Below are 60,948 nucleotides of genomic sequence, written 5' to 3' on the forward strand. Positions count from 1 at the left end.
ATGGCTGTCTGATTTTAGGTTACAAAGTTGAAAATGTAACTACTTTGTATTTGCATTGTGAGAGGAATTATTGAGGGGGGAGGAAAAAACCCACGTTTACTATACTGGTCTGGTGTTTTGTTTTTACCTCTTTAAAAAAGAATTCTTTAAGGGGCTGGGTGGTGGCATACTTAGTTGAGCACACATATTACCATGCTCAAAGACTCAGGTTCAAGGCCCCAGTTCCCACCTGTGTGGGGAAACCCCACTTCTTCTAGCGTTTGCCCTTCTTCAGTAGCCAGTCAACAGTGTCAGGTTGAGCCTGATGTCTGCTTGTTGCTGGCTTTGAAAGTGACTGGGATCCATGTGGATTCAGTCGGCTAGGAAGGATAGTCAGTTTCCCCAATAAATGGGTACTCACGGGATCCACCACGAGAAGGTCAGTCCAATGCATCCCGAAACCCCACTAATGGTGAAGGAATGATGTAGATGTCTTTCTTTCTCTCACCCTCTCTCTCTCCTGCTCCCATCTCATTTTCTCTCTGTCTCTATCCAATAAATAAATAAATGTTTTTAAAAATTCTTTATTTTTAAATTTTATTTATAAATAATAAAAAAAGAAAATATCAACACAACCATAGGATAAGGAGGGTAAAATTCCACACATTTCCCCACCACCAGAGTCCCGTATCTCATCCCCTCCACTGGACACTTTCCTATTCTTTATCTCTCTGGGAGCATGGACCCAGGGTCATTATGGGGTGCAGAAGGTAGAAAGGTCTGGCTTCTGTAATTGCTTCTCCACTGGACATGGGCGTTGGCAGGTCAACCCATAAACCTACTAACTTTTTCCAACATGATGACCCCAAGTCACATCTACTATATTCTTGACTTCAGGTTTCAGATTATTAAAAATTCTTTGTTTTCACGATAGAGAGAGGAAAGCCCTTCTCGGTTCTGGCATATGGTGAAATAGGCGTTAACTCTGGGACCACTGGGGCTTCATGTGTGCAAATCTGATGAGCTATCTCCTGTCTTTATAATTGCTGAGAGTTTGGGCAGCATCTAGATGGTACTAAGTCCTGTCTGTTGAAGATCCCAAAGGAACAGAAAGGGTTTTAGGTAGAATTACTTCTGCTCTGTCTTTTTGCTTCTGAGTGGGTGGGCAGGTAGCTAGCAAGATTTCGTTAGTCAGCTGGTACTGGGTCGCCTCAAAGGCTTTGTAGTCTACCAATCAGCAGGCAGGCAGGCAGGCAGGCAGACAGACAGACAGACAGACAGACAGGCAGACGTTCTGTCTCTATTCCTGGGAAAGGGAAAGGGGAAAGGGTGAGGTTATATAATAGTCTAACATTAAGAGAAGTCCATATCCTCTTCCAATAAATCAAGTCTCAACTGAGAAGGAGGAGGGAATTTCTCTCCAGTTTGCTAAGGCAGGGAGGCATTTTGAAGGATCTGCGATGTTTCCAAGAGCTTCATTCATGTCTAGTGCACATGGCTTAAAGGTCCCCCCCTTTGCCAGCACAACGCTATGAGACCTAGCAAACAGCAGTTGTGCCACCATCACTGTGATCCAGCCTTAGAAGACATCCAGTAATCCCTCTCCCTGCACCCCATCTGCAGTGGGTCCCAGCTCCAGTTTCAGACCCTGGCAGTGCTGATATGCTTGTCTAACAACTTCACAGAAATGGGGTCAGGCTCTGCTGTGGACTCTTGTGTCTGGCTTCTTTCACTTAGTGGAACACATTGTAAACCATCAGTAACTCATTCCTTTTCATCTTTTTCTTCCCTCCTTTCCCTCCCCTTCCCTTCCTTTTCCTTCCCTCCTTTCCCTCACCTTCCCTTCCCTTCCCTTCCCTTCCCTTCCCTTCCCTTCCCTTCCCTTCCCTTCCCTTCCCTTCCCTTCCCTTCCCTTCCTTTTCCTTCGCTTCTTTTTTTTGTCCCCCTTCCCTTCCTTTCTCTTCTCTTCCCTTGACTTTCAGGAAAGATAGAGAGGGAGAAAGAAAGAGACACCTGCAACACTGCCTCACCACTCATGAAGCTTCTCTCCAGCAGAGGGGCACCTGGAGGTTTCAACGTAGGTCTTTTCACACGGTGACATGTGCTTAATCAGATATTCCACTACCCAGCTCCCTTATTATTGATCTTTTAAAAACATGATTGTAATATTGACATGGTAATCTGACCCACTCCTTATGTTGAGTCATCCACATCTCTGTGTCACTTCTGAAGCATTACTTCAACCTACACACACTGCAAATTGGAAAGTTATCTAGTGGAGATTCTATCTGATTAAGAACTTAATCATACTGCATATTAAAGACTTGAAATTAGCCCATTATCCTTCAAAAGACAGAGAGAAATTGAGAGGTAAGGAGGAGATAGAGGAGTAAGAAGAAGAGACACCTGCAGTACTGCTTCATTGCTTGTGAAGCTTCCCTCATGCAGGTAGAGACTGGGGGGCTTAACCCCAGGTCTTTGCATACTGTAATGTGTGCACTCAACCAGATGTGGTGCAACCTGGCTCCTGTACTTCTATATAGTTAATGCAATTGCAACCCACTGAACTAATTTATCAGTACTAATGGGTTACATCTTATAGTTTAAGAGAGTGTCAAGAGTAAGAGAGAAGATCACCTGAGAACACAGCAAGACAAGGCTCAGAATACTTCAGAAACCCACCAAGTCATGTGTGAGGGCAAACATGTGTGGCTTGTAAAGAGAGAGGGGCCTAAGGAGATATTCCTGGGGCTGAAAGCTTGTATATACTAGGGAGCGACTGGTAACAGTCCAGCAGTTTGCCAGTTGTCCAGTCTGAGTTTTATCAACAAACTGCTGACAGGAGGAGAGGACACCCTAAGACTCACCAAATGCAATTGTGAGTCTCCATTGCTACTGTCTCTTGGAGATTCATCACTGGTGAGGTCCTGTGCTGACAACAGGGGCAGAGAGCTTATTGAATTAACTCAGGAGAAGACATACACTCCTGGTGGTCTGGAAGTGGGGCTGTATTGTGGGAGCCTTTCCACATTGTTCTCCCCATGAATTCGGAGACACGTTGAATAATTGTCTCAGAACCCATGGAGTACAAACAGGATTTTTCAAAAGAAACTCACAGGTTTTAGAAACTCTCAGGTTCATGGTGAATTCACCTTTTTTTTTTTTTTTTAAACCTCATCTTGGATGGAACTTAAAAATATCATGTTACATGAGATAGGTCAAAAACAAAGGGATGAATATGGGCTGATCTCACTCATAGACAGAAGTTGAAAAACAAGATCAGAAGGGAAAACACTAAGCAGAACTTGGACTGCAGTTGGTGTACTGCACCAAAGTAAGACTCTGGGATGTGTGTTTGGAGGGAGGGGAGGGGGTGTTCAGGTCCTGGTACATGATGGCAGAGGAGGACCTAGTGGGGGTTGAATTGTTATGTGGGAATGTTATGCATGTATAAGCCATTGTATTTTACTGTTGACTGTAAACCATTAATCCCCCAGTAAAGGAATAAAAAAAACAAAACAAAAGAAAGTGTCACTGACATGTTAACCCTTTAGGGTAAAGAAAGAGAGGATAATGCTCAACACACAGGAGCAACAGGGAGCTTGAGGAGGAGGAGAAGCAACGGGGAGCTTGAGGACTGTGTGGGGGCACAGTGGCGGCAGAATATTAAAGCAGGGGAGCAGAGGGCCTTCTTAGGTCCAGGGACACAGCTCTGAGTTCCTGTTAGTCTCGTTCCCAATCAAGGTTTGGACCATAGTCATTCCAGTAGCAGTTCCTGTGTGTGGAAGGAGCCAGACCACTGTGGCTTAGAGGAGGTGGGTGGTGGAAGAGCTGACAGTGAGAAGAATGTTCCTGCCTTCCTAGCTAACAGAATCAGCCAGACTTCCCAAAGCAGCTGTGCCCTCTCTTAGTCAAGCTTGACTGCCCTGGGATTTGATGTCTCTTCCCTTCCAGTAGCTAAAACACACACTGGCACTGAACAGTTTATGGCCTCCCTCCCTGAGCCCTTGGGTTGCATGCCCCTCCCTTTCCAACTCAAAGGTTTTCTTTGGCTTATTTTCCTTTCCCCTTCATCCACTTCTTTGCACATTCCTACTCTCACCTGCCTTTCATAAGAGACAGCTAAAACTGGGCATTGTAAACCAACAGCTCCAAATCCTTTCTTAGGCGACTCTCTCTCTCCTGTATCTTGAAGGTGACACATTCTGTGATTCGAGTGACTTATGCTATGCAGAAGAGATTTCACTTGAAAATATTTATTTATTTGACAAATATAGAGAGAGATTGAAATGGCAGATAAAAAAGAAAGAAATACAGATACTTGCAGCACAACTCCACCACTCAAGAAGTTTTCTTCCTGCATGGAGGGGCCATGTGTGTTCTAGCAAGTGTACCACCTGCCAGCACCCTTGGGGGATTTTTTTAAAAGGATTTACTGAGAGTTTCTAACTGAATAAGCATTTTACACATTTTAAACACATTTCATTAAAAAAATATCAACTACGGGTTGGACGGTGGAGTGCCTGGTTGAACATACACATTACTATGCACAAGGACCCAGGTTTCAAATCCATGCTCCCCACTGCAGAGAGGAAGCTCCAAGAGTGCTGAAGTAGGTATTCAGGTCTCTTTCTCTCTCTGTCTTCTCTTCCTCTCTCAATTTCTCTCTGTCTTATCTAGTAAGAAGGAAGAAAAGAAGGAAGTGAAGGAAGGGAAGAAGAGTAGCTGCTGGGAATGGTGGATTCATCATGCAGGCAATTACTCTGGTGGTAACAGGAACAACAACAACAACAACAACAACAACAACAAAAAGCCAAGGAAATAGCTCCCCTTACTGTCAGAAAGTGGAGCTCAGAGAGGTTAGTTAACTTCGGCAAGATTACAGAGCTGTTCAGTGGGGAAGCTAACGTTCCAGCTTAGGTCTTCTCACTCTGAAGCCTGTGAAGTTGGTGTTAGGCATGCAGCAAACTTGAATTAAGACTTTCTCTGGTGGAGACACAGCTCCTGTCCCCTGGTGCTCCTGGCATGGCACCGCCTGACCTGGAGAGTGAGGAATGACCTGAAAAGTCCACCTGGGAGACTCAAGGTGGGATAAAGCAAGGAACTGGAAGATAGTCCTGCAGGAAGTGGAGTGTGCCTGAAGGTTTTTGAGTAGGGGAGTCGCTTGGCAGCTGTCGGCTTTGTCTGGCAGTAAGTGTCAGAACAGCGGAAAGAATGTCATGAACGTGTAGCATGACTGGGCTTGAGGACTGAGTCTTTCCAGGGCAGCAAAGCATTTCACTCATCCTTCCAGCCAAGGGGGCTGCTCTCCACCACTCCACCAGGACCTTGAGCTGTTGTTGCTCCCATGTCTGCTCTGGGGAGAACCCCTGCAGCTTCTCACCTCTGGCTGCACAGGACTTGGCTGCAGGGCTGTTTCCTTGGGTGCCCTGAGCTCATTAGTGTGCGTGACAAGCTCCACTGTTCCCTCACACAGCGGAAGGGTTCACAGCTTCCCCAGTTGCAGTCAACCAACTCGGGAGCATGTGATTTCCCTTCTTTGGGTCCAACTTCTTTATGTACCACCGCCCCCCCCCCCCATCTGCCATTCATTCCCACAGTGTTTGGATTTTTTTTTTCAAGCTTGAGAAAATGCTTCCATGCTGGTAGATTCCCATGTCCTAGCCTCATAATCCCTTCACCCCAGACTGGTATCTCTAGTTTACAGAGTGCTAAGCTCAGATTGGGATGGACCATGGCTCTGATGTTGAGTCAGTCTCTCTCTCCCACTCTCCCTCCCCCCGGCCCCCACTCTTTGTGCTTGGAGTCAGTTCTTCCAGTCACAGTTTTCTGCTGCCTTTGAGTCTGTGAGAAAGAGGTGAAGTGGCCAAGATACCTCATACTTATATGAGGATGTGTTTGGGCTTTAACACTTAGAAGAGACCAAAGGAAGTGGGGTGGGGTGGGGACTCAGCAGTCAGCAAGTATAAACTTGCATGTGTAAGGCTGAGGGTTTGCTTCCCAGAGCCACCCAGAGTGATGCTCTAGGGCCTCTCACTTAGGGGTGTGTGTGTGTGTGTGTGTGTGTGTGTGTGTGTGTATCTTCTTTCTCATGACTTAAAAAAAAAGTTTAAAAAGTAAATTAGGGAAAGACAGAGACAGGCTGGAAGTATGGATTAACCTGTCAATGTCCATGTTCAGTGGGGAAGCCAGACCTTCCAACTTCTGCGGCCCATAATGACCATGGGTCCACACTCCCAGAGGGATAAAGAATAGGAAAGCTATCAGGGGGAGGGGATGGGATATGGAGTTCTGGTGGTGGGAATTATGTGGAGTTGTACCCCTCTTATCCTATAGTTTTGCCAATGTTTCCTTTTTATAAATAAAAATTTAAAGAAGTAATAAAATGTAGATAAATTAAGACACAATCTTAGAAGTTTGGGTGGGTTCTGCTTTATTTCTTGGGGTTTGTCCAATTACCAACAAGTTGCTGAAAGCGATGGGAAAAGTCAGTGCTGAAGATGGTCTGGCTGTGGGGTCTGGAAGAGCAGCTAATGTCGCAGTCTCTGAGCTCCAGAAACTTTGTCAGTGAAATGGGCACAGAGCCCATCAGTACCCACTAAGTGAGTGTGCTGGTTGAAGGTCCTTCTTACCTCTCACTGGCATTCATGTCTTGGGCTTGTTGGTACATATCTCCTCTCTAGCAAGATAGCAAACGGGTAAGAGAGTCCTGAACAGTTGCTGAGCTGGTCTTAACATTTAAAATTTATTTGGAATATAACATACACAGTTGGAAAACAGCACCATACTTCTTTTTGTCTTAAAAGGAAGCTGCACCACCACCACCACAACAAAATGGCACATGGGATTCTATTAAATTTAAAATGTGCTGTGCATCAAGTATATATAAATATTAACAGATAGTTATAGAAACAATAGTCAACCTACATCTGTGACCTAGGAAGAACTATTGCAGTTTCCGATGGAAGGAATTGACACACAAAACTCTGGTGGTGGGAATGATGTGGAATTATACCCCTGTTGTATCATGGTTTTGTAAATCAATATTAAATCACTGATTTAAAAAAGTCTTATGGATCAAAGGACACAATCAAGAAAGTGAAAAGGCAAGCTATGGAATGGGAGGAAATATTTATAAATCATATGTCTAGTAAGGGAAAGTCCATCATATAAAGAGTACCCCTATACATTTCAACCACAGTAATAGCAAAACTCATATAATTTATTTAACATTCAGTTAAGGGCTTGAATAGACATCTCTCCAAAGATGATAGAGAAATGGCTAACAAGCATATGAAATGATGACCATCATGACTAAGCATGGGAGAAATGCACACCAAAACCACAATGAACTGTCACCTCACACCCATTAGGACTGGTAGTAGGAAGACAAAAAAGTAACAACTGCTGTCAAGAATGTGGAGAATTTGGAATCCCTGTGTACTGGTAGAATTGCAAAATGTACAATGACTATGGAAAACAGTGCTGGTGTGCCTTAAAGAATTAAAAACAAAGCCAACATAAGATTCAGTATCCCACTTCTGAATACAAATGCAAAAGAGTTGAAAGCAGAGGCTCAAAGAAACATTTGCACACGTTTTTTTTTTTTGCACACTCATGTTTATAGCAGCATTATTTGCAATAGCTGAATGATGAGAACCACTTAAATACCCATAGAGAGATGAAGAAGAGAGAGAGAGAGAGAGAGATGAGAGCGAGACAACAGTGTATACATAATGGACAATTAATCAGCCTTAGAAGAAGAATCTTGTCACACACTACATATTGATGAACCTTGAGGATATTATGCTAAGTGAATAAATGTGATTAACACACACTAATACATGATTCTACTCCCATGAGGAACATAAGTCAAATTCATAGAAACAGAAAGTGATGATTTCTAGGGACTAGGGAAAGGGTGAAAGGGGATGTTTTGATTAGTAGGCATAGTTTTAGATAGGCAAAATGAAAAATTCTAGAGATCTGTTTCATAGAAATTTGAACTATACTTAAAACTACTGAAACATATTTGAGATGGTAACAATTATGTTGTTTATTTTTTTAACATAGTAAAAACAAAAAACAAACAACTAACTCACCCAAAGTCGTCACAGACCAGTTTCTATTGCAGCATTATTCACAATAGCCAACAGGTAGAAACAACCTAAATATTCATGGGTAGATGGATGCAGAAATGAATTTTGGTATTTTCATCTGATGGAATATCACCCAGTTTTAAACAGGAATGAAATTTGGCCATATGAAACAACATAGATGAACTTTGAAAACACTATGCCTACAGAAAGAAGTCAGGCACAAACGGACAAAGACTATATAATAATTTCACTTTTTAAAAGTGGTTCTCAGTGTAGTCAAACCTGTAGAGAGAGAGAGAGAGAAGAAGGTAGGGTGGTGTTAGCAGGAGTTGGGGGAAGAGAGAAATGGGAAGCAGTTGCTTAATAACTACAGAGCTTCAGTCTTGCAAGATGAAAAGGTCCTAAGAGATGGATGGCTGTGATGGCAGTACAGCGACGTGAATGTGCTCCATGCCACTGAACAGTACATGCACATATGGCTAATTAGGCATATTTACATTACGCAAGTTTCACCATGCTTTATAAATACTTACTTACTGGTTTTCATAGGATAGAGGAAGGGGAGATAGAGAGGAGGAGAGAGAGACCTGTAGCACTGTTTCACCATTCATGAGACGTGCCCTCTATAGGTAGGGATTGGGGCATGAAACCTGGCTCCTTGCACATGGTGACATGTATGTTTAATCAGGTGTATCACCACCTGACCCTGTTTTACTGAAGTTCCATTAATTTTTCTTTTTCTTATGAGGAGACTCCCTACCCAGTCCAGAAAGCCAAACTTCCACTGGGAATGTGATTTAGGAAAATAAACTATGGAAATAAACTATGATAACAATTGTTATCAAGGAAAAGGTGTTGGTATGCTTCTAAAAACCCCTTCTGTTTCATTAGTTTAATCCCCCCTGCTTAACACTATTCTATTTACATAACCACTTCATTCTATTTACATAACTGCTGTTAACAAGCACCACCCTCCCTCCAGGGCATTGGTGGTTCAGTGGTAGAATTTTTGCCTGCTCCGCCCCCTCTCCTTGTCATACCCTGATTTTCACCAGTCACTTTTCTCTCCACCCTCTCTGCGTCGCATCCTGTTCCCACCCTACTGGGCTAGTATTTATAAGTATTTATAAGGACAAGATTGTAGTTTTAGTTTAGTTTAGCTTGGTATAGATTGCGCTGCGTCCTGCATGAATAAAGAGATACTGCATACTTCTCAACCATGAGTCCCTGCTCGTCTGTTACCCACCCGTGAAGCCAGCCCGGCAAAAACAACAAAAAGGAAATAAACTATGTTAACAATTGTGAGTCTCAAGATTTTTTTTTTTCAATTTGGTTCAAGAAGATAAATATTCATGGAATTACTTTCAGAAAAATAAAAAATTGAGACTAGGGGCTGGGCAGAGTGCCACACCTGATAGAGACAAGAGTCAAGTCCCTGACTCCCAACTACATGTTAAGCCTCATAAGCAGTGGAGCAGTGCTGAAGGTGTCTACTCTCTCTCTCTTTCTTTCCCTCCTACCTCTACCTCTACCCCTACCTCTCTCATTCTATATCTATCAAAAAAAAAAAATTGAGGTAAGTAGTGCCTGGTTAGGCACAGTCAATAAAGTCTGTTTGTGCTTGGACCCAGCTGTGTAACCTGAATGCTTTATCTAATTCTCTAAGACATACATCCTCAGCTCTAAAATGGAATGGTAATAACTTCAATATAATATAATATAATATAATATAATATAATATAATATAATATATAGTAAGTTTATATTTGTACAGTGTTTTTAAAAAGTATCTCACTTCAAGTCATATGTGTTCAAGAAACCAAAGTCAAGTATTATTATGTGGAAAGCTGAGAAATGTTATGCATGTACAAACTGTTGTATTTACCGGTGACTATAAAATATGAATCCCCCAATAAAGGGAAAAGAAAGAAAGAAAGAAAGGTAGAAAGAAAGCAAAGTCATTGCTCTTCTAAAGCCAACCTGACCAGTGTTCTTTAGCATAACAGAAGCTTTCATTAAAAAAAAAAAAAAAGCAGTGAAAACGTCAGTAGTTTCTAGTGGTTCAAAGAAAGGTGGAGCGACTAGGTGGTGAAACTATTTTGTATGATAATGACATTTTGCATCTGTCAGGACCAACAGATTATACCACACTAAGAGTCAACTCAAATCTGAAGAGACTATAGAATTTCGCTAATCATTTTGCATTGTTGTTGGTTCATTGATTATAGTGCATGTGGCACACCATAATAGGAGGTTATAAGTAGGGGACACAGTGTGTGAGGTGACAGGGACTACAGAAAAAAGTTTCCATGATGTCTTCTCGGCATTCCTGAAAACCTAAAACCACAATGTCTACTAAATTTGTAAAAGGCATGGTAATGAACCAAATCCAAAGTACTGTCTCACCTCACTTCTCTCCGTACTGGGTAGACAGTTCCTTCAGATGTACCTCCCAACAGGTGCAGTCTTGATTTCTCTCATTTATGGTCTTATTGTTCAATGCTGTCATTTTTTTTTTCCATCACAACGTAGCGTCTAATGGGGAAAAAGTTTGTGCCAGATCTGTCAGCCTCTGCCAAGGCAGCACTGTCTTTTCCTTTCTGTGAGGTTACCTTTCAAGGAGATTTTTGTGAACAGCCTTTAAACAGATAGCCCATCATAATCATTCCATGCTTAACTGTGGCTGTTTGGGGGGTGGGAATCAATATCTGTTTCTTGCTAACAGATGTGCTGTGAAGAACACACTGTGCTGGGTGTCTGTTGGTCCCATGCAAAGCAGACACTTCCAGCCATGCAATTAAAAAAAAAAATGGGCCAAGTAGCACATTGAGATGTCTCCTCTGATGACGGAGATGACTAAGGGAATAGTCATGACTTATAATTTGTTTACATTCAGTCTGATGAAGAAGAGTGACAGAGATAGAGATGAGGGGATGGGCAGAACGCCACTCTGTCATATGCAGTGCAGGGGATCGAACCTGGGACTTCTAATATGCGAGTCCTGTGTTGTAACTGCTGAAGACCCTCTGAGTTCTTACATTTATATTTCATTCAGAGGACTTCATCTATAGTGGGTTCTTACCTGATTTTCAAGACTTTCTGTCTTAATAACTGCACTACAGAATCCCCAGTGACATGTAAGATCAAAGCCTCATGTTTCACAAGGACGTTTGGGTCTCTCTTGGGCCCACCCCAGAGACTTCTCCTATATACTGTGTGATTCCACTTCCACATGCTGAACTCTGAAAGTCACAGTGGCCCTTTCCACTCTTAAAGTCAATAAGATGAAAGATGGGCACTGTATGTGACACCAGAGACCCGTTGGCAGTCCACTTATATGTTTTCGGTCTGGAAATATTCTGGACCAAGCACACTTGCTATGCCCAGATCTGTATTCAGCTTTTTGTGTGTATCATCTTAGGCTTCTTATTTGTCTTCAGCACTGGACATCCCTGTCACCTCGACCTCTTGTCATGTCATTTGAACACTGCTGCTATGCCACCTTCCAAGACAAGTACATTGAGCTGAGGGCAAATAATATCAAGTGCAGAATCCTCTTGGTTGCTTCATAATAGGCATCATAGACTATGTGATACTAGATTACTGAGAAAGTTTGCCATCTTCCTCTGTGTGATAAGCACAGCCATCATTGCCCTCACCCCCAGGCCCTTTTAGAAAGTTACTTTCCACTTAAGACTCATGGAAGGCAGGGCACATATGCCAGTGTTACCTTAAGTGACCTGTCCTTGGGTCACTGCCGTTGGACTACAGGGGCTCCTGACCTCAGAGCACACAGGCTGAATGAGGGGACAGAGAAGCTGGACTCTACCGGGGCTCTTGGAGCCTGAAGTTCATGTGAAGTTGAGACTTGGGGATATGTCATGGAAAGCCAATTTCTTAGGTTGGGGTATGGGGAGTAGAAATTAAGTCTAACTTGGGGAGGAGCAGACATGCAGGAAGCAGCATAGACAGGACCACACTGGTCCCAGAGAGACGGACAGGGACAGGGGAGCGACCTGACACCTCTCCAGGTCCCTGGAGAACCACTGAGCTTCCTGTACCAGCGTCCAGATCTGCCTCATAATCATTCCATGCTTAACCGTGGCTGTTTGGGGGGTGGGAATAAATATCTGTTTCTTGATAACAGATGTGCTGTGAAGAACACACTGTGCTGGGTGTCTGTTGGTCCCATCCAAAGCAGACTCTTCCAGATACGCAACTGAAAAAAAAAAAAATGATCCAAGTAGCCCAATTGAGATATCTCCTCTGAGAGAATGATGGTTGTTTTTCCGGGTACATGTCCAGACACCCTCAGCATTGGTAGAGCTTCAGTGCTTTGCCCCTCCCCCCCCACTCTCACTGGAAAAGTCTACCCAGAGCAGTGAAGCCCTGTTGATAACCCCCCCCCCAAAGAAATAGAGCTGGGGGTGGGAAGAGGGCAAGCAATTTTAGTAGACATTTCTCCAAGTGACTAACGGGCACAGGAAAAGATATTCAGTCTCACTAGTCATAAAGGAAGTGTAGGGCTGGGAAGAGAGCATAATGGTTATGCAAAAGACTTCCATGCCTGAAACTCTAAGGTCCTAGGTTCAGTCCCTAGTACCACCATAAACCAGAGCTGAGCAATGCTCTAGTCTTTCTTTTTGTGTCTTCCTCTCTGTATCTCTATCTATCTATCTATCTATCTATCTATCTATCTATCTACCTCTACTTCTCATTAAAGTAAATAAGACATTACAAAAAAAATAAAGAAAATGCAAGTCAAAACCATGATGTGATATCATTTCCACAGCATTTCAGATTGCTACTATAAAAACACAGGCCCTTGTCAGGGAATCCTGGGATTCCCACATAGGCATGATGGGCCTGGACCTCTAACAGATCCTTCTCTCCACTGTCACTGGTCATCTCCATCAGGAACAATTTAGTGGACCCTCTTGTGGGCTTAGTAGGACCTTGCCCTCAATGTGGGTCAACATTGGTAGGGACTGCCCTATCCCAGAGATGGAAATTTGGTAACCTACTACTCCTTTGTTAGAATTTATGCCTTGAGTGAGATCATTCATTGCTTTTCTGAAGGTTTCATTTTTGACTCTTCCTGAAGGTCTTCTACTGCCCTGGGTCTGAAGTTGCATGGACATGTCTTCCTCTCCAGGACCCACAGAGGTCCCCAGTTCTCCAGTGCTTTATCGTTCTGCTGTGTACTCAAAAAAGATGAGTGATTCATGCTTGGAATTCCAGTGCTGGTTTACAATGGACAGAACAGTTATTTTGGGAAGCCTTGAATTCATCGGGGTTTGAGTTTTGCGGAAAAGCATAGATTACTCTTCCTTTCCAATAAAGTATATTCCCAGCTTGTCATTATATGGACTGCTTAAACCACAAACAAAACAAAAGTTATTGACATCCTTCCTGGGGCTAGCACCACAGGTATTATTGCAAAAGGAAAATTAAACCATCAGTTCAATGCAAATGGTATTTTATATTACATTTTATTATCATTTTCTTGAGGACCACCTTATTTAAGACAAGGAGGAAACTGTCACATTTGTGTCTCATAAGTATAAGCCCTGTCAGGGCCAAAATACTTTTTATTTGGGAATACTTAGATTGACTATAATTTCTGTCATTTACACAACATGGATCAGTGTGAAATTATCTGACAATAATTCAACTCAACTTTATCAGAATCTATAATCACTAAATGAAATACATGATTGAAATGACTCTGGAGAACATGGTATTTTTGTTGTTGATAATTTCTTTTTAAACAATAACAGCAACTCTTTGATATTCCTTTTTCTCCCCCTTTTAAAAAAATTTGTTCATAAAATAAAAACTATCAACAAGACCATATGATAGGAGGAGGGTACAATTCCCAATACCAGAGCTCTGTGTCCCCTCCCTTCCCTTGAAAGCTTTCCTATTCTTTATCCTTCTGTGAACATGGGCCCAAGGTCATTGTGGGTGCAGGAGGTGGAAGCTCTGGCTGCTGTAATTGCTTCTCTGCTGAACATGGGCGTTGACAGGTTGATCCATACCCTCAGCCTATATCTCTCTTTCCCTAGTGGGGCAGGGCTCTGGGGAGTTGGGGTTCCAGGATATATTGGTGAGGCCATCTTCCTAGTGAAGTCAGGTTGGTGTCATGGTAGCAGCTGCAACTTGATGGCTGAAAAGTGTTAAGATATAAAGCAGAACAAGTTATTTAATAATCAGCAACTTAAAGGCAAAAATATTACAGATGAAGATTTGGGGTTTTCATTTTGGAAAAAGCTAGTAGGTCTATTTTAGGTATATTCCAGATGGCCCATGATTTTAGTAATTTTTGCCTGAGCTCAACAGCTAACATGCAGATAGGCCAAAGGTAATGTCTGGGGAGTTGGTGTCAGAGTTGGAAATAGGACTAGAAAGCTGGATCAGAGAAGAGAGTATCTCCCAAATATTGGAAAAGTATATAAATATGGTGAACTGAAAAATCCCATTGATTTGATCTGGGACCCATATTCAGTGCAGGAGCCTTTGTAACCTCTGCATCCCTGTAGATCTGAGATTGTAGTCTGTGGTCATGTCTAGGAATATTAGGTTATACTCATTGTAGGGTCCATCTTCCTCAAGTGGTAGAGTATTTTGGCCCAACCTCCCTTCAGAGAATGGGGAAGTACTTACCATTGTTGATTCACATTGAGGGCAAGTTCCTATAGAACCCACAAATGGGTCCATTATGTTGTTCTTGATGGAGATGACCAGTGCAAGTGGAGAGATGGATCTGTTAGAGGTCTAGGCCCAGCATGTCTGTGTGGGAATCCCAGGATTCCCTGACTAGGGTCCCGATATTCCCCTTCCTTCTTTCCTTCCTTCCTTCCTTCCTTCCTTCCTTCCTTCCTTCCTTCCTTCCTTCCTTCCTTCCTTTGTAATTGCCAGGGCTCTCTGGGATGATGTTTCCCAATAGGGACAGAAACAGAATGAGTGAGAGAAAGACACCACAACAATGAAGCTTCCCCCAGTGTAGTGGAGTCCAGACTCAAACCTGGGCTGTGGGCACGGGCAAGGAGGCACCTTCTTAGGTAAACTATCTTGCTGGCCCTCCTTAGTATCCTTAAAAAAACAGCAGTGTCTAGGCAGAAAGCACCATATTCTTTGAAGACTTTAGAAATAAGTCATTTTTGTTAGCCAAACCAGAAAGAACCAGGTCACTAAAATGCATTTTTTCTTCAGAAAATGGAAACTTTATCCTACATAGCTGAGACACAAAACCCTCCTGCACTTATAAGTCTCTAAATAAAAATTAATTTAGAACACTTGCTAGAAAAAGCAGCCAATGTCATCAAATTCAGTTTCACCAGTACAATGCACCCTTGAGAGTCTTGTTTGACATTGTGGAATATTAAGACTGTTTGGGCACAATTATGACTATTGTTGGTCACAGTTCTGGCGTGGCATTAAACTAACAACACACTTGGACTGTCATTGTCTCAAGGTCAAGTTCAGGCCACATCAGAGTTTAGCTACAGTTGAGTGGATGACAAAACATGAGTGGAAGCTCTAGAATGCTATGATATGTTGACCTGACATCTCCATTGTAAGAATAAAGTTTTAGTCAGTGACATTTTACCCACAAATAAGGAATAAATCTAAAGGTTTAAAAAAATTAAAAGAAAAGAATGCCCAGTGGGGAGAGACAGTGAAATTCCTTTAACAGGTGGGGCTCTGTCTTTTGGAGGATATAGCCAGGGACCCCCTATAAGCACAGAGACTGTCTAGAGTTGAAACAACTAGCTCTTTGGCTGTTAAATGCCCATCCTAGAGGCTGGCCTCTACTAGGGGATAATTATATGTGAATATCAAATAGGAAATCTTAGGAATGTAATCCATCAAGATAGAAACACTGTTTAGCCAACATCTGTCAATTGTGTGTCATGTTAGGGGGATGGGCAGTGGTTTACCTGGTGAAGCATATGTTATCTTGTGCAAAGACTTGGGTTTGAATGTGTGTTTCCTCACCTGCAGGGAGGATGCTTCATGAGTGATGAAACAGGTCTGTAAGTATGTGTGTGTGTCTCTCTCCCTCTTTGTCCTCCCTTCTCCTCTCATTTTTTCTCTCTTATTTAATAAAAAATAAAAGAGAATGAAAAAGAAATTGTGTTATACTGTGAAACCCCCTGCATATTTGTGATGGTCTCTAATGGGATAGCACTGACTTGTTCACATTAACATGATGAGGCCTCTAAAAATGGGAAGAAGCACTGAGAAAAAGTGGCTTATGATCACTGCTTTTAATGATTTTATTGAAACAGAATTCACATGCCATACAGTTCACCTATTTAACATACAGTCAACCGGTTTTTAGCAGCTGCCACTTGCTCACTCTACCCTTACCACTCTCTACCCTCACCTTCCTTCACCTTCCTTCTCTTTTCCTTAATTCCTTCCTTCCTTCCTTCCTTCCTTCCTTCCTTCCTTCCTTCCTTCCTTCCTTCTTTCCATCCTTCCTTCCATCCATCCATTTTTTGCCAGCTCTCGCTTATGGTAGTGCTAGAAATTGAACTCTGGAACCTCAAGTATGAGAGTCTTTTACATAACCACTATGCTATCTCCCTGGTTCAGCATATTATTTTCAAGGTTTATCTATATTACAGTGTGAATAGATACTTACATTTTATGCCAAATAGTATTTAGTTATGTGGATATGCCACATTTTATTTATCCTTTTATTGGTTGGTGGACATGCGGGTTGCTTCTGCTTTTTTGACTATTGTGAGTAATGCCAGAATGGCCATTGGCATAGATATATTTGTGTGGACATAGGTTTTAAATTTTCTTAATATTCATACCTAGGAGTAGAATTGTCAGGTTACATGACAATTTGATGTTTAACCTTTTAAGTAACAATATCCCATATTATAATATAGGAATTTTCTTAAAAATCTGACACAGCATATATTTATACAAAACTCAAGCAAATAACTCTTAGAAGCATCATTGTCTCTCTATTTCATACTATTGAGGAAATTGAAACACACTTAGGACATATAAATCTCTCATTGCTCAGTCCTGGAGTTTTTCGCATTGATTTGGATGTACAATTGTGACATTCCTTTTCAAAATTATTTAATATGACACTGTGGAAATTATCTTAAATGCTTGGGTCCTCACACTTTGTACTATGTGTTCTTCATTTGGTGCGCCGCCGCCCAACTCCCTCCTCATTTTTCTTTCATAGCTATATTGATAGGTTTCAGGTGTGTGTGTGTACCAGTTAACTTGAAAAGATCAACAGGTATGAATTATCTACTTGGGCAGATCAGCGTAATCACTCCCCCCAGAAGTTAAGGAGCTCTGCAGCTTTCAGGAATGGTGTGTTCATTTCCTGAATATCTTCAGAGAATGTGTAAGCGCATTCGTTTTCTTATTTTAAGGATTACAGTCTTATCTCACATGTCTTTATCTCTATCTCAGCTTTTTAGTCTGAAAACCTTGTGTCAGTTTACTTTCCTATAAGTCTTAGCATTTAATTTAATTTATCTATTTAATTAATTAATTGAATTTAATTATATATTTATTCATTTTTGAGGGCTTCAAGATAGTAGTGGAAAATGATCAATGGATAGCTAGACAGATAGACATTTGGTGAGATTTTTTTTTTCTTCTGAAGAGTGGGGAAAAACAGGTGCCGGAGGACTCTATTTTGACAGTAAAGAATTGGGTTTCATTCTCTATTCACTTAGTGGGAAGTCATGGAATGGGCTTCTGGGAAGGAATTGATATAATATGTTTAAGGGAGATACATGTGGCATATGAGAACTGCAGACTCATTACATCAACCCAGAGAATGGATGGTTGGATTGGATCAGGGAGATGACACGCAGATGGACAGATGTTGATGAATTGAGATGTATTTGGAATGTAACCAGACAAGATGGAAAGAGAGAACTAGTCATACTTCATTCCCGAGTGTCTGGCTCTGGCATCTGGGTGGAAGTTGTTGACCTTCACTGAAAATAGGAAAATTAGATGATGGCGAATGTGAGGAGCATCATCAGAGCCTAATTTTTGATAGGTGAAGTCCAAGGAACTTTGAAGACATCAAAAGGATATAGGAGAAGAACACCTCTACATTCCAGGGAGAGATAGAAGGTATGCTTTGTTTGGAGCATTTATAGTCTATGAACAATATTTATGGTTGTGAGAATACTAATCTTCCCCTGGGAAGGAAAGAAGAGGGTTCAAGGTCAAATTCTGGTGGACACTGAGCAACTGAATAAAAGAAGAGGGTCTTGCAAGGGTGACTCAGAGGTGGCACAGAGAGTAGAAGGCAAGATAAGACATTGGTCTGACAGAAGCCAGGAAGGCTAAAAGCCTTGAGAAGCAGGATGGGAAGTCAAGCTGGACATCTTGACAGGGCAATTTCAGAGGAATGACAGGGTGACAAGAGGAGGAGCTGGACTATATGGATTAATGAATGAAAAGGCAGATCTGGTGGGTATGTGAACAGTCCCCAAGAAGCTCAAGTCTGGGGGATAGCTCGGTGCTAGAGCGTTTGACTGCAGAAGCTCAAATGTGAGAAAGGGCACTGGAATGGGAAGGAGTCAGTAGTGGAAGGAAAGGGACATTTTATTCAAGAATAAAGAGATGAATGTACATGAACATAATGGGAAGAAATGAGAGATTTCTGGTCCATTGCTTTTATTGAAAAATATGTATGAGGCAAGATTAGCAGTTCAGGATATGGAGAAAGAAGAGAGAAAAAGACTTGGGTTATTATCTTGTTCCGTGAAAAAATATAATCACTAGAGAGAGAAACATTGGAAGAACAGGCTGTGATGAGAGCCATTTAAGATAATTCATGTAACGTGAAATCAATATGAGTATTGATATCAATATGAGTATATGAATAACCCAATGATTGTGAGGTGATTTTTCAATGGTGCAAAACACAGGGTTAAATAGCAATGACTCCCGGAGTGGGACCATTATGTTCCTCCCCAATGCTTCCTCAGTTAGCCAAGGAGAAAGTCTCAACGTGGTGTGAATACACTGACACCCCTTTCTCTTTCTTCTACTAATGTCCCATTTTAATCAAAAGAGCTCAGGCCCCAGACTTGCAGCTTTATACCCAATATTCCATCCACCAGGGCATTGAATCATACAGCTTTGCTTTCATTGCGCTTGATTTAATATAGCTTTTATAGCTCTGTCAAGCAATTCTGAATTTCCATTTATAAGGATATGCAACTTCCTTTTAAGACAGACTAATTTGAGTTTGAAAAGTAGGGGAAGCAATAGAAAGAAAACCTTATGGTAATTAAAAGTACAGGGCGTGTGGGGGCATGATGGAAGTGGTGATAAAGCAGAGGGTGACAGCATGGAGTGGTCCTGTATTCCATCATGGTTCCTGCCTTGTTTTAGTTGGGTGAAAAATTAGCTTCCTCTCCTCCTGGAAGTTAATGTCAAGGAGATGAGTCCTGGAGTCCCTGAGGTGGGGTGGGCCCCATACAGATGAATTAATAGTCCAACATCCTCGATGCACCAATCGAACTACAAGTGTTCTTGAGTTAGCAGTGTGAAGGGGGGACCTCAGGGTTGGAGAGCAGATGGTGGCACTGCATGACTCTGTGCCACTCTCTCACCAGCTGTTTTCTCCTGTCTCCAACCCCCATTACTGCCACTTGCACATACCTTCCTTATGTAGCATTATCATCCTGTGTCAAGAATACATAAAAATGGAAATACCTTTCTACACAGCAATACCACTACCAGGCTATGTCCAAAGGACACAACAGCATTAATTGGAGAGGATATCTGCATCCCTGTGTTCACAGCGACACTATTCACAGTAGCCAAAATATGGAATCAGCCTATTACAGACAACTAGGTAAGGAAAATGTGGAATATATATTCAATGTAATACTGATATGCAATTTAGGAAGAGATGATAGTGTGTCCTTTGGGACAGTATGGATGGAACTGAATGAAGGTGATTATGCTCAGTGAAATCAGAAGTGAAAGACAATTGATGGTTTCTCTCATATGTAGAAAATAGGTAAATAAGGGGTGAGTGGTGGTACACGTAGTTGAGCATAAATTGCTATGAGCAAGAACCCCAGTTCGAGCCCTGGGTTCCTCCCTACCTTCAGGGGGAAAGCTTTGCAAGTGGTGAAGCAGTGCTGCTGGTGTTTCTCTGTCTCCCTCCTTTTCTGTCTCCACCTTCCTTCTTAATTCCTAGTTGTCTCTATCCAATTAGTCAAACCTCAGTATTATCATTTGGTTTTTTTGAGGACCCAGACAGAGCTAGGATAGATAGATTCATGAATCAGTGACTCAGGGCTTTCCTTGTTTGTGTTTGGAGTTCCCTGACTCAACTCCAACATGAGTGTGTGGAGATTCCCCACATCTGCTAGTGACTCAATTGAGCTCAAGTGAATTTTCAGTTCTGACGCTATCTACTCAGATCGTATCAGCTTATTAAGGCCACCTCCCACTTCATTACCTGTGCTTCTGACTACTCACTACAAACCAGAAGTTCTCATGACCTCCTCTACAGGACTGGTTAAACTGCAAGAACTGCTTAAATAATACAGGAAATCTTTCAAGACCTTAACATTAAATACATATTTGGTGACTCTACCCCATGGGCAAGAGAAACAAAAACAAGAATGAATAAATGAAACTATATCAAATTAAAAAGCTTCTACACAGCAAAAGAAAATTCCATAAGGATAAACAGGAAACCCAGCAAATGGGAAAAGATATTTGCACACTACACTACAGACAAGCGGCTGAAATCAAAACTCTATAAAGAACTCATACAACTCAACAACAACAAAAAAGAACAACCCAATAAAAAAGTGAACAGAAGATATGAATAGATGGCCCACAGACATATGCTGAAATGCCCCCAATTTACTCATCATCAGAGAAATACATCTAAGTTCATTTCCCACGTCTACGCTCGACCGGACCTACCAATATACGCGGATATCTTAGCCCACCCTGTCCAACACTTGACGTCTCGTCATCCAATCTGGTCCCCTATGCCTACACTGAACTTCTCTGTTCCAGTCTCTTGGAAACAGAGTTGGCAGTCAGCTGAGGTAAAGAACAAACACCTCATCACAGACCCCTGCAAGCGTCAACTCAGCTTTGACCTAGCACGTTATGATTGGGCCCTCCTCGAACAGGCCATGGCCGGTGCGCCGCTATGTTCCATCGCTGGGGAGCCAGAGATGACCCGAACTGCCCCTGCTGCTACAGACAGACTATGACCCACATAGTCAACGACTGCCACCTCTCCAGATTCAAAGGAGGTCTCGAAACTTTACATCAGGCTCAACCTGACGCTGTGGACTGGCTACGGAAGAAGGGCAAACGCTAGAAGAGAAATACAAATTAAAACCACATTGAGATTCCACCTCACACCTGTGAGAATGGGCTTCAATAAAACAAGAGAAGGTAGGTGTTGGAGAGGATATGGAGCGAGAGAAACTCTACTACACTGTTGGTATGCATGAGACCCCTTCTGTTTCATTTGGTTTAAATCCCCCCTGCTTAACACTATTCTATTTACATAACCACTTCATTCTATTTACATAACCACTGTTAACAAGTTCCACCCTCCCTCCAGGGCATTTGTGGTTCAGTGATAGGATTCTCGCCTAATCTGCCCCCTCTTTGTCACACTCTGATTTTCACCAGTCACTTTTCTCTCCACCCTCTCTATGTCACATCCTGTTTCCACCTTACTTGGCAAGTATATATAAAGACAGCATTGTGAGTTTTACGGTACTATACTTTGAGTTTAACTTAGCTCGTCTTAGATTGTGCTGCGTCCTGCATGAATAAAGAGATACTGCCTACAGCTCAACCGTGAGTCCCTGGTGGTCTGTTACCCGCCCGTGAAGCCAGCCAGGCGAAAACAACATAACCCGTCGAAAACAACACTACACCGCTGGTGAGTGTACAAATTGGTGCAGCCATTATGGAGAACAGTATGGAGAATCTGTAAACAAATACAAATATAAAAACCTTTTCAGCAGTAAAAAGATGAACTATCATAGTTATCTATAGAGGTGGGTATGGGGACACAGACCATTGGTGAGTGGTAAGAAAAAGAAAGACTATACTGTAAGCCATTAACCTCTCAATAAAAAAAAAAAATGATTTCAGAAAGTCTGTTTACTCACAAGATCACAAATTTATTACAAAGGCTATTATGCAGGGACAGCCAGATGGAAGAGATGCTTAGGGAAAGTCTGAGGGATGGGTGCAGAGCTTGCACGCTCCTTCAGATTCACTCTCTCCACAAGTTTGCTCTCTCGGTGAGTCTTCTCATTCCTCCTCTTTAGAAGATGTTTTGGAAGCTTTATTTCATAAGCATGACCGATGAATTCATTGGTCATTGGCAACTAAACTCAACTTCCAACCTCTCTTCCCTAACCCCAAAATCAGAGAGTGGGACTGAAAGTCCCACTTTATATTGTTGGTTTCCCTGGCAACCAGCCATCCTTTGAATGGTTTCTAAAACTTACCTTGATGAACAGAACAAGAGACATTTTAATACCAGACATAAGAAATTCCAAGACTTTTCAGAACTGTGAAGCAGGAATTATGAAGGATGATCAAATATGTATGAGAATTTTACTTTGGTCACCTAAATGGTCACATCTATGCAGTTATGCACAATGGCCATTATATATCTAAATGACTATAGATGTTCAGCCAGCAGTGCCTGAAAGGAATATAGCATTCCCTTGAATTAGAATATGCCTTTCCTGGTAGCAGAGAGAAAAAATCCATGGTGTTTTTCTGGGTTTCCAACCATATATATTGAATTGCCTCTTATAGAATATTATTTTTTTTTGAGTGGTCAATTTTCTTGGGACTGTCTTGGTCTCAAAACCCTTAAGCTTCATTCCCATGAATTTGCTCAGTCTTAGCAAATTTGGGGTGACTGGTCACCCTAAATGTGGGTCCAGAGATAAGTGTACACTTGCAGGATGGTGTTTCTCTTGGACATGACATGAAAGAATATTGTGTCCAGAAGTTGGCATTTTGACAAGTCAAAGGGTATGAAGTGATTTCCTCATTCAGATTAAAACCACAGTGAAATATTAAAACTGACTGTTTTTGCCCGTACAAGTTATGTAATGCATTAAGAGAAGGGTTTGTTGCATCAGCAGTGGCTTTAATTGGGTTGAGCCAGGAAAACTCGCAAAGAACCATTCTTTAAGGCATGTTTATAGAACCATTCTTCAAGGTATGTTTATAAAACCTTCTGTATTCTTACTGAAACATAAGCCCCGATCAGCTTTTTGCAGGTGGCATTGATTCTACGGTGTGCTTGTCTGCAGAACAAGCTGTGCTTACCTCAAATATTTGGCGTTTGTATGTTATGTTACTCTAAAGTAATGCTATGCTCAACCACCCCAAAACATATAATTGCTCTACACAGTTGAAATTAATTTCTCATGCACATAAAAATCAAAACAGAAGTGCACATGGCATGAAGCTCAAGGACAGGCATAAGGATCCCGGTTCTGGCCCCCAGCTTCCCACTGTTTCATAGGCAGTGAAGCAGGTGTGCAGGTATCTATCTTTCTTTCCCGCTCTCTGTCTTCCCCTCTTCTCTCAGTTTCTCTCTGTCCTATTCAATAACAATGACAGAAACAATAGCAACAACAATAATAAACAAGGGCAACCAAAGGAGAAAAAATAGCCTCCAGTAGCAGTGGATTCATAGTGTAGGCACCAAGCCCCAGTGATAACCCTAGAGGCAATAAATAAATAAATATCAAAACAGATGCCACTAATTGGTTACTTTTCTCCTAGTAATGATTAAGGGATTTAGGCTCCTTCTATTTCATTGTTTATGCAACAGTTGCCTTCCAAGTTTGTCATGATATTCTGCAACAAGCCAATGGAAGGATAAAGAGCATAGTATGGGGAATGCATGCCTGGATATGAGATCTGTTGAATGCAAGAATCCTGGGACTGTGGCCTCAATGGAACTGAGTTCTTATCAGTTCTCTTCTTCTTCTATTCATCTTCACATAAGGCTCATCACTGTCCCCCCAGCCCTCTCAAAACTATAGCTCCTTTGGGTCAAATAAAATAAATATGTACACAATGGAATACTACTCATTTGTAAGAAATGATGAAACAACCTTCTTTTCCATATCTTGGATGGAACTAGAAATAACTGTGTTAAGTGAAATAAGCAAGAAGAAGGACAGATGCTGGATGCTCTCAGTTATAAGTAGCAAAAAATAAGTAAATAAACACAGGGTGAAGGCTGGATTGGGTGGGGTATATTGGAGCAAAGCAAAGGACTCTAGACTAGAGGGAGTTGGAGGTAGGAGCACATTGGATATCTAGTGCACAATGGTGAAGAGATACTTAAGTTGTTGGTGGGAGTGGTGTGCAGACATCTATCATGGGGAGTTAATAAATTGTACCCATATTTCAACAACTACTCTGCAAAGAATCATTTACCCATAGATATATAGACTCCATTTCTTCTTATACATATAATTTTTATTAATAATTAAATAATACTTAACAAGGTCATAAGATAACAGAGGAAGGATTCCACACAGTTCCCAGCACCAGAGTTCTATATCCCATCCCCTCCATTGGAAGCTTCCCTATTATTTATCCCTCTCTGGGAGTACGGACCAAAATTCTTTTTGGGGTGCAAAAGGTGGAAGGTCTGGCTTCTGTAATTGCTTCTCTGCTGAAGACATTGGCACATCAATCCAAACCTCCAGCCTGTTTCTATCTTTTCCTAGTTGGGTATAACTCTTGATGTGCTATCTCAAATTCTTTAAAAAAGGAGGTGAGGTAATAATTACAAGCAAGCAAACATATCTACAATAAGTGACTGACCCTTCTAAACAGAACTGGAAGGTTCTTCTTCCATAAGTATTTCCATCAAGATGGCCCAACAGGGAGAGGCAGTGTTTACCTCTAGCTGTGAATGCCCCCCAAACTAAGGCAAAGCAGTAAAAAAAATTGCAAAGAAACAGTTCTGAAAGCTGTATGAATGGAATTTCCACAGTAAGGGACAAAAGGATGGTGCCTGGGTAGAAAGGTGAATGAAGGATGCCCATGCCAGGAAATTTACTACTATACATGGCAGCTACATACAATAGGGCAGCGGTTTCTTTTCTTTTCTTTCTTTTTTTTTTTTTTAAATTTCTTTATTGGGGGATTAATGTTTTACATTTGACAGTAAATACAATAGTTTGTACATGCATAAAATTTCTCAGTTTTCCACATAACAATACAACATTCTCACAGGAATGAAGTGGTATTGATGTCTTTATTTATATTTCTTTGACAATCAAAGACTTGGAACATTTTTTCATGTGTTTCTCAGCCGTTTGGATCTCTTCTATTGTGAACATTCTGTCCAAATCCTCACCCCATTTTTGGATGGGGTTATTTGTTTTCTTGTTGTTGAGTTTGGCAATCTCTGTATATATTTTGGTTATTAGCCTCTTGTCTGATGTGTGGCGTGTAAAGATCTTCTCCCATTCTGTGAGGGGTCTCTTTATTTGGGTGGTGGTTTCTTTTGCTGTACAGAAGCTTTTTAATTTGATGTTGTCCCATAGGTTTATGCTTGCCTTAGTCTTCTTTGTAATTGGATTCATTTCATTGAAGATGTCTTTAAAATTTATGTGGAAAAGAGTTCTGCCAATATTTTCCTCTAAATATCTGATAGATTCTGGTCTAACATCCAAGTTCTTGATCCACTTGGAATTTATTGTTGTATTTGGTGAAATAAAGTGGTTCAGTTTCATTCTTCTGCGTGTTTCAACCCATTTTTTCCAAAGCCATTTGTTGAAGAGACTCCCTTTTCCCCACTTAATAGCCTGGGCACCTTTGTCAAAGATTATATGTCCATAGGTGTTGGGCCTTACTTCTGTGCTTTCAGTTCTATTCCACTGGTAAGTGTGTCTATTCTTGTTCCAGTACCAAGCAGTTTTGACTACAATATCCTATAATACAATTTGAGATCTGGGAGTGTGGTGCCTCCAGTTCTGTTCTTTCTTCTCAAGATTGTTTTGGCAATTCTAGGTCTTTTCTGGTTCCAGATAAACATTTGTAGCATTTGTTCTACTTTTCTAAAAAAAAAAAAAAAAAAGTTGGGATCTTGATGGGGATAGCATTAAATTTGTAGATGGCTCTGGGTAGTATATTCATTTTAATGTTGTTAATTCTTCTAATCCATGAACATGGAATACCTTTCTACTTCTTTGTGTCTTTATCTATTTCCTTGAGTAGTGACTCATAATTTTCAGTATACAAGTCTTTCACTTTTTTGGCTAGGTTTACTCCTAGATATTTATTGTTTTTGTTGCTATAGTAAAAGGAATTGATTTCTGGATTTCAACTTCTTCTAACTTAGTGTTTGCTTAGAGGAATACGACTGACTTTTGAATGTTAATTTTATAGTGTGACACCTTACTGTATTGCCTGATGATTTCCAAAAGCTTCTTGCTGGATTCTTTAGGTTTTTCTGTGTATACTATTATGTCATCAGGGCAGCAATTTCTAATGTGTAGAACTTTCTTGGGGTGGGTGGTGTGGAGAGAGAAGGTTACACTTAATCCTGGCAGCCTAAATCCTGTAATCCTATACTTAACAATACTGGACTGAGGCTAGAAAACTGCAGGGTGTAAACTCTGTAGTGTTTACTGGAAACTATTATTTTGTTTATGGCTCCTGATGGAGTAACTGCAGGGTGCCATATTGGATCCCAGTTTCCACAGTAAAAGACCCTGGGGCAAATTCCTGAGCAGTGCTCCACCCACCACCAGCTAAAATCTGAGCCTGAGAGACATGGAGCTCACAATTGGAGGGAAAAGATTCCAACCTCCTTTTAGATTCACCCCAGCACTGGCATTCTAGTCCTAGTTTGTCAAACTCAGCACACAGGTAGCTGCCACAAGATTATTTTATTGGTTGATTGGCAATAACTTTCTCACTACAAAGATTATTATCCTTCTGTGTATCTTCTTCAAGTATGGTTTCTTAAAAGATCACTATCGTACTAAGGATATTAACTATTTTATTTATTTATTTAGCCTCCAGAGTTATTGCTGGGGTTTTGGTGCCAACACTATGAATCCATCACTCCCGGTAGCCATTTTTTCTTTTTTTTATTTTATTAGATAGGACAGAGAGAAATTGAGAAGGGAGGGGGACATAGAGAGGGAGAGAGAAAGACAGACACCTCCAGACTTGCTTCACTGCTCATGAAGCATTCGCTCTGCAGGTGGGGAGCAGGGTCTTGAACCCAGATCCTTGTGCATTACTATGTGTGCTTAACTTAGTATGCCACTGCCTGGCTCCCTCAACAATTTTAATATCACAGGGATAAAATTAGGTTTAGGGCAAAAAGGAGAAAGAATCAATTTTTATATCATATATATTGCAACTATTTTCTCAGTTGACTTTGATTTCATTATGTATTTTTTCACATGAACACATCAAGTTTTTCTTATAGAGTCAGTCTTCCATGTAAGTCTGAGAATGTGCTCTCTTTTCTAGAATTATGTATGGCTTGTCTGTATTTTTTTACCCCTCGTAAGACTACAAAGCTTTGATCCTGAAGTCAGTTTGTCTAGATTCACATTCAAGTCAGCCATGTATTCAGTATGTTACTTTCAGCAATTCAATTAAATAGTCTTTTCTTGATACATTCTTTGCTGAATACATATTAGTCATTTAGAACCCACAAAACTTGATTATTCTTCACGTCCTTTTATTATATAGTCTACATGTGAAGAACCAGTTAATTTTGTTACAATACACGGAGTTAACTTGTTACTTTCAAATTACTGGCCAGTTGTCTTACAACTGTTTTAATCAAGTAAGTATTTCTCTCTTCATGCAAAATCTGACTTTAATCATAACAACACTCCTTTCCTAATTTCTGTGTTGACAATTTCCTGATGGTTACATGTTCTTGTGTTTCCTGCAGGTTTCCCTTTCCGCTTATGTTGTGCTTCTTTGCATAAAAAATTACAGATTAATAAAGCCAAACAGCATCCTCATCAGATGAGAGACTGCTTTTAGAAAAAAAATAAAGGAGAGAAGAAAGGAAGTCATTTTAGGGGACTGCACCATGGACAGATAAAAGTTTTCCCAAGCTAGTGGCAGAACTGACACAAGATCCTGCAGATGAGTAAGGAGCTCTCCACAGATTTGCTGAGGGATGTCATGGCTACAGTGGGCAGTCAGACAATGCTTTGCTTTCAGTCCAATTATCCAGAAGATCCGGAAGTGCACAGGGGTTAGCCTACACCTTGAACATCTAGACCTGGTTAATTAAGAGAAGTCAGTTCTGCGACATGAAAAGTAATCTTGAAGGAAAGAACCCCTGAGGTGTCTGCACATGTGCAGATGATTTCAGATGTGGGTTGGGGAGAAATAGATTTGCTCCGTGTGCCATGCTAGGTGCCTTAGGACATTATTTTCTTTTTTAAAAAGACATGAGTTCTATGAAGTAGGTAGCAGTCTAGTCATCTATCCCAGCAAATTGCCTCCCCATTTAATGATTTCAAACAATAATGACCACCTGTTGCCAGCACCCCTCATGGTAGTGAAGGTTGTCTTGTTGGCTTTAAGGGTTCTGGTTTGGGGTTACTCCATGCTTACAGGAAGTGTGCACCTGGGGTGGGAATGATTCTGAAGGTTTTTTTCACACATATGTGGGGACATTCAAACACTGAGGAACCAGAAGAGTTAGTAGCTTCCAGGAGGCAAACTTGTTTTTGCTACCAGGATTATCATTGGGACTTGATGTCTATATGAGACTACTGTTCCCAGAAGCCATTAGTTTTTCTTTTCTTTATATTATATATATAAATTATATATAATAAATATAATATATAATATATATGTTATATAATTTATATTCTCTCTCTCTCTCTCTATATATATATATATATATATAGAGAGAGAGAATGAGAAACAGGAGAATCAGAGAAGGAGGAAACAGCGGTATCATTGCTCCACAACTCATAAAGCTCTCCCCCTGCAAGTGGGGGCAGGGAACTGAACCAAACTTCTTTCTTCCTTAATTTTTTAATTAATGGGGGGTTACAAAGATGGTAAGATTACAGTGTATAATTCCACACTGCACTCACCACCAAAGTCCTGTATCCTAACCCTCTCACCTGCTAAAGATAACCACTGTAGTTCTCACAAAGTCTTAGAAATAGTTAGCTTGCTTCTATTTTTTTTTTCTGCAAGTTCATGTGAATACGATCTCTAGATTGCACATACACGTGAGTCCATCTGGTAATTGCCTTTCATTTCTTTACTTATTTCACCAAACATAATCACCTCCGGTTCCATTCATTTTGTCCCAAAGGACACAAAATCATCTTTGTTTTTAATTGCAGTGTAGTATTACATGGAGTATAGGTCCCATAAATTCTTTATCCAGTCATCCATTGATGGGCATTCAGGCTGCTTCCTACTCTTTGACTATTGTGAATAATACAGCTCTGAACACAGAAGTGCACATGTCTCTTTGTGTTAGTGTTTCAGTGTCCTTTGGATAAATTGCTAGGAGTGGTATTGCTGGATAATAAAGTAATTCCATTTTTATTCTTTGAATGACTCTCCAGACAGTCTTCCAAAGGAGCAGCACCAGTCTGTATTCCCACCAGTAGTGGAGCAAAGTCGCTTTATCTCTACAACCTCGCCAACACCCGCCTCTTCCTGTTTCTCACCGGCATGAAATTGAAACCAAACTTCTTTTTTGTAAACTTAGCATAAATATTTATTTTTTGTCGTTCTTATTGGGGGGAACTAATGGCTTACAGTAAATACAGTTGTTGGTACATGTGTGAAATTTCTCAATTTTCTTTTTTTAAAAAATGTTTTATTTATAAAAAGGAAACATTGACAAAACTGTAGGATAAGGGGATACAACTTCACACAATTCCTACCACTAGACATCCGTATCCCCTCCCCTCCCCTGATAGCTTTCCTATTCTTTAACCCTCTGGGAGAGTATGGACCCAAGATCATTGTGGGATGAAGAAGGTGGAAGGAAGGTCTGGCTTCTGTAATTGCTTCCCCGCTGAACATGGGCATTGACAGGTCGATCCATACTCCCAGCCTCTCTCTCTCTTTCCCTAGTGGGGAAGGGCTCTGGAGAAGTGGAACTCCAAGGCACATTGGTGGGGTTGTCTGTCCAGGGAAGTCTGGTCACATCATGCTAGACATAGGCCAGGTCCCGTGAGATATAGCATATGTTCACATGTATCCACAAATTAGGGCAAAATATATACCTGAAAGCAAAAAACACACAATAGTCTGTAGTGAGTCAGTATAAAGTTCATAATGAAATAGTATCTACTTAGACTTAGATACCCTCCTCACCTACTTCCTAGTACACTTCCCTCACTCACTCCAAAGCTAACCTTATCAAAGCAAGGACTGCAAAAGCTGAGTAAGGGCAAGAGACTGGCATACTTTAATGATGACTCTTTAGTCACTATCAGGCCACCCTATCAGCTGGGGCACTATTCAGGGAGTCCTGAGATTCCCAAATGGACATGATGGGCCTAGATCTCAAATAAATTCCTCTTTCCATTGTTACTGGTCATCTCTATCAGGAACAACACAATAGACCCCTTTGTGGGCCCCCATAGGACCTTGCCTTCAACTTGGATCAACAATGGTAGAGAAGTTTCATCCTCCAAAGAGAGGCTGGACAACATACTCTGTGCTACACCTGAGGAAGATGGGTCCTGATATTGGGGCCTCATGGAATGTTCCTACTCATGACCGCAGACTGTGAGCTCAGATCTAGAGGGATGCAGAGGTCACACAGACTCCTAAGCTGATTATGGGCCCCAGATCACATTAAATCTATGGGGTTTACAGTCAGAAATTTCTCAATTTTCTGCCAAAAGCTATCACCTCTAGCTTTGGTCCTGGGTTTGGAGTATTGCACCAAAGAAACCAAACATTTTACAAGATGGCTCTCAGTTCCAAAGAGAAGTTCTCATATAAAATATAAGAAACGGGATGGGGTGGTGGTGCACCTGGTTGAGTGCACACATTACAATGATCAAGGACCCAGTCCCTACCTGCAGAGGGAAAGCTTTCTGAGTGGTGAAGCAGTGCTGTAGGTATCTCTCTGTTTCTCTCTCTCTATCTATCACCCCCTACCCTCTTTATTTCTGGCTGTCTCTATCCAATAAATAAAGATAATTTAAAAAATAAATAACATATAAAGCACTGGATTAAAATTAAATTTTAGAGAAATAGCTTTAGACTTTTTTGTCTAAGGCTGCCTTAGGCAGTTTTTGGGAAATATTTGAACTTAAAAGATGTTTTATTTTCTGGAATTTAAATTTAAGTTTAACTGGGTACCTTGTATTTTGTTGTTATTGCTATTGTTGTTACTAGGATTTCACTGCTTTAGGCTAACTTTTTAAATATAGAAAGACAGAGACACTAACTTATCCCTCTCTTTAACCATCATTGGTCAGTTCCATTAGGAATGCAGTCATAAGCTTTTTTGTAAGCCTCTCCAGGACCTTACTCTCACTATAAACTAGATATGATGAGGACTGTCTGAGGGGAGGCTGGGTCATCTTATTCTGCCTCTTGAGGAAGACTAGTCCTGTAATGAGTGCAGCCAGTAATATTCCTAGCTGTGACCATGGAGTGTGAGCTCAGACTGACAGGGAATTGAAGGTTATCCAGGTCTCTATGCTGAATATAAATATAAATGGGCCCCACATCGATGTGGCAAACAGTTAATTGCATCTATATTTATATACATCTATCCATATCTATCTATCTATCTATCTATCTATCTATCTATCTATCTATCTATCTATCTATCTGTTTGAGAGCCACTCTGCCCTAATCTAACTTTCAAGTTCTATTCTCAGCTCTGACACCAATATTTCCAGTCCACCTTCATGTTAGCTGTCAAGAAAAGATTACTAAAGTCATGGCCCCTAGAAAAACATCTTTGACCCCACATCCTCTCCAGCATTTGCTGCTGTTCCCTTTTCTGATGTATGACATCTCACAGGAGTGAAGTGGTATCTCATTGTTGTCTTCATTTGCATTTCTCTGACATTCAGTGACTTGGAACATTTATTTCACATGTTTGTTGGCCTTTTGAATCTCTCCTGTGGTGAATATTCTGTTCATATCCTTTGCCCATTTCAGTTTCCAATGGAGGGGAATGGATGAGTGTATAGAACTCATGATGGGAAATTATACTTCTATTATCTTATAATTTTGTAAATCACTATTAAATAACTAATAAAAAAAGAATTAATTTTTTTTTTTTTAAGACAGAGACAATGACAGAGAGGCAGTGACCACACCACCAAATCTTCCTTCAGGGCAGCAGGGACTGGCTTGAAGCTGGGTCATGCTGAGATACAGGAAACATACTACCCAAGTGGGTTGTCTTACTGAGTCTGGTACTTTGGATTTTTTACTTGCTAAGTCTGACAAGCCCACACCAAAAGCACGTGTCCAAAGGGAGAGCCAGGCAGCAGCTGTGTTGCCTTTTCCGGCTTAAGTATCAGGACTTGTTTAGCATTTTCTGTCTGCCCAGATAGGGGGTGTCAAAATCACATTGTAAGAAAAGCATATGGAGTGCATCAGACATTGATATGCATCTATGGGTGTGCCCATCTTTGGAAAATACAACCTTTAGAGTAATCCTCTTTTGTACAGATGAAGAAACTTAGGTACGAGGAAATTTGATAACTTGATGATGTTGCAATTGCCAACAAATGGTAGAGCCAGGAATCAGATCTGCCTGGATCCAAAAATCGCTTTCTAAGCTTACAGTCTACAAGGATGGGGAAAACTTTAAAATTAAAACATGCCATATAGACTTTAGGGAAGGCTTTGGAATATTTCTCAAATATCAGAGGAGAGATGATGGGACAGATGTCACAGTCAGAAACTTTAGAATAAAGGAAGTCTCAAGTGGCTTGGGATGTGCACAGAACTGTCACTTTTCATCTGAATTATACGCGATTCTCCTGCAGAAGCCAAAGGAAGGGAAGGGCTAAAGCCAGAGCTCCGCACAGGAAATCCTCTGATGCACTCAGACTTTAAAAGGGCACAGGAATAAAAATGGGAAGGAAGAGCACTTAAGCAAGGACAAATAGAAATCAGTGGTGGAGAATTGTAGGAATAGCAGCAGGAAATGTTACTCCCCAAATGGTCTGACGAAAAATGTTCAGGAAAACAGGCGGGGCCAGGCTTACTGCTTCAGGCCAAGGGTGCAAAGTTAATGAGCCATCTAAGACAATGACCTCTGGAATGCAGGAGCTGATCAATACCTTTTGATTCAGCAATTGAATGAATAAAGCTATGGTGAGGAGGGAGCTGATGTTATGTGAGGATTTGGTCATAATAAGAAGATACTGAGTTTTGGTTGTTTGGGGTTTTTAAAATTTTTTATTTATATAATGAAAATATTGACAAGACTATAGGATAAGAGGGGTACATTTCCACACAATGCCCACCCCCAGAGCTTCATATCCAATCCCCTCCCTTGATAGCTTCCCTATTCTTTATCCCTCTGGGAGTATGGACCCAGGATCATTATGGGGTGCAGAAGGCAGAATTTCTGGCTTCTGTAATTGCTTCTCTGCTGAACACTGGCAGCGTTGGCAGGTTGATCCATACTCCCAGCCTGTCTCTCTCTTTTCCTAGTGGGGTAGAGCTCTGGGGAGGTGGGAATCCAAGACACATGGTGGGGTCCTCTGCCCAGTGAAGTCAGGTTGGCATCATGGTAGCATCTGGAAACTGGTGGCTGAACAAGTTAAGATAGAAAGCAGAACAAATTGTTGACTAATCATGAAACTAAAAGCAAGAATATTGCAGATGAAGATTTGGGGTTTCATTTTGAAAAAAGCTAGTAGGTCTATTTTAGGTATATTCCAAGGGGCCCATGACTTCACTAGTGTTTGTTTTCGCCTGACATCTTATACGCAGGTTATAAGTGGACCCAGGTTATTGTTTGGGGAGATGGTGTCATAGTTGGAAAAAGGACTAGAAAGCTGGGAAGAGAGTAGCTCCTAAATATAGGGAAAGTATATAAATAGTGTTAATTGTAAACCCCATTGATTTGATGTAGGGCCCTATGTAACCTCTGCATCTCTGTAGGTCTGAGCTCGCATTCTGTGGTCATGGCTAGGAACAAGCCAGGCTGCACTAATTTCAGGACCCATCTTCCTTGGGTAGTAGGTAGAGGATGCTTGCAACCTCCCTTCGAAGAATGGAACATACCCTACCATTGTTGATCCACACTGAAGGCAAGTTTTTAAAATAGGATTTCTGGTACAGAAAATAATGTAACCAGGGAAAGTCTAGCGACATAGGATTATAAAAGAAAGAAAAGATGGGCAAGCATCTGTCTACTGTGTAAAAGGAGCAGCAAGAATGACTAATGAAAATTAAAATCTATTACTAGGCAAATACTAGTAGAATTATTCCATTGTAGACTTGGAAAAAGACATTTTGATTCAGAAATATCTTTCATTTGAAATGGTCAGAGGTTAAAAATAGACATTTGTTTTAAAGAGTTATCTTGTTTTAGTATGATGGAAACTATCTTCTAATTCTGTATTTTCTTGGTAGGAAATAACTCGTAGACTAATTTCTTTTTTTTTCTTTCGATACAATCATCTTTCATTTATTTACTTTTTTAAGAAAGGAGACATTAACCAAACCATATGATAGGAGGGGTACAACTCCACACAGTTCCCACCACCCGATCTCCATCTGCCATCCCCTCCCCTGATAGCTTTCCCATTCTCTAGCCCTCTGGGAGCATGGACCCAGGGTCATTGTGGGATGCAGAAGGTGGAAGGTCTGGCTTCTGTAATTGCTTCCCCACTGAACATGGGCGTTGACTGGTTGATCCATACTCCCAGTCTGTCTCTCTCCCTAGTGGGGAAGGGCTCTGGGGGAGCAGGGCTCCAGGACATATTGGTGGGGTCTTCAGTCCAGGGAAGTCTGGTCAGCATCATGCTGGCATCCGGAACCTGGTGACTGAAAAGAGAGTAAACATACAAAGCCAAACAAATTGTTGACCAATCATGGACCTAACGGCTGGAATTGTGCAGATGAAGTGTTGGGGGGTACTCACTGCAGACTCTTATGTACTGCTTTCAGGTATATATTTTCCCCTGGTTTATGGACACATGTGAACATATGATCTGTCTCAGGGGACCTGGTCTGTATCTAGGTTTGGGACTTTATTGGGGAGTGGACCACCTGGAATGGAATTAGAGAATACTATGAAAGGAAAGGCCTCACCCAAATAATGAAGCTGAAGGGCTGCCATTCCACAACTGAAGTCTCTGGACACAGTCTGAAGTGAAGCATGCTAGGATGGCACTCATTGTGTTGATTAGGTTGTGATCGGCGAATGCAATATTATTTGATATGCATTGAGAGAAGCATGCAGGGAAGTGGGCCCCACCCTAAGGTTCCAGGTCTGGGAGAAATAGAGGCTCTATTGTGGAAATGTGAGGTTCCTGCTGTCTTAGGGTTCAAGAAGACAATGGATTGTTATTGTTATCATCTATGTAATATCAAATATTATATTATTTGGTAATTGGGTTAACATTGAAAAGTCCCTTTGTTAAGGTTTGCTGTATAATACCCAGCATCTTATATATAGCTGTGCCACCAGTTGCTTCTGTTCTACCTGGTCTAGACTTTTGAGAGAGTCAACATATCAAAGACAACCTATGTATTAAAAAGACTCAGTCTGTATTTTAAGAAGTTGTAGACATATGATCAATTTTTCCCCTCTCATATTGATTAAATAGTGGTTTATACGTATACACTTTAATAGGAGTGCACAAAAACACCATTCCTGCCACCAAAAGACTGTGTCCCATCCCCCCTCCCCCCCACCACCCCAGGAAGCTGAATATCCACCCTCCCCCTCACCACAGGGTTTTTACTTTGGTGCCCTACTCTCGATTTAATCAGATCCTGCTTTTAGTTTCCCTTTCTGTTCTTCTTTCTCAACTGCTGTTGATGAGTGGGATCATCCCATACTCATCTTTATCTTTCTGACTTAGCTCACTTAACATAATTCCTTCTAGCTCCATCCAAGATGGGTCAGAGAAGGTGGGTTCATCGTTCTTAATAGCTGCAAAGTATTCCATTGTATATATATATACCACAGCTTTCTCAGCCACTCATCTGTTGTTAGGCACCTGGGTTCCTTCCAGGTTTTAGCTCTTATGAATTGTGCTGCTATGAGCACGTGGACTACTTTCTTCCTTTAGAGGTAGCACCATTTGAGCTTTCCTCAGATCCATTAGTGCATGAAGCTCAATTTGTATCAGAGTACTGAAATGCATTTTTTTTATTTACTTAAAAAAGAAAACATTAACAAAACCATAGGACAAGAGGGGTACAACTCCACACAATTCCCACCACCAGATCTCCATATCCCATCCCCTCCCCTGATAGCTTTCCTATTCTTTATCCCTCTGGGGGTATGGACCTAATGTCATTGTGGGATGAAATGCATTTTCTTACAATCACTCAGTATTTAGTCCTAAGGAAATAAGTCCTAAGGAATTTTTTGGTGACATGAATAGTATGATACAACAAAAGATATGCTTTGGTTGGGGACGAACTTTTAAATTTCATTTATTGAGAAAAGTAATTTTAGCTAATGAGTAAAATGCTTTGTCTTTTCACTGATTGATTTTCACAAATAAACACAGTTTGCATTCAAAACCTTCTGAGATTTGCATTCAAAACACTTGTTGTAGAAACCATTGTAGCTGATTTTATTTTTTGGAAATATGTTGACTTCTGAATGAAGTAAGAATAAATCAAATAAACAGACAAAAATAAAAGATTTTAAGTATATCTATTCAGCCACTATTATTATTATTTTATTTATTTTTTACCAGACCACTGCTCAGCTCTGGTTTATGGTGGTGCAGAGGACTGAACCTGGGACTTTGGAGCCTCAGCTATGAGAGGCTCTTTGCGAAACCATTATGCTATCTACCCCTCCCCTATTATTATTATTTTTAAAATTTCTGCCATGAGCAACTTGTGTTCTAAGCTCTGGAAAGAGAACAATGAATAGAATTAATGCTGATAAACAAGTAATGACATATTTAATGTGTACCTTTGGAGGATAACATGGTAAAATATATAACGAAACAGGTAAGGGAATGTATGATGACTCTGAACACTTTAGGTAGTCTTTCAGATTTTTATAGGGTAGTGACATACGGACGTATCTAATAGTAAGTACTCCTTGCTATGTTAGGCACTAGAAGTTTGGTGGTGGGTGTGGTGACCAGTATGCACATAGAAAGTTGCAAAGCTACATTTCTAAATCATGTAATATTGTAAAACAATATTGAATCAACAAGAAACTTTAAAAATAATGATTCTGTCCAAACAAGCACAGGGCCATGGAGCTAGCTCAGCTGGTTAAAAGCTACAACTTGCATGCCTGAGGCCTCAGAGATCCCAAATTCAATCCCTAGCATCTTTTTAAACTAGAGCTGAGCACTGCTCTCTCCCCCTTTCATTCTGTCTCTCATAATAAAAATAAACAAATTTTAACAAATAAATATGCTCTGTCTTGTCTCAGTCTCATGTAAAACTCTTGTATGTGATAATAAAATACATCTTTTTAAAAAGTAGAGTAAAACATTATCCCTTGTGCCCTATAAAATATTTATCTGCGTGTTTAGTTAGCTGATTAGGAATTTGATGCATAGGATGGTGAGAACTTGTTAAGAAGTCAGTGTAAATTGCCTGGATGGTGGTATGCCTGGCTGAGTGAAGCTGTCACCATGTGCAAGGATCCAGGTTCAAGCCCCCCAGTCCTCACCTGCAGGGGGAAAGCCTCATGAATGGTGAAGCTATGCTGCAGGTGTCTTTCTTTCTCCATTTCCCCCTTTCCCCCTTATCTCTTGATTTTTATCCATATGTATCCAATAAATAAATAAAATGTTTAAAAAAGAGAAGTCCATGTAAGATGTTTTTTCTTTTTTTTTTTTAATTGCCGCCAGGATTCTTGCTGGGACTCAAGCCTTCACAACAAATCCACCACTCCTGGTGGTGGCCATTTTTACTTTTTTTTTTTTCATTAGATAGAACAGAGAGAAAATGAAAAGAAAGGGGAAGACAGAGAAGGAGGGAGACTCCTGCAGACCTGCTCCACTGCTCATGTAGCTTCCCTTACAGGTGGGGAGTCGGGGCTCAAACATGGTCATGTGTGAGCTTAGCTGGGAATGCCACCATCACCAGCACCTTCAAGGTAACACTGCTTTTCTGCTCTTTCCTCAAGCCAGAAGTGCAGACAGTTGGGGAGGCAAGACAGATGAACAGTAAGAGAGGCAAAGACAAGCCAGGAGTTAGGTGATGAGCTGGAACCTGACTGGTCTCTCAAAGCTTCCCACCTACAGCCTCGATGTTCTGTGTCATAGGGCTAAGTGTGCACCAGGCCAGGAGCTGGACTCCCTGTAAGCAGAGGTCCTGGGGGAATGAAGAAGTGACGTGTCAGCAACTCTTCAACGGGATGAGCCAGAAGGCCAACATCCACATGAGCAAGCTGCACAGCATCTGTGCCCTGCACCGACCTTCCCAGCAAACAAAAGAAGCTATAATAAAATAAAACAAAACAAAAGAAAATATGCTGCAGGGCTTCAAGTTGCCCTTCCCACTCTCTTGCCCAATGTCTGTCATGTTATCCTAGAACTACACATGAAGGAAAATTCTAAGAAATTGAGCTGACAAAGTTTAGGTGTAGAGCACAGAAAGTTCTTGCCAGAGTTTCCAGCTTTAGTCCCTTACCCAGCATATACCAGAATGGTTGTTGGTCTTACTCCCCCTTTTTAGATCTTACAACTTACATGAAATAAATAATGTGGATCTTGGGTCCAGGGAGATAGCTCAGTCTGTTAAAGCAGTAATTTATATGCTCGAGACCTCAAAGGCCAAAGGTTCAATCCCTAGCACCACTATAGGTGTCAGAGTTGAGAAGTTCTATAGTTATTCCCGAATAAAGAAAGCAATCTAAAAGAAACCACTACCCAAATCAAGAGACCCCTCACAGAATGGGAGAAGATCTTTACATGCCATACATCAGATAAGAGTTTAATAACCAACATATATAAAGAGCTTGCCAGACTCAACAACAAGACAACAAATAACCCCATCCAAAAATGGGGGGAGGAATTGGACAGAATATTCACCACAGAAGAGATCCAAAAGGCTGAGAAACACATGAAAAAATGCTCCAAGTCTCTTATTATCAGAGAAATGCAAATCAAGACAACAATGAGATATCACTTCACTCCTGTGAGAATGTCACACATTAGAAAAGGTAACAGCAGCAAATGCTGGAGAGGGTGTGGGGTCAAAGGAACCCTCCTGCACTGCTGGTGGGAATGTCAATTGGTCCAACCTCTGTGGAGAACAGTCTGGAGAACTCTCAGAAGGCTAGAAATGGACCTACCCTATGACCCTGCAATTCCCCTCCTGGGGATATATCCTAAGGAACCCAACACATCCATCCAAAAAGATCTGTGTACACATATGTTCTTGGCAGCACAATTTGTAATAGCCAAAACCTGGAAGCAACCCAGGTGTCCAACAACAGATGAGTGGCTGAGCAAGTTGTGGTATATATACACAATGGAATACTACTCAGCTGTAAAAAACGGTGACTTCACCGTTTTCAGCCGATCTTGGATGGACCTTGAAAAAATCATGTTGAGTGAAATAAGTCAGAAACAGAAGGATGAATATGGGATGATCTCACTCTCAGGCCGAAGTTGAAAAACAAGATTAGAAAAGAAAACACAAGTCGAACCTGAAATGGAATTGGAGTATTACACCAAAGTAAAAGACTCTGGGGTGGGTGGGTGGGTGGGGAGAATACAGGTCCATGAAAAATGATGAATGAAATAGTGGGGGTTGTATTGCTAAATGGGAATCTGGGGAATGTTATGCATGTAAAAAAAAATAAAAGTAGAAACGCAAAGCAGAAATTGAGTTTGGAGTATGGCACCAAAGTAAGAAAGCAGAAGTATACTAGAGTTTGCAGTGAGTACCTCCCTAATACTTCCTCTCCACTTTCCAAGCTTTGGGTCCATGATTGCTCAACAATTTGTTTGGCTTTGTATGTTAACTCTCTTTTTAGTCACCAGGTTCCAGGTGTCATCAGGATGCCGGCCAGACTTCCCTGGATTGAAGACACCACCAATGTGTCCTGGAGCTCAGCTTCCCCAGAGACCCATCCTACTAGGGAAAGAGAGAGGCAGACTGGGAGTATGGACCGACCAGTCAACGCCCATGTTCAGCGAGGAAGCAATTACAGAAGCCAGACCTTCTACCTTCTGCAACCCTCAATGACCCTGGGTCCATGCTCCCATAGGGATAGAGAATGGGAAAGCTATCGGGGGAGGGGGTGGGATATGGAGATTGGGCGGTGGGAATTGTGTGGAGTTGTACCCCTCCTAAAATAAAATAAAAATAATAATAATAATAAAAAAAAAAAAAAAAAAGAAAGCAATCTAAAAAAAAAAAAAGGGAGGGAAGAAAAAAATGAAGAAAGAAAAGAAAGACCACATGTAAATTACATAGTAGATCTCATAGACACACACAAAAATGTATCCTCCTCCATCACACACACACACACACACACACACACACACACACACACACACACACACACACACACACACACCTTGTTCCAGAATGATGAGAGGACCAGACTGGGTCCCTTCCCTCACCCCTGCTGGTGTCTTGTTTCCTCATGCATCCCCAGTTAACACTGTAACCTGATCTCTGGAGTCAAGCCCAACACTTTCCTAGTCCGTCTGATTTCTCTATTGTCCATAGAGAAATGTCCATATTTCATATCACCTCTCTATATAGTAGCCCCTCTTATGCATGGGCTTGTATTCCAAGGGCCCCCAGTAAACACTTGAAATCAGAGATAGCGCTGACGCCTGTATGTACACTAAGTTTCTTCCTGTGTGAATATAGCTATGATCAAGTTGAATTTACCCTCTACTTCCCCTCGAATACTTGTTTCTTGCCTTTGTCAGCTCTCAGACCAATTATTGTTGTAGTTCTTATTGATGTTTTATTTTTTAAATGTTTATTTATTCCCTTTTGTTGCCCTTGTTGTTTTATTGTTATAGTTATTACTGTTGTTGATGTCATTGTTGTTGGATAGGACAGAGAGAAATGGAGAGAGGAGGGGAAGACAGAGAGGGGGAGAGAAATATAGACACCTGAAGACCTGCTTCACCGCCTGTGAAGCGACGGCCCTGCAGGTGGGCAGCTGGGGGCTCAACCCGGATCCTTATGCTGGTCCTTGCGCTTCTCTTTGCGCCATGTGCAGTTCACCCACTGCGCTACTGCCAGACTCCCATTCCCCGATTTCTGATGCGAGCTCTTCTCACAGGTGTAAGGTAGAATCTCAGTGTAGTTCTCATTTGCATTCGCATCTCTCTAATGACAAGTGGGGCTTGGACCTGGAGCAGTCACATACCCTAGCTGGTGAGCTAGCTCTCTGGCCCTATTTCAGTATTATTCATCATAGGCATGAACTGGAAATCATCTAAATGCTCATTGGTCGCTGAATGGATAAAGACAATATGATGTGATATGATGGGAAACTATTTAGCGATAAAAAAGACATATAGTCCTGCCATCTGCAACAATGTCAGTGCGCCTAAAAGGTAGTATACTACCAAATAGATGAAGGCAAAACTGTTTGACTTCACCTACACGTGATATCTAGAGATAACAAATGGATGGACTGTGGTCCGGGAGGCGGCCAGTGGATAATGCACTGACCCCTGAAGCATGACATAACAAGTAGACAGACTAAGTCACAATCAGAATAAACCTCTAGACTATAAAATTTTGACTTGTAAATCAGGCACAGTAGAAATTAATGAAACTAGAAGAATTATAATTATATGCTCTGGGTCTGGGTGGTGGTGCATCTGGTTGAGCACACAGATTACAGTGTTCAAGGACCCAGGTTCAAGCCCCAGGTCCCCACCTGCAGAAAGGTGAAGCAGTGCTTTATCAGTGGTAAAACAGCACTGCAGGTACTTTCTCTCTCTCTGTCAGTCCCTTCCCTCTCAATTTCTGTCTCTATCCAAAATAAATAAAATATTTGGGCTAGGGAGATAGCATGGTGGTTATGCAAATGACTTTCATGCTTGAGGCTCTGAAGTCCCAGGTTCAGTCTCCAGTACCACCATAAATCAGAGTTGAGCAGTGCTGTGGTCTTCTCTCTCTCTCTCTCTCCATATATATATATAGCTTTCATTCTATTCCTCCTGAAAATAAAATAAATAGAATGCTGTGGCAGAAACAAAGATTTTCATGCATTCATTCAACAAGTACTTAGTGAGCCCCTACTATGAAGGTACTTGGCACAGTGCTAAGTCTTGGGGATACAGCAGTGATAAAATTGGACACTAATCCATGCCCCGGGGGATTTTGTACTTGAGTGGAAGGGAGAGCACAATAAATGGGAAAGTCAGTAATGTATAGTGTCTTAGTAGTTGGTGTGAGATGAGGGAGGAAGTGGAAAGTGTGAAGGGGGAGGGATGTAACTTAGCACCAAGGTCTCAGTAACAAGGGGTCTTAGAGGAGCTGAGAGAGGAAACTGCTGTTATCAATTTCCAGGCAGATGAAATAGCAGGTTCACCTAAGATAGAGCCTGGCTGCCATTTTCTAGAAACTACAAAGAGACCAGCGTGGCAATGAGGATAGGGAAATAAAGGGCTCTGATGTAGATCTGCCCATTTGACACATCAGCCATTGGCGTGAGGTGGGAAACCATAAAGAGAAGAGGAGTGGAAGGAACTGATAACCTTTTGAGAGATTAGATGCTCGCTGAAGAGTTTATGGGAGACATCTTGGGGGAAAGTTAAATATGAGTCTGGAGCTCGGGGGAAAATGAGAGCCTGATTTGAGTGTTACCCAGGTACATCCGTACTTAGTGTCAGAGCACAAGAGAAGGTCACCCAGGAAAACATTTTATTATAGGAAAACTAATAAAAGACAGCAAAAATCCACAAAGAAATGTTATGTGTGGAGACCTGGGGAATTTTGCAATAAATTTTGGCTGTTCTTCTTTCACTATTGGATTACTATCAGAACCATTCATTGATCTAATTAATGTGCAAAGCTGGAGGGGGAGGTGGGTTCATGATAAAATATATTTTTTTGCCATTTTGTTGGATAGGACAGAGAGAAATTGAAGGGGAGGAGAGACAGAGGAGAGAGAAAGATAGATGCTTGTGAAGTATCCCCGCTGCAATTCAAGAGAGGTCTTGAATCCGAATCCTTGTGCGGGTACTTGTGCTTAGTACTATGCACACTTACCCAAGTGTTCCACAGCCTGGCCCTTAATAAATGAAGTTTACAAAGGCCAGAGGGGTAGTTCAGCCTGCTGGAGTATAGGACTTGCATGCCTGGGGCCTCAGGGGTTACAGGTTACAATGTCTGGCACCACCTTATGCCAGAGTTGTGCAGTGCTCTCATCTTTCCTTTCTCTCTCACACTCTAGCGTCCTCTTTCACAGTAAGTAAATAATTTGAAAAGAAATCTACAAACCCAAGGTGGGTATTATATGTGTGCGTACAAATTGTAGCCCTCTGGAACCTCTTTGACTCTTCAGTGTCTTCAGGGTCAGAGGTAGCTCATAAGATCCAGAAGTGATTGGAAATTCTCAGCTACAGGTAAGAAAAGCCCAAGCTTTTCTCCTGGGATCCCAGGCTGCTGCTGGCAGAGACTGGTGCTTTGTGCAACAGAGCAATTTAAGGTCACTGTTGGCATGAAGATTTTGCTCAAAAAAAAAAAAAAAAAAACAACTTTTGCCTACGATTTGACGGTCATATATTCACAGTAGTTTTGTGCTCAACCAGCTTTCTGGGATGAGATGGGGTGGGTGGAGCCCCACTTTGTAGCACCTGCCAATTTCTATGGTGTAAATACTCTCACCAAAGCCACAAAAAATTTAACAACTGGTTCTCAAAGTTCCTGCTGATTTCTTGAATGCATACCATAGCTAGCTTTAGCTGAATGACCTCTTTCTCCCCATAACTCATTGATAAGCCATACTTTTAAAGCCCCAATTCCTGCAACTGGGGAAATAGCTCAACTGGTAGAGAGTAAAACTTATATGCCTGAGGAAAGACTTGGCATAACTAAGGCTCCTGGCTCTATACTGGGCACCACACATAGTGGAATGGTATTTTGGTTTCTCTCTACTTAGAAGTAGGTCATATATTTATTCATATATGAGTCTGTGAATTTCTCAATCACTTTCAGAGTTTTGGCAGGAAGAATCCTGACCCTAATATTGGGGATACAACTATATACATGTAACTTTGGGAGTCTTCACAGAAAGATAAGAAATATTGAAGAATACCTAGGAAGGTTATTATCATTATTTTGCAGTGAGGATTATTTCTGGGGCTCTGTGTTTGCATGATTCCACTACTCCTGGAAGCCTCTCTCTCTCTCTCTACACACACACACACACACACACAAACAAACACACACCCATACAAACACATACTCTCTCTCTCTCTCTCTCTAGGGGTAGGTAAGAAACAGAGAGGGAGAGAGATGGAGGAGAGAGATATTGACAGAGAGAATGAGAGACACCACAGCACTGCTCTACCGCTTGCGAAATTTCCCCTGTGCAAGTGCCTGCATATGGTGGCTGGGGGCTTGCACTCAAATCCTCAGGCACGGAAAAGTGTGCGCTCTACTGAGTGAGTTGTCCCCTGACCCCTGGTTATTACTGCTATTTTTAAAATTGTATTACTTTCAGGATCAGAAAACACTCCATGTAAAATGAATGGCACAGATGGTGGCCCTAGGAGCTCATAGCAAGCAAACTCCTGAGAGGGTTGTTGTTGTTGTTGTTGTTATTTGGTTGGGAGTGAGGACCCGGGGATGAAGGGGATTGGAGGGGCACATAGGCTAGAAGCTGAGTTAGTAGTGCAGAGAGCTATTCAAAGTTTGGGACTGGGATTACATTTGCTTTTCTCCTTTGCAGCAGAGAAAATACCACTCTCCAAAGCATGTTAACGATCAGCAAAGCTGTGGACCCCAAGACTGTACCCTGGAACCAAGGCAAGATGAATTTATTGATCTTAATTGATCAATTACACTCCCTACCCAAAATTCACCCTGAAAGTCAGGTACGAAAAATTCAAAGTCCTGTGAGACTCATTGCTTTTTCAGAGGGTGGGAAAGGGACTCTTGACTAAGCCGGTTCACTCCCTTTAGAGCTCAGTGCCCTTTCTTCCAGATGTCTATCATTTTTGGAGACATTGTTGGGCTCCATTAGTCTGCCAGAGAGTTCCCTGCAGTCTCTGCAGCCCCTTTTTCTGCCATCAGCAGACCCAGTAGGAAGCTCTCTGGTGGGGCTTGCTACCTACCATGTGCTCAGGAGAAACAGGAGACAGAGCCATACCGATGAGCCACTGGGACCCGGGCCTTTGGAGGTGTGATCAATGGGAGATCCAGGGTGTCCTGCAACATCCCTTTCTGTGTTTGTGATGGTGGTTTGAAGAGAAAACACATCATCCAGAGGACATTCCAACAGCCAGGCTGTTCTTACTGACGACATTTGTGCTGCATTCTTCCTCTCCCCTAGTGTACTGTTGCGACACTCAGACTGGTGGCCCTGGGAGCCAAATGGCTGATTGAGGGCCCCAGGAGGCCACCATTCCAGATGACTCTGTGGCTCACCAGTTCTCCTGAAACACTTGCTAAACTGGAACTCTGTAACCAAGAACTGCAACTTTGCACTGCTCCAGTCTGGACAAAGCTGAGAAACCATAGGTGCATTTCCCCTCAACTCCCCCGGATTACCTGGAGCATTAAACTATTGTTCCAGATGTTCGCAGCTGGATAAAACACATGTCCATAAATCTGTGTAGCTTCACTAGGGGGAACTTCTGGAGGTTTCTGAAAAGCAGTCCATAGATTTCTCTGTCTCTCTGTCTCTCTTATTCCTTGATTTCTTTGAAGCTTATCTGAACCTCTATATTGACTTGTCTGGAAAAAAGAAAAGATAAAGAGAAAAATAAAAGGACACCCTGCCACTGGTTGTTTTCCCTTCTCAATTTTCTTGTCAGCAGATTCATGGTGAAAGAATGTCAATTTTAACCAATTTCAATTTTTCGGAAGACAGGGGGTTGGAAAAGGAGAATTTATAGACAGCTAATAGAAACAAAAGAACCATCTGTTTTTTTCAACTATGTTTTTTCTCTGAGCTGATTCTTGCCAAGTCCTGTCTGTTTTTCCTCACTGTGTCACTGTGAAATGTCCCCTTCTCCCATCCAGTCTGAGCACAGCAGTAGGTGGGTTTCTCGCAGGGAGCTGGGTTGATTTGGAAACCGCAGGGTCACTAAAGAGGATGATAATCACCTCTGTCTCTCAGGCAGGACTGACCATGTCATAGGAAGCAGCTGGGGCAGCTGGTGAAGTTCATCCAACCCCGGCTATGCTTATCCATTTGTCACTTTGTAGTGACAGTTCTCACTTTCCTCTAGGAACCTCCAGGGAGGTCTCACACTGTGACTCAAACTCAGTCATGGACCGGAGCTTCCAAAGACTAGGCATTTGTTTACCCCAAAGCCAGAAGTGGCTTCTCAATGAGACACACATGACAGCCACCCCGTTGTCCTTAACCTTCCAGCCTTTGAGGTCCTCACTGGCTCACAGCCCCATGCTACATTTAAGAGTTGGATTCACTCTTCCAAGCTTTCTGAAGGTTTCATGGAACTCTGTGTTCTGCTCGACTAATCATATTCAGACTCTCATTTAGTAACTTGCCATCTTGCTTCCTTCTACTTGCATGCTCTGTCTCTCTCTGCCTTTCCCTCTAGTCTGATGCAGTTCCCTTTTGACAACCCACCTTACTCCAGGACTGAGACCCTTGGCTGATCTTCCTGTGGTCTCGGAGTGGTCTGGTGGGGTTCCTGTAGCACAGGACACCGGTCCTGGTTTTCCTCCTCAAGTTCTTGGTCTCCAATTCTGCTGCTAGGTCTTCTTTTGTTTTCAAACACAGCCCTTCTTTCCTTTTAGCCTCACTGTCATTCCTACTGTGCCAGCTCATCCTGGTCCTCTAGGCTTCCACGAGACTGTCATGTCCCGTGCATTTCATTTTGCCTTTTTCTCAAATCTCATCTATCCCAGGCAGACTTCTCAGTCAGATTCACCTCCTTTCACCAACTGGTCCATTAAACCCATGAGGATGTTTTTTTTCTTTTTCTTTATTAGGGAGGTTAATGGTTTACAGTCGACAGTAAAGTACAGTAGTTGGTACATGTGTGACATTTCTCAGTTGTTCACATTACACTCTAAGCCCTCCCCACCACACACACCTAGGTCATCCTCTGCCATTATGTCACAGGACCTGAACACTGTCCTCTGCCCTAGAGCCCTTTACTTTAGTGCAATACACCAAATCCAGGATCTTTTTATTCTCCTGGAAGAAATAAAGAAACAATGTCCCAGAGTAGAAAAAAATATCGTTGATCAGCTGTAATATATATTAGCCATGACCAATATTCGGATAGTGAATATTTCATCAAATTATTTCTTGCTGAATAATGACAGAAGGAGGAAACACAAAGTAGAACCTGTACTGGGTTTGGTGTATTGCACCAAAGTAAAGGACTCTGCAGGTTGGAAGCATTTCAGGTCCTGATGCTTGATGGTGGAGGAGGATGCAGACTGGAGCTCAGTGTTTTGCAGAAAATTGAGAAATTTTGCACATGTATCAAAAACCATAATTACAGTATACCATTGATCCCCCAATAAAAAGTTTTTGTTAATTAATTAATTAATTAATTAACTATACTAAACTCAAGATTACATGGTGCCAGTATTGGATCTGGCAGAATTTTGAGCATCAGATACCGGTTTTGTGCTAGACAATGCAGATAGAAAAACGGGCATGACAGATGTCTAGCTGATGAGCATAGCCACGCGGACTGCAGAGGACCTCAGACTCTGTCTCATTCTCCCTCTCTGGCCAAGCCGGGCTGAAAAGTTAGACTTAGAGTCTATCTCAACCCTCAGAGATTTGGAGACCCTAGAGCTCAGGACATCCTGGTGGACTCTGGAGTTGCCTGAAACGTCCCAGTCTCCCACCAGGACTGGTGACTGGAGTTGGGGATACACATTCTGGAGTAGTGGCAAGAAAAGGGGTGAGGGTGGGTCTAGAGCCCAGAGGGAGGTGGGGGCTGGCTCCCCAAAACACCTCCAAGAAGTAGCAGGTGCCAGTTTCTGTTTTGTGACCTTGTCTGTGGTTACAGTGTGATCCCTCAGTATTTACTATGGGGGCAGGGGCCCCAGGGAAGCCCATGGACAGCATAATTGTGGCTCTCAGCAGTTGTGTTCCTGTTCCTGAGGTTGAGTAGAGAAGCTGAGAACATGTTCTGAGGAGAGTGAGCCTGTGATGCCAGCTGAATGCCAAGCAGCAGGGAAGCAGGTGAAGGTGACCTCGTGGAGGAGAAGCAAGCCCTTGCCAGGCTGCCGTGGGATTGACTGCAAGGGGAAACTAGAGTTCAGTCCATATTTTTTACATCCTGTGTGCCCTACTTTCATTTCCTACAACCTCTGTTTTGCTTTTGTGTCTATTTTTAGTACTTTTGTTTTTGGTGGCCTTGTGTTATTTCTCCACTCCAGGCCACCTTTTCACTGAGAAAGAGAGAGAGAGAGAGAACTATCACAGCACAATAGCTTTCTCCACTGCCATAGTGCCTCCCATGTGGTGTTGGGGTTCAAATCTGGCCTGTGCTCATAACAAAGCAGGTGTACCATACTGGGTTTCTTAGGCCCTCATTCTTATTCAATTTTTTTAAATCTTTATTTATTTATTTATTGGATAGAGATAGCCAGCAATTGACAGGGAAGGGGGCAAAAGTGAAGGTAAGAAACAGAGAGGCACCTGCAGCCCTGCTTTATCACTCACAAAGCTTTCCCCATGCAGGGACCGGGGGCTCAAGCACGGGTCCTTGCGCATTGCAACATATGCACTGAACCGGGGGGCCACCACCCAGCTTCTCATCTCTATTTAAAAATTTTTTTAATTATCTTTATTTATTTGTTGGATAAAGACAGACAGAAACCGAAAGGGAAGGGAGGGATAGAGAGGGTGAGAGACAGAGAGACACCTGCAGCACTGCTTCACCACTTGTGAAGCTTTCCCCTTGCAGGTGGGGACTGGGGTCCCCACCTGGGTCCTCAAACCTGGGTCCTTGCTCATTGTAACATGTGCGCTCAACCAGGTGCACCACCACCCGGTCCTTCATTTCTATTTTTTAAAGACATGAAAATCAAATTATTTGCTAATAACAAAGCCACCTAAAAATGTCAGTTCTAACTAGCATGTGGTCTAGAGCAGAACTTATCAAATGTTGACATGAACATTAATTCCAGGGCATCTTGTTCATATGCAGCTTCTGGCCCTATGGCTCTTGTGGGGCGGGGCAAGACTCTGCATTTCTTACCAACTCTTTGGTGACATTGAAGTAACTGACCTGTGGAACACTGTTTGAGTGATGAGACCCAGTGATCTAATGGGCTCTACTAACTCATGATAAAAGGGACAAGGGAGACAGGGGAAGCCAAGACAAGGCCTGTCAGGGACTGAGAAAACAAGATGGCAGAATTCTTCTTCTTTTCAAGGCTAAGGATCATTGTCCTGGAGTTTGTTCTGAGCTGCCGATGCACTGTCTCCCTGATGCCCTCGAATGTCCTCATCCCTCAAAGGATGGAATCACTTCACCAGGTTCCTTCCAGTTAGTATGAAGAGCTCCCCTGAGTTCTGTTACACACTCTGACTTTTCTTTTGAGCTACATTTCCACGGTCTTACATAGGGAAGGAATCTGTCTTCTCATATTGCCGAAGAGTAGATATTATTCATGGAAAACCTGTTTGTTATCTTGGTTACTCTTCACAAGTCAGCAAGGAGTTTTTTCCTGTCTGGTTCCAGAGGAGGAAACCGAGGCACAGAGAAATCAGGTGCAAGATTCTGTTCACGGTCCTGAAGACGATCCTTTGCAGAGCTGACGCCTCCGGCTATAGTCCTCCCTCTGCATTTCACTGCCTTTCCAGTACTGGCTCCTTTGAACAGCTCATGACTTTCAGATCCTGAAATCCATTATTTCCAACCCTGCTGCCAAACAGGGTGACTTTAAATTACTAGAGACAAGACAAGCGGAAGGGTCATTAAATACCAGGAAATTTTTATTACACAGCCCAGTGGATCTGCCTTAATGAAAAGAATTTTTTTAAAAATTTCAAGGGTAAAGGAATAAATAAGTAAATAATAAGCATGTCATCAGTGAGGCAAATAACTTCAGATGAATGTATGCTTGTATGCCTTTTGATTTCTCTTCCATTCCATGAAGCAAGCGCATGAAAGAACTGCACTATTTTATAAGGAATGTTTATGAAACAGTAATTCTATGTTTAAGCAAAATAGTGCTCAAAACATCAAATTTCTTCTTTGGGTAATTCTCACAGTCAAGACATGTAGGTCATTGATGTTCTGAAGATTAGAACAGCTGATAATTTTTTTGTATGTGTGAATACTATTTTGGTTAATATAAGACTAGGGAAGACATTGTAGACATGAGTGAGTGACAAATCATTTTATAAACTATAAAAACTAATTAAATGTAAGGACTCAAATAATTGACGCTAATGTCATAAATGTAATGCAGATGCCAGTGTAATTATTGAAAGAGGATGATATTCTTAACTATTATTTGCCACTGTATTATTACTACTGTACTGCTCAGAATAATTTAAGCTCAAAATATGGTAGTAAATAAGCCAAAACTGGGAATCATAAAAAGAGAAAATGTCAATATACTAAATACCATCTCTTACATAAAATAAAAACAGTATTTACTACTTCGTTTTTACTGTTAAATAGGAAAAAGCTGAACTTAAACTAATGCTGGCTAGCAGCATAGTAAGAAGAGGGTATGGTGTACTTTTGTTTTCCAAATTTAGAAAAGATACTTTAAAATATATCAGAAAATAAATAACCTCAAAATGTACACAGCTGTTGCCTCCATTACTACAATTTTGTATTATCTTATTGTCTTCTTTATAGCTTTTACCCAAATTTTAAAACCACAAAATATTTTATAATATATGAACAAAAGTCCCAAAATCAAAGTAGTAGAAATATGCTCATTTAAAAAACTAAACACATCCAGAAAGCTAGCTTTACATAGTCCACTGTATCAAATCACTGTGCTAACTGGATTTTCTCCTTTTTAGCCACCTGTATTCCCAGTAGGAGATGGATCTGTTTCAAAGTCTTCAATGTGGAGATGGATCATTGCTATGTAAACCTGGAGCCTTCTTTGATATGTGAAATGACTTTTACTTTATTCAAATATTGGGTTGTTGGAAAGCCATAACATATTTGTCTAGGATTTTCTATGCAAAAAAAAAAAATGTGTCATGATATCAAGCTTAAATTGTTTAAGCAGTTCTGAAAAAAAAAATTTTTGAATACCTTCTTCTAGCGTTTGCCCTTCTTCCGTAGCCAGTCAACAGCTTCAGGTTGAGCCTGATGTAAAGTTTCGAGACCTCCTTTGAATCTGGAGAGGTGGCAGTCGTTGACTATGTGGGTCATAGTCTGTCTGTAGCAGCAGGGGCAGTTCGGGTCGTCTCTGGCTCCCCAGCGATGGAACATAGCGGCGCACCGGCCATGGCCTGTTCGAGGAGGGCCCAATCATAACGTGCTAGGTCAAAGCTGGGTTGACGCTTGCAGGGGTCTGTGATGAGGTGTTTGTTCTTTACCTCAGCTGACTGCCAACTCTGTTTCCAAGAGTCTGGAACAGAGAGGTTCAGTGTAGGCATAGGGGACCAGATTGGGTGACGAGACGTCAAGCGTTGGACAGGGTGGGCGAAGATATCCGCGTATATTGGCAGGTCGGGTTGAGCGTAGACGTGGAAAATGAACTTAGATGATGCCGCATCCCAACGAATATCTGGCGGGGCGATGTTGCTAAGAACTGGCAGCCATGGAACCGGGGTGGAACGGATGGTTCCAGAAATTATCCTCATGGAGGAATATAATTTGGAATCGACCAAGTGGACATGGGGGCTACGGAACCATACTGGGGCACAGTATTCTGCAGTGGAATAGCATAATGCCAGAGATGATGATCGCAGTGTGGAAGAGCTCGCACCCCATGAGAAGCTGGCCAGTCTTGCAATGATGTGATTCCTCCCGCCCACCTTTGCTGCAGTTTGTGAAATGACAGAGTGCGATCGAGAGTAACGCCAAGATAGACTGGCTGGGCTTCATGCCGGATTCTCGTATCGCCAAGCTGCACATTCAGCTCACGCGAGGCCGAGGCATGGTGTAGATGGAAAACAGATGATACCGTTTTTGCAGTGCTAGGGATTAGTCGCCATTTTTTACAGTAATCAGATATCAGAGACATGTCTTTCGTGAGTGTTTCCTCGAGGATGTCGAACTTGGATGCCTGAGTTGCACAGCAGATGTCATCGGCGTAGATGAACTTCCTTGAAGAAGTTTCTGGGAGGTCATTGATGTAAATATTAAATAGCGTAGGAGCCAGAACAGAGCCCTGGGGGAGGCCACTTGAGACAAGTCTCCATCTGATAGACTTGTCACCCAGATGCACCCGGAATCTTCTGTTTTGGAGAAGAAACGATACAGTGTTGGCCACCCATGGAGGCAGGCATCTTGAGATCTTGACTAGCAGACCACGCTTGCCAGACTGTGTCATAGGCTGCTGTGAGATCAACAAAGACAGCACCCGTCTTTAAATTCTTCTGGAATTCATTTTCAATGTAAGTTGAGAGGGCCAGGGCTTGTTCGCAGGTAGATCTTCCTGGGCGGAAACCAGCTTGGGCGGGTGACAGGAATTTCTCTGTAAGAGGAGAAATACGTGACAGAAGCAGCCTCTCAAGGAGTTTGTAACACACGGAAAGGAGAGAAATTGGTCTATAGCTGGCGGCCAGTGTTGGGTCTTTCTTTGGTTTCAAAACCGCTATTACCTTCGCACGACGCCAAACTTTGGGCATAGACTCAGATTCCAAGATGTGGGACAGGAATGAAGCGAGCCACTTCTTTGCCGCGGGACCCAGGTTAAGAATGAGTTCTGGGGTGATGTTATCATAGCCAGCAGCTGTTCCCGGTTTAACCCTCTTCAAAGCGTCTTCCAGTTCAGAATACCTAAGTTTGAATACCTAAGTTAGCTAATAAACTTGGCAACCTAGAAGAATGACCTCAAGAAGGCACCATAAATCCTTTAATCAAATATTTATTACTTAGCCCTAGATATCTTCCTCTCCTACCTCTAAATAATTTCCCTCCTTCACTCTAACTATTCAACCAATTATACAAGAGATAGTAAACAAGATTTACCTTTCTATGTTTTCATCTCTTCTGACAGGGCATCAACATTATTGCCACTATTTGCCAATCTTAGAAGACAGGCTGTATATTATTGGCCCAGAGATATTATGGATATTTATCAAGTAAAAGACAATTATTGTCCCTAAGACAACATTTATTATAATTATCAAACAAGTAAATGCCAAAAACTTAGGATCAACTTGGACCCCTCTCCAATTCGAGGCTGGACTCTGCAAATCTAATGCTGGCTTGGATATAATAAATGACATTCAAGCCTTTAACAACTGGAAGAAAATTTAAGCTTGTCAAAGAAGAAACTACACAAACTGGAAAGGAGCAAGAGGCTGGCTCATTTAATGGTGACTATGTTAGCTTAGCCAGTACCAAGCTACCTCATCATCTGGGGTCCTCGTCAGGGAAACTTTGGATTTCTACATAGATACTATGGGCTTAGACATATAACTATTTCCTTTCTTGACTACCACTGGTCATTTCCATCAAGACTGCCCTCATTAACCCTATTGTGAGCTTCCTCAGGACTTTACCCTCACCACAAACTGTCAATGGTAAGGGAGGCTGGGTCATCCTACTCTGACACTTGAAGAGGACTGGTCCTATAATGAATGCAGCCTAAAATGTTCCCAGGTGTGACTATAGAGTGTCAGACTGACAGGGAACTGGAGGTCATACAGGCTTCTGTGTTAAATATGAATATACATTGACTCTGGGTCAGATTAATGTGGTAAACAGTTAATTGCATTTATATATATATTTTAAATTTGGGAGCAACTCTCTGTCCCAACTCAACTCTAGAGTTCTCTTCTATACTTTGACACCATCCTCTAAGATAATGTTTCTAGACTAGTTTCATGTTAGCTATGAAACTCAAGCAGAAACTATTAAAGTAATGGGCTTCTAGGAACATACCTCAAATAAAATTCTAAGTTCTTTCCACCCCAGGATTCCTATTCTTACTTGTTCTATTCCTATTCTTCAGTTTCTGTTTATTAAATATGTTGTCCTGCTTTATATTTTACTGCTCTTTAGCCAAAAAGTTCCAGATGCTATTATGATCACATCCTGATCTCCCTAAGAAAATCACCTCACCCAGAACCTCATCTTCCCAGAGCCCTACCCCACTAGGGAAAGAGAGAGACAGGCTCAGGGTATGGATGGCCATAAGGCTACCAGAGGAAATCGCAGAGAATCCAGACTGGCTGGAGGAAGGAGCAGCCAGGAGTGGGTGAGCTGGGGATGGCACATGTGCAGGGGCCCTAAATGGTTCACCAGTGACACTAAACTTTATTTCACAAGCACTGGGGACAGATTGTGTGGGAGGAGGGCAGGACCTCAGCAAGGCAACTTGCCAATGCTGAGGTGGATGGTGACTGGGTGAAACAGAGAGAGGGATGTGATTAGCAGGACCCAGTCCTGGAGCATGAACCCTGGAGAGGTGCAGCAAGAGGGAGGCTGACCACTTACTCCAACGTGGGAGGCTAAAGCCCTCATCATGACTACAACACCTGCCACGCTCAAAATCAAATTCCCTTTTTTTCTCAACTCTTTTTGTCTTCTCTCCCTCTTGCTTCCATATATATATATATATATATATATATATATATATATATATATATATTTACTTTTTTCATTTTTTCTTTGTTGACAGAGACAGAGGGAAATTGAGAGGGAAAGGGAAAGATGCCCAAAGTATTTCTCTACATCTTGTGAATCTTCCCCTGCAGGTGGGGACTGGGGTCTCTTTTTTTATATTTATTTATTCTCTTTTTTGTTGCCCTTTTTATTGTTGTAGTTATTATTGATGTCATTGTTGTTGCATAGGACAAAGAGAAATTGAAAGAGGTGGGGAAGACAGAGAGGGGGAGAAAAAGACACCTGCAGATCTTCTTCTTCAATGCCTGTGAAGGGACTTCCCTGCTGGTGGGGAACCGGGGGCTTGAACCAGGATCCTTAGGCTAGTCCCTGCGCTTTGTGCCACCTGCACTTAACCCTCTGCGCTACCGCCCGACTCCCCATACTGTATCTTTTACACAGTTGTGTTTTCTTCATTGTCTGGTTCATGTCACCAGACTGGTAGCTCCTGTCTTATTCACAGCTCTCTGCCTGTAGCTGGCACATAGCAAGTGCTCATTAAATAACTGTTTGATGGTGAGGGTGTCATGGACAAAAACCAGACTGTCAGGAAGAAGAAGGTGATCTGGGTAGGAGGAGATCTCTGATAAAATTGGCTGAGAACATCAGCTCTTGAGTGTTGAGGGCCGCTAGGAGGAGGCATCCTCCAGACAACCAGGAGCGTGACTGGAATTAGGATGCCTGGTTCAGACTGAGAGAGCTTGAGTATGGGAATTATTGGCAGAGAGAGAAAGAAAGGAACATAATGTTGTGCACAGGGCACAAGAACATTGTGAGCACAGCACTGGTGAGTAAATCCTCCAGGAGAGGAACAGGGAAGGTCTGACTCTATGAATCAAGGAAGAAGACAGTTTCTACATGTAGGTGATCAAACTGGCTCATGTAGCTGAGACTTCAGAGATAATTAAGAAGAGGTGAATTAGATGAAGCTTGAAGGAATCATGTTAAGTGAGACAAGCCAGAAAGAGAAGGATGAATATGGGATGATCTCACTCATGAACAGAAGTAGAGAAATAAGAACAGAAGAGGGAACACAAAGCAGAACTTGGACTGGACTTGGTGTGTTACACCAAAGTAATAGACTCTAGTGGGGGTGGGGGTGCCAGATCCTGGAACATGATGCTGGAGGAAGACCTAGGTGGGGGGGTTAGAGTGTTATGTGGAAAACTGAGAAATGTTAAACATGTACCAACTACTGTATTTTGCTGTTGAGTGTAAACCATTAAGCCCCCAGTAAAGAATATATATATATTTGACTTAGGTGGATAGGGAATCACCAAAGTGCTCTTTTGGGTGTCTGGAGCAAGGACATTGAACATACCAGAACTCTCAGCACCTAAAATGACTTATTTAGAGACAAAGACACCACAGCACTGGAGCTTCCCAGGGTTCCGTGACATTCCCATGTGGTGTCAGAATTCAAAACTAGGTCATGTGTTTGCACTCATTCTCTTCAATCTTTTCTTTCCTTTTAAATTTTTTTAAAAAATTTTATTTATTAAAAAGGTAACATTGACAAAACCATAGGCTAAAAGGGGTACAACTCCACACAATTCCCACCACCAGAACTCTGTACCCCATTCCCTCCCTTGATAGCTTCCCTATTCTTTATCCCTCTGGGAGTATGGACCCAGGGTCATTATGGGGTGCAGAAGGTGGAAGGTCTGGCTTCTGTACTTGCTTCCCCACGAACATGGGTGTTGACAGGTGGATCCATACTCCCAGCCTGTTTCTCTCTTTCCTTAGTGGGGTGAGGCTCTGGGAAAGCAGAGCTCCAGGACATATTGGTGGGGTCCTCTGTCCAGGAAGTCTGTTTGGCATCATGTTAGCTTCTGGAACCTGGTAGCTGAAAAAAGAGTTAACATATAAAGCCAAACAAGTTTTTGACTAATCATGAACCTAAAGGCTGGAGTAGTGCAGATGAGGAGTTGGGGGGGGGGGTGTCTCTGTTTTGTAGATAGCTAGTAGGCATATTTTAGTTATATTCCAAAGGGCCCGTGACTATACTATTTTTTTTTTCTCCCTGAGCCTGACATCTGATATGCAGGTGGATCCAAGTTATTGTCTGGGGAGATGATGTCATGGCTGGAAAAAGGACCAGACAGCTGGATCAGGGAAGAGAGTAGCTCCCAAATATGGGAAAGGTGTATAAATATTGTTGACTGTAGATCTGATCTGGCACCCATATTCAGCTTAGGAGCCTATGCGACCTCTGCATCCTTGTAGATCTGAGCTCACATTCTGTGGTCATGAGTAGGAATGTTCCAGGCTGTCCCAATTTTGGGACCCATCTACCTCGGGTGGAAGATAGAGTATGTTGTCCATCTTCCCTTTGGAGGATAGAACATTTTCTACTGTTGTTGATCCTTCTTCAATATTTTCTTCTGGAGTGAACTTTCAAGTGACCCAAGCGGAGACCAGGCCAGTGTAATATATTGAGGACATGTCCAGTATCTGAAATGTGGTCAGCTTGAGCTGAGATGTGGTCCAAGTACAAAGGACATAGACAACTGTGATGGTTCAGAAAGGCCAGATTAGACACAGAATGCAGTGTTCTGTGCATAATTTTTATACTGACCACACATTGAAATAATATTTTCATTTTAACTATATTGGCAAAATTAAGAACACATTGGATTAAATAAAATGCTATCAAAAGCAGATTGCACTTACAAGAGTGCTTATTGTTTGTTGTTTTTGCTTTTTAAAAGATAATTACTAGAAGCTCTAAAAGTACAGACATGGTTCACACCTTATTTCTGTTGAAAAGAGCAAGGTTTTTCTGCCAGCTTGAGTTAAAATTTGCCAGAATATAGAAACACATCTTTTCCTTTTTTTTTCTTTTATTTTCTTCCTTGGTCCCTCTTTTCCCTCTCCCTTTCCCTCCCCTTTTAGCAGCTACTTAATTTTTCAAATGGACACCTGAGTGGTTGATATTCCATTATCGATATAAATAGATGTTCTTATATTATCAAGCCATCAAATGGCTTCAGCGTTACATTGCTGGGAACTATATTAAAGTCAGTGATATGTTGTCCATTAGCTGTTCTGAGCTCTTGGCCTCCCCAGGAGAAGAAGAAACAGCATAAATGAAGTTGCTTCTACACTTAGCAGCAAATAAATGAAAACCTTTGAAGAAACCACCTACGTGAAGTCCTGGAATTGTAATTATCCAACCCTCCAATTTGGCAAACAGAGATTTTTATTACAATCTCACCATCTCTCAAATAATGATCCCATCAGTGGGAGGAAGGGGAGCTTGTGGGCTGCATGGATCCAAGACAAAGACATTACTTATTTGGACACTTAAACCACTGCTTAAGAAGGAAATTCCCAATGTTCATCTTGGCTGAGGTCAGGAATTATTTTTGATGCTGTTAAGGTTAGCCTTGAACCTTCTGTATTTGCCTGCAGTGCCATGAATTTGCTTGTTTTTCAGAAAAATAAAGGGACATGGTAAAATAAGTTGTTTCTACTCCTCTCTGGTTTCTGCAAACATAATTTCAGTATTTCAATGCAGTGTTGTGTGACTTTGTAAATATCGTTCCCAGAAACAAGGAGTTGAGCTGCAAAGGACCCCCTAGGTGATCTTTTCAATAGAGGAGGAAATGGACTGAAGAGATCCTATGGTGGGGGAGTCATGATGGCTCTTCCTACATGTATTATCTAGGCCTCACCTCTCCATCTGCATCCTCTACCTCCCTTTTCCTGAGATCTTCTCTGAGCACCGAAGTCTCAAAGATCCTTTCTCAGCCAGAATAATCCACGTGGGGTTTTTTCTTGGGATTGCACTGAATCTGTATAGTCCTTTGGTAGGCTGACTGTATAAAAAATGCCAATTCTTCCACTCCCAGAATAACCCTGTATTTCCTTGTGTCTCCTCCTCCTCTTCCTCCTCTTTCTCCTTCTCCCTCCCCCCACCCCTTCTGCTGCCATGACCTATAGCTTTTGGTGTGTAAGTCTTTCACCTCCTTTGTTAAATGTATTCCAAAGAACTTAATTCTTTTGGATGCAACTGCAAATGGGATTATTTCCTTGACTGCCTTCTAATTGGTTGCTTACATACAGGAATGCAGTAAGATTTTTTTAATATTGATTCTAAGAGTTTCTTTTTTGGTTGTCATTCTGTTTTATGAATTAATAAAAGGGAAGTTAGCCCTCCCTGCTCTCCCCAATAATTGATTTGGGAACTTGGAGTTTCAGTGGACACCTTTGATCATCATTAGCATTTTTCAATTATGGAACTGTGAAAATAAGAACAAGATGAGTCGGCATTGCCTTTGACTTTGACTGAAGGACACAGGATTCTAGAAGCCCCCCAGGAATAATCTCCTTCCCAAAAAGGAGGAATCAGGGGGCCAAGGAGGAGGTTCAGTGGTAGAACATATGCTTTTCATGCTTGAGGCCCTGGGTTTAATTCCTAGCAACAAACACACACACACACCAAAAAAAAAAAAAAAAACAAGAGACAAACAAAAATAGCAGATTAGTACTCTGTTCTCTCTCTCTCATTAAAAATTAAAATAAAAGATATTTTTAAAATTGAAAAGGAAAAAGGGAAGCTATTTAGCATCCAGAGTTCTGGTCAGATACGGAACTCTTGTCAATATCAATAACATCACCTTCTAAACAAGCCAGAGTAGAGACCAAGTTTCACTGGCTGTGACCACCCCTGCCCATTCTAATATGTCCTAGTTCCTTATCAGTAGACTCTGAGATGGGGATTTTTTTTGCAGAGGGGTTATTAAGGGTGTCTTCTCAAGGACTAGGGGAGCAGGACAAGGAAGGGAGAGAACCAAGCATATATGAACTCTGCAGTGGAACCCCAGCCCCTGCCTGACCCCATGGGCACCTCTAGGATGAATATCAGTGACAGCTAGAGTTAGTCCACACTCCAGATTGTCCAATCCCTCTGCACCCCTCAACCACTGACCAAGAGCCAAACTGGCTGAGGTCAACTCCCAGGCAGTCCCAGTGGTCTGTAAGCATAATTCCCCAGGGCATTCTTTTGGAAGGAGTCTGGGATAAGGGTGGAAACAGAGCATCCAAGGACTGGGGATGGACACACAAGGCAGGAAAAGGGACACAGGATATTATTCTCCATGCCTATTGCACCACAGTTTTGACCAGGACAAAGTCTGCCACTATCGGCATGTCTTCCGCTATTCTGCTTCTGTTATCCAGGGCTCCTTACTCTGATGGCTGGGTCAGTTTGTAGAGTAAACATTCTTTTTTCATATGTATATGTATATATATATATATACTGCCAGTCTTCCATCCCTCCTTTCCTTTGATACTCTCCATGTCATTCTTTTTAAAAAGGTATTATGGGTCAGGGAGAAAGGTTAACATTTCAGCATAGGACTGAGAACCTGGAGGCCCCAGGTTCAGTTCTTGGCAAATCCATATGCCAGGGCTGAGCAATACTGATTTCTCTCCCCCTCTCTCTTCCTCTCTCTCTCTGTCTGTGTCTTTCTCTCTCATAAAGAATAATAATAATGTAGCAACACTAAAATAATAGTAACTTCAAGAATTTTTTTTTAAAAGATTTTATTAGTGAGAAAGATAGGAGGAGAGAAAGAACCAGACATCACTCTGGTACATATGCTGCCAGGAACTGAACTTGGGACCTCATGCTTGAGAGTCCAATGCATTATCCACTGCATCACCTCACTCTGCATCTTTTGTATCTTAATCTGTATCTTTAAGAAGACATTCTGCATCCTAGATAC

The 60,948-nt window shown here is 41.8% G+C and overlaps 1 long non-coding RNA gene across 2 annotated transcripts; it reads left to right on the forward strand.

Moving 5' to 3' along the window:
* The first annotated feature begins 17,908 nt into the window (after positions 1 to 17,908).
* Positions 17,909 to 51,663, forward strand: LOC132532631 (uncharacterized). Of its 2 annotated transcripts, XR_009544553.1 has the most exons (4): positions 17,909 to 18,212; positions 19,821 to 19,950; positions 45,793 to 45,980; positions 51,448 to 51,563. It is a non-coding gene; the product is annotated as an uncharacterized LOC132532631 (long non-coding RNA). The 2 variants fall into 2 exon arrangements; XR_009544552.1 differs by lacking the exon at positions 45,793 to 45,980 and having other exon boundaries at positions 51,448 to 51,663.
* The last annotated feature ends 9,285 nt before the right edge of the window (positions 51,664 to 60,948 follow it).

This window comes from Erinaceus europaeus, chromosome 14, assembly GCF_950295315.1.
Source record: "Erinaceus europaeus chromosome 14, mEriEur2.1, whole genome shotgun sequence".
Classification (NCBI taxonomy): domain Eukaryota; kingdom Metazoa; phylum Chordata; class Mammalia; order Eulipotyphla; family Erinaceidae; genus Erinaceus; species Erinaceus europaeus.